Source organism: Hevea brasiliensis, chromosome 1 (assembly GCF_030052815.1).
Source record: "Hevea brasiliensis isolate MT/VB/25A 57/8 chromosome 1, ASM3005281v1, whole genome shotgun sequence".
NCBI classification, from domain to species: Eukaryota; Viridiplantae; Streptophyta; class Magnoliopsida; order Malpighiales; family Euphorbiaceae; genus Hevea; species Hevea brasiliensis.
Window position 1 is genome coordinate 119,157,482 of NC_079493.1, and position 72,089 is coordinate 119,229,570.

The following is a 72,089-nucleotide window of genomic DNA, read 5'->3' on the forward strand; positions in this document are numbered from 1 at the left end:
CAAACTAGAGGGACAACATTTGGGGTTCTAGATGCTTCCCAAAGGTACCAAACACATCTACAGTGCATCAAAAGATTAGTGCACATGTTCTTATATTAATCTAGCGTTCTAATGAATTAATCTGTTAATTCAAAAATCTTAAATGGCAAATGTAGATCCTAATACATATTAAAAGTGTTTTAATATGCATTTGAACATTAAAATCAATTAGGTATATAATGGATATTGCATGATGCATGAAACCCCAGAAGAAAATTTTTGAATTCAATGTTCTAACCTAATAATTTTCATGCTTCTGCTCCTTCACTAAGGTGTAGCTGGCGGGGTACATTAGCAACATAACCCTAAGGCCCCATCTGATGCTCACTAAACATAGGGCATTCTCTGACAAAGTGACCAAGCTGACCACATCTGAAACATTCACCTGAACTCATCAAACAAGGCCTTGAATGTACTGTCTCACACTGTGCACAAGGTGCAAAAGAATACCTTAAACCAAATCTAGAACTACTGTAGCTCGAGCTCTGTCCACTACTAGAACCATATCCTGATCTAAAACCCTTAGCTCTATGTCTGAAACCACCTTTCTTGTTACCTCTAATTTTGCCACCGTGGTGACTTTGGCTGCCACCACCCATGGTACTCTTATAAGGCATACCTGAAGAACACTTAGCTTTATTCTTCTTTACTCTACCTCTCTCATCGCCCGTGTAACTGATTTCTGTCTGTCAGGCCCTATCTACTACCACATCAAAAGGCTGATCTGATAGCATAGCAAGGTTTGCATATCTTTTGTCCAGTCCTTTCAAAAGTCTCTTCACCTTCATATTTTCAGTGGCCACGGTGATTGGGGCATATCTACTTATTTCTAAAAACTTAGAAGCATATTCATCCACTGAATTTTCATTCTATTTTAGATCTTTAAAGGCCCACTACTTCTGATCCCTGAAGCTTTCTAGTACAAACCAGTTTATAAACAACTCTATAAACTGTGCCCATGACAGTCCCTCAATCCGAGGGAGCACATAATCAGCCATCTATTGCCTTGGCATAGGTCCCAATACATGCTATACACACTCTATCAATCTCCTGTCTGTCAGCTGTAGTTCTACTCCTACTTGTTTGCAAGAGTTCAAAACCCGTAAGTATCCTCTGTAGTATCATAAATTCCAGGCACCAGCTTCTTAAAATTAATTATCTGCTTATATGGTTTAACTCTTTGAATTGGGGGCTGCTGTTGTGGAGAATGAACCAGATACTAGGCCATTCTGTCAATAGTCCTTTGCAAACCAGCCAGGGTGGCTGCCATTGGATTCATAAGACCCTGAGCCATAAATGACTATTCCTGAAGTTGTGGTTACTCTTCCTCCTAAGTAGCCCTGGGTCTCCTACTACGCCTTCTTGAGGTAGGTGCCTCATCCTGCGCCAATGTCTCATCCGGCACTTTCGGTTTTGGTGCCGTGATGGTTCTCCTACCTCTATGCATTTTTCCTGAAATTCAGCAGCATTAGCCCACAAAACCAAAACAAGATACTAATCATAACTATATATTCATGATTACACACAAGTATACAAGGCAGATACTAAATGGAAGGATAACAAAACAAGAACAAATATGGACTCTATACTCTGCATGTGACCTCCTAAGAAAACTCTTGTAAAATCCTAGATTTGCACTTTCCCATGAATTTGAAGCCTAAGCTCTGATATCAACTTTTTCATGACCCAAATTTTGGACTGGACAGACACTAGGACTTGGGTCAGCATAAGGCCCTCAAAGCCCATAGTAAGCGTTACTATTCCTAACTTAACCATAAGGCCCATAACTATAGTCTAATTTTCAAGAAAACAAATGGACTGTGTCCGGCCATAAATTGGAATATCCAACGGGGAGTTTTAACTCACCCGACTTGTAAACACAAAAATATCTCAATTTGTGGAGCTCAGCTCACCCTTACAATCCTTAAGGCAAGTATATAATCAAATGGGAGCTCAGCTCCCTCAATCAAAGTAAATACTCATCCCATACATTCCAATATATCCATATATAGGTTTACAACTTCAAAAGAAATAAATTATTACAGTCCCAATACAATTAAAATACTTCTAGCACATTAGAAAATAAGAAAATAAAATTATAATAAAACTTCTACTGGTAAACCTGCGAGAAAAAAAGCAGGTTAATTTCAAAGAGCCCTCCTGTCACCTGAGAAAAATAGTTAAACAAGAGTGAGTGTTTGACTCATAAAGTAAGATATTGATTTTAAATACAATTTCTATAGCTATCTAAGCCTAATGCATTTCTATATATGAAATGCACCTTACACACATATTATCCAACAAGTCAAACAATATTGGCATAAAAGATAATTTGGAGCACTCACATACCCGTGTGTCACATTAATCATATACATATATATGGAAGCCGATCCTATAAATAGTTCTTTTAATTCTAACCTCTACTAACGAGATCAACTCGAGCTGGACTTTCTCTTAATAATCCAAGTGCGGGGGTCAACGAGATTAACTCAAAGTCATACTTACCTTGACTTATCCACAAAAAGGATCGGGTCCCAAGGAGTCAATCTCTAACCGCGAATACCCATCCTACCCATATCCATAACCACAACACACGCACGCCGACACATGCACACAGCTCTAAATTACCTTCAAGCGACATCTACAATAATTCATTAATTAAATATGCAATACAAGGCATGCTTAGCGATTAACTATATGCATATATTTATAAGTGAATGCATGGGTATGCCTTGAATATATAATAATATTGAAATTATAAATAAAATTAATATCTACTCACAAATCAATCAAAAGTTATTGTGGCAACTGAGTGAAAGAAGAAGACTGACTCTGATCACCTAAATAATTATATTAATGAATTTATCAGCATTGATTCAAAATTAAGGATTTAAAGAGTTAAAGGGACACCCTAATTTATACCGGAAATCCCATAGATTTTCTCTTGTACTAAGACTTACCCAACCTGTAAAGTAGTCTCAAATAACATTTCTATAACCCAAGGCCTCAAGCCCAAATCAAACTCAAGTATTTAGATAATTTAGCTATAATGCTTAAAAATAACATTATGCAAAACCCATCCAAACTAACTCTAAAAATTCTAAAATCATGCCCCGCAGTCCACAACAATGCTATAATACTAATACAAAAGGAATTACAATTTTCTAACTACCCACGAATATTTTATGAATTTTTATTCTAAAATCGATATTATGCAAATAAGATAATTTAGTTCGGATTTACCTACACCTATTTTAATACTTGTAGCACATTCGGGGCATCTAAAAATAGTGAAATGAACTATAATATCGACCCACTTCTAAAGTAGGTTCGACAGCTCTTCTGTCCAGCCTGAAAATGCAATATTGACCGCCAATGGAATATCTATGAATCAAGAACACCTACGCAAATCCCACAACACCAAGAGTTAGAACATAATTTTTATTTAATTAAACAAGTTCAATAAAGGCTCAAAAAAATATTGCTAAATTTGTGAGACCTACCATAATTTTGATATCGAAAAAATTTGAAATTTATATCGTTGCGAAACTCTCGCCAAGTGAAGCATGCTGGTGGTCTTAGAATTCCCCAGGAGTTCATGGTTTGGAAGAAATCTAGCCCAAAATTCAAAATGGGCTAAAACTTTCTAAGCGTGATTTGGACAAACCGCTCGATGAAAATAGGTCTTCTAGATGTCTTTGGAAAGCTTTCGAGGAGTAGAGCAAAATGGACACAAGACCTGGTCCAATTAGTAGCTAAATCGACCGAAATTAGACCTGGAAGCTCAAGTTGTGCGCCTGCAAAGGGAGGACTTTAGTCGCATTTTTCTGGCCACTAGAGGGGCGACCAACGATGAGGAGGCTGGCTAGGGGTGCGTCGACGCGTGGGGGAGGGAGGGGGACGGCCGGTCAGTGGTGGGGAGGGGAGGGGAGAGGAGAGAGAAAAAAGGAAAAGAAGGGGAAGAGGAAACGCACGCGAGAAGGGGAAGAAGGAAAGAAAAAAGGGACCGGTCTGATTCAACAGATCCTATTCAATTCGGTTCGATTTAAAGTACCCAAAATTAAAATTTTACTTTGCACTGGGATCTAAAATGAGACTCAAAAATTTCAAAAAAATTATAAAAAATTCAAAAAAATTTGTGGAGTCCAAATACATTTTTAAGCTTGCCACGTGGTTTTTAAATTAATTTTTAAAAATCGATGAAATTAATTGTCTTGAAAAATCAAAACTCGATTTTGAAAATCCCAAAATTTCAATTAAATTTTTTCATAATATTAATACAATAAAATATTATAATTTATATATAAAATAATTATTTAAAAATTCATGGTGATACGTAATTATAACTAGCTTAAACCGGATGCATAATTGTTTAAAGAAATTTACACAATATTTATGCTCTACTTATTTTCCAAAAATATATAACTCATAAAATAAAAAGCTCTTGTATTTCTAAATGGTATAATATGCTAGTCCTATTTAATTTTAATTTAATTTCTTAAATTCAAAATTTACCCGTCAATTAATTTAATTTTCGAAGTAGAAATAATGGTATTTTTGTTTAACTATCCAATTACAATTGAAACTTCACTTTTTGATTAATTTTGATCTTCTAACTTTAAATAATGATAAGTTATTCATGTATTTTTTAAATAGTTATAATATAGATTAAGTAGTTTGTAACTCAATTAATATAAATTATTTATTTAATTATTTTCATACATAAATAATTATTTAATAAAATATTTATATTTATATTTTTATATTTATTATATATATTTTAATTAATTTTATATAAATATTAATATAAATATTTAATCTAACAATTATTAAATTCGTAATGATATAACGTCGGGTTTATATTGAATGTACCTAACATATCTTTGTAAGACAGTGGAATAATATTTTTTCAATTTATTCATGCTAAATTTATATTTAATACCATTTATTTTCCATAATGTAATGATTGAGGGAGGCTTATGGGTATTTCAGCACGAACAAATACTTCCTAGTGCCAAAATCAAAATTTTCAAAAAACAAGGGTTAAGTTTTAGATTTGAAAAGAAGCAGCACCATCATTGAAAAATCATTGAAAAAAAAAAAATGCGAATTCAACACTATAAATCCAGTGTCCTCTGTATATTCATCTCTGCGTTTAGCCCCTTTTACAGGTTCTGTATCTTTCTATTTTTCATTTTTATTTTTTTTCCCTTTTAATTTACTAATAATTATTTATTTTCCATAGACAAGATTTTCATAGCTTTAGCCAGGGTGAATCATAGTTTCAGCGAGTGAATTTCCTAGAAGAAATACATAAAGAAAGAAAATCAACTTTTTTTTATCAATTTCATTTTGAAAATAGACTTCGTGTGCATTTCATTTGTGAAATGGATTTTCCATCGGTGTTTTGTTGAAAAAGGCGAAAGAAAAAGGGATTTCTGTGAAGGTTTGATCTGTTAGGGTTTGGTTTTTTTGGGGCGTTGTTGATTTGATTGTTGATTATTGAGAGGAACATGGATAAGAAGAAGTTGGCAGTGCCTTTAGTTTGCCACGGGCATTCGCGTCCTGTTGTGGATTTGTTCTACAGTCCTGTTACTCCTGATGGCTTTTTTCTCATAAGTGCCAGCAAAGGTATTTTTTTGTTTTTTTCAGGTTATTTGTTGTTCAACTCTGAATCTGGTCTCAATTACATTTTTGGTGGAATGGGTTTTTTTTAGGCAGTCATTTTGTATTACATTTCAAGGTCAAGCTCTCCTGTCACCTGTTGTTACTGTGAAATTCTATTCAATAACATGAATTTTGAATTCGGTTTTATTTGCATAATCTTTTATTATTTTTTAAAGGTATAGTATCGTTTTGTTACCTTTGATTTTTGAATTTGGGTCTTCCTTTTATGTACAGGTCGCATGGTTCATATGGTCTTAGCTGTATTATCTATCGTAAATTTTGTTTTGATTTCAACTTTGAATTGGATTTAGATGGGCATTTAGTAATCATTCTGTCATCTGCAAGTTCAAATATTGTATATGGATTTGTTCAGTTTGTACAGGTAATTATACTGTTTGTTAACTGTGAATTTGTGTTCTCTTTGCTTTTTCCACCTACTACTTCAGTACAACTGCAAATTTAGGCTTAAATTTGGACATCAAGTATTTTTATAGAGTTATTTTGTTCTGAAATTGGGCTTTCCTTGCATCAGTTAGCAATAGCGTTTGAGTACTTAAAATGTAAAAATTTAGATCACATTATGTAAATATGTGAAACTGTTTAATTTAATCTTATCACTTGATGTTGGTAGTCTAAAATTTCACCTTGAAATTTATGTCTACTTTCAATGTCTCTAAACAATATTTGCATGTAATTAGATACTTGAACAATAAAAATTGTGACTCTTTATATCTTATAATCACCTAAATTTAGTGGTGTAAATAAACCAAGCTGAGCTTTGAAGAGCTCAAGCTTGGTTTGTCAAAATTTTTTCGAGCTTGATTCGAGCTCGAGCTCAGCTTGTGTCAAACTCGAACTAAATATCAATAAATTTAAGCTTGGCTTTTTTAGAAAATGAGCTCCAAACGAGTCAAGCTAAGTCGAACTTTTATTGAAATGAGTCTCGAGTAGCTTGCGAGTAGCTTAACTCATTTACAGAGCAAGTTTTAGTTTTAGGTTATGAAGTTTACACTACGTAGTTTTGATTAGTTCTCATATAAAAAGTAGCGGATTTTTTCATAAAAAATTAAATTTAAATTACAAATAACTATATTTAATAAAAGAGATTTTAAATATTGATTATATCATAGTTTTAAATAATATAATTATTTTTAGAATATTCATAAATAAAATAATAAATATTTATAATAAAATGAAATACAATAATTAATATAAATATTTTACAAACGAGTTTGTTCACAAGCCGGCTCGCAAGTCTATAAACAAGCTGGCTCACGAGTCTTAATGAATCGAATACTGCGAAGTTTGAGCTTGACTCGTTTATGAGCGAGCCTAAAAAATTGAACTCGACTCAAGCTCGGCTTATTTTTCAAAAGAGCCAAATCGAGCCGAGCCTTAAGCAGCTCATGAATAGCTTGGTTCATTTACGGCCCTACCTAAATTGCTCTTTTACTAAATTGGAGTTGAAATGGAACTATTTTCTTTTTATATATATGCTAAAGTATTTTTGAAAATGTTTTAATAGCATACCTTGGATCTCCCACTAAATTCTTAAAAAATTTATTTTACCATTAAAAACCTAAAAATTATAATTGAATCCCAAATGAGCATTATGGGTTTTATTAAAGTAAAAAACTAATAAACTACAACCATAATGAGCTTGCAAAATCTAAATCATGGGCAAACCACGTGTTAATAAGAATCATGTTAATGGTTTAATACTCCAAATTTGTCTGAGTGACTTTATGGTATAAATTATCATAACTTTTACCATTAGTACTGATTGTATAAATAATTGTTTTATGTATAAATTTCAAGGCAAAGAAGTAGACTCATGCCCTTAATGTTAATACTGATTTACTTTGGATTTTCTATCAATGGTTGATAAGTAATTTCATTAATCAAAAGTTGAGTTTCAATGCATTACTCTGTTTGAAGGTTCTTTATAGCTTCATTTGGTACTTACTGGCTGTTCTCATATTAGGATTGCTAATTCTTACTATTATTTGGTGGGAATTCTTAATTCTTTGCTTTGAAGCAATATTGTTCTTTCAAATTCAGATTCTAGCCCAATGTTGAGAAATGGAGAGACCGGAGATTGGATTGGGACCTTTGAAGGACATAAAGGTGCAGTGTGGAGTTGTTGCCTTGATACTAATGCATTGCGAGCAGCATCTGCATCTGCAGATTTTACAGCGTATGTAATTAAGCTTGTTCCTCTCAAAGTAATGTACATTTCGACAAAGAAAAATGAATATTTTATAGAACTTATATAATAAATTATGCTGCTTTATTATTTTTAGGAAATTGTGGGATGCTTTGACTGGGGATGAATTACACTCTTTTGAGCATAAGCACATTGTTAGGGCTTGTGCCTTTTCAGAGGTATTATAAAATTTTCCTGTTTCATGTGTCTAGTTGAATGCTATTCTCTTAACTTCAATACAGGAAACATTTTGTCATCAGCATAAAAGTAAAGGTTTTCTTTTATATGCATTCTTCATTTGCTTTCAGTGACGAAGTTATTTAACCTAGGCGTAAAGTTGAAGTAATAGGAGTCATCAAATGATGGTACCAATTTAAGAAATTTTTTCTACCAAAATTCAGAATGATTGGAAGAGTTATGACCACATTTTATGCTTCTAACTGTTTCGAAATGCCTTCAGCGAATCTGAAGTTCTGTCAATGATTTAGTAGAATCAAATGGCTTAAATTATTTTAGTTTCATGATTTTGATTTCTAAGTTTAATTGAAAATTATATGGAAAATTCTGATTCTTTAAAAATACGAAATAAATTGGGTCTTCTTGCATCACACACTCTAGAGTCCAGAGCTTGTCTGGATTTTTCTTTTGTTTAGATCTGTCTTGTTTGCTACTTCTAAAAGATCTAAATTTTATGTGACTATTCTTGTAAGTGGGTATAAGTTTGACTTTGGAGTCTTTCAATGTTCCTATGTACCTCCCTCAATTCAAGTTTTCAAAACCTGGGAAAATATTTTTCTTTTGTGCTTTGTTTATGCATTGGAATTTGGAATTTCTCTTTTCTTTCATAATGTTTTTGTTGAGTATGATTGATTTTGTTTTGTACAGCATTATTAGCTGGTCCCAGATTTATGAATTTGAGTCTTTTATATTATTTTTGCTATGCATGTAATCACATGGTGATTCACTGAATATTTATGTTGTGAATTGTGATTGTGGAATTCCTCTATTCTTTCATGGGTGAAAAATATGTATATGTCTCATTGCTTTATCCCTTAGCCTTAGTTTATGCACAGTGTCTAAGCTATTCTTTGTGCAGGATACACATCTTCTACTTACTGGCGGAGTGGAGAAAATTCTTCGTATATTTGACTTGAATCGTCAGGATGCACCCCCAAGAGAAGTTGACAGTTCACCTGGTTCTATTAGAACTGTTGCATGGCTTCACAGCGACCAGACCATATTAAGTTCTTGTACTGACATGGGTGGTGTGAGGTATGAATGATAATAAAGAGATTGAGCTGCTACATTGATTCCTTTTCATTTTTCCCTGTTGGTTCTGTAGTGCCATTTTTTTTTTAACTGAGCTAGTTATTTATAGGACAGTAGACAATAAAAAATTCTAATTGTTGTCATAAATTTTGGATGTTCATTGCTGCTCAGCTATAAAGTGTGAAAAATTATGCTAAAAGCATGTCATATGACATTCTCATATTTTGTAATATTACTTGATCTAAAAAAGTGATATTATTTTTTCTTTGTTCCTAGAAGACTAAATTTGCATTCAATCTTGTTTCTCAAATGGAACTTTCATACATATTCTTTCAAGTAGCTTTGGTCCAAGTGAAAAACTTTGGTATGAGCTGCCAGTTAGCCACAATGCCACATTTTCTTTTAAATAATTAATAAGCAAAGACAAATAGTGAAGAGATGGAGTTTAATTTTGGTGTTATATCAACTAAAATTAAGTTAGTAAGACAACTTTCCAGTAAAGTTGGTGTTGGAAGGCCACCAATAAACTTCCAATTATCATACAATCATGCAGTCATGCTTAATTCAGATACTGTATATTGGCTTCACTTAAATCACCACTTGAGTCTCCAGTATTTACAATCATGTTGATAGATTGTAGTAATTACGTTCATGCATTTGGAGCAGCATGTTGTTGATTGGTATTGATTGAGCTGTATGCAAGAGTGCAAAATTTATGGCCTGTCTGAGTTGTTTCTTGTGGTCTGACTGTTCTTATTATGACTTCATCTTTGGTATCTTCACACATGAAGCTAAGATTGCTACTATTATGTCTTCATCTCTGCTTAAACTAATCTGTTGCTGAATGATTTCCTTATCTTCTTTGGGAAATATTTATTATGCAAGTTTGACCTCATAATTTATTGGTGACTCTGTAGGTTATGGGACATACGAAGTGGAAAAATTGTTCAAACTCTTGACACGAAGTCACCTGTAACTAGCGCTGAAGTTAGTCAGGATGGTCGATATATAACTACTGCTGATGGGTCTACAGTTAAATTTTGGGATGCAAATCAGTAAGTTGGATTTTGAATTCTTCATATGTAATCTTGGTAATTTTGTGGCATTGACCAGTAACATCTTTTCTTGTTCATTTCCAGCTTTGGGCTGGTGAAGAGCTACAATATGCCATGCAATGTGGAATCAGCTTCATTGGAACCAAAACTTGGTAATAAATTTGTCGCAGGTGGAGAAGATATGTGGATCCATGTATTTGATTTCAATACAGGAGAACAGATTGGTATGTATTTCCGAATCGTTGGATCTTCAGATTGGTTATATAGTTAAGAACCAAGTAAAAAACTAGGTGATCAGCAATTCAGCATTTTTGCTTTGTGCTGAATGGGCTTTTTGCTTCTTTGTAACCACTGCACAGTTTTTGGCAAGATATCTTGCTGCTTTAAGTAAATACTCCATTAAGGTCCAAGATTTGATGTAGATTTACCATCAAAGCATCTATTCCTCACTAGCTGCTTGTTGTCATTCTAGTTTTTAACTTCTAGGCTATGGCAAGATGTCCTTGCCAAAAAAAAAAAGGAAAGGAAAAGTGAAAAAGAAAAGTCGATCATCTAAGCTGAATGGCAGATGAGCTGTGTTTATTGGTTTGATCAGTGATCCTTTTGCCAACCTATCTGTTAGTTCACCCCCTTTCCATCTCATTCATCTCACCTTTGAAAAAAAAGATTTTTTTTGCCACCATAAGCAGATGAGCTGCACTTAAATGCGTCATCCGGAGGAATTTCAGATCTGTTGTGTAGTTAAAATTTGCTGATCTTTGTGGGTTTATGGTTTTAATCAGCTTCTTGCACATGCTTTTCTTGTGCAGGGTGCAACAAGGGTCACCATGGTCCTGTTCATTGTGTGCGGTTCTCCCCTGGAGGTGAATCTTATGCTTCAGGGTCTGAAGATGGAACTATCAGAATCTGGCAAACAGGGCCCGCAAATCTCGAGGAGAATGATTCACTCTCCAGAAATGGGCCAACTGGAAAAGTGAAGGCATTAGCTGATGATGTAGCCCATAAGATCGAAAGCTTTCATATAAGCAAAGAAGGGAAAGCTTCTGAGAAGGACAAGGCAACAGATGCCTGACTAGGGCTTTAAAGTTTAGATTGTCTATGGGATTCAACCTGTTTGTTTTGGTATTTGCTCGAGTGTTAAGTTGTTGGCATGTTCATGTGACTTATTGAGGGTTGTTCTTCTGTGAAAATAAATTGACTTATAAAGCAAATCAAGATCAGACCTAAGAATCTATGTTTTTCATATTTTACAAGAACTTTTAGTTTTATTAAAATATAGATAGAAATAGACTTATTTTTTAATTAATATTTTTAAATTTTAATATAATCAAATAAGATGTTAACTTAATTATCTGTTAAGTATATAAAAAATTTCATTGTTGGATAAAAATTTTTTATTATGCTTTTTTTTTTATTTGGAAGACCTATTAGTTTTATTTTTATTGCTATGATTTTTTTTTGTTTTTTAATGGAAGATCTATTAGTTTAGCTTTTATTAAACTTTTAATTTTTTTAATTTTTAACTAATAATTTATTTTATTTTATAAAAATAAATAAATAAATCTTAACATTAGTAGACTTTCTATTAAATTATTATCATTAAATTTTATTCAATTAGGTTTTATATTAATTGATTAATTAATTAATTAATTAATATTTTTATAATAATTATATTAAGTAATTATATTAAACATATAAGGTATAAATGATGAAGGGTATTTTGGGCAATACAAATGTCTCCCTCCCCCTTCATATATTTTTATATATATCATAGATTATAAAATATTTTTTGTATATATTTTAATTAATTATATATAATTTTTATAGTAAATATTTAAGAAAAATTTATTTTTTATTTTTTATTTTTTAAATTATAATAGGGATAAAAATATATAAAGTATCAATAAAAATTATTATATCCGAATCTAATTAGTATTTTAAATATTTAAACTCACCCTTAAACCTGATTGTATTACCTTAAAGAATACTTGAAATTTACAGTCTATTAGGCTAAAAAAAGTCATAACAAGTGGTAATAAGTTCATAATGAAAAACGGCTTGTTCTCATTCTCTCTTTTGAAAAAAAATGCTATTTATTATTTTTTAGAATGCCTCTCGTTATTTTTTTTTCTAATAATTTAAGTGAATTTATATTTTTTAAGATTAATTATATTCAAATATAAGTTTAAAATAAATATTCAAATCATCAATGAGATATATTAACTACTCAATAAAGTTAAGAAATTATATAAAAATTTGGCAAATAAAAGTAGGAATACATAATTAAATAGCTAATATATAGCTTATTACATATAATTCATCATACTCATCTTGATATTAATATAAAATAGTATAACTTTATCAATGTAGATTGTAATGCAACTCTTAATTATGACCAATTTCAAACTTGGATTATTAATTGCAAATTTCCATATCTGTATTTTCTATTTTGAAATGTACATAATGAAATAAAATTAAATGTGCAATCTCACCATCCATCAATTTTTAGAAGAATATTAAAATAAATAACATGAATATTTGAAAATGTAGCTTTTCCACTAAAAGTGAAATTTTGTGGCTTAAACCCATTGCAATTAAAATACATGAGTAAAGTATAATTTTCATTATCATTTCCAATAACTTGACCATGCCCAATAATAAAAGACACTGATCTTTAATAATTACAAATTTTATACTAAATAATAGTTTGTAATTAGGTAAAAAAATATTAATTAAAATTTGACAATTAATTTTCAAACTCTAAGTATCATTGATATTTAAAAAGTTAATTGACACTGAAAAGTATGTTAAAAAAAAAAACTCATCTTTGATATGTAATTTTTTATTTAGTATTGCCTTGTACTCATTGTTTTGTGAGCAGAGTATATAAATACTTATTGGCGACTTATAACCTTACAATTAGTGTATTTCAACCAAAATATAAAAAATATTAATAATAATCTAAATAAAATCAAATAAAAAGTAAATAAAATATTTATATAAACAAAATCAACTACTTTTTTTTATAAGAACAAAATCAACAACTTGACCTTAACAATGTTAAGCAAACCACTATCAGGCCCATCAACATATTATAAATAATTGATGTTTTTAAGTTTAGTTTTAATTTTTAAAACTAATTTCATTATGACTAGTAACATTGTTTAAAAATTGTTTAATGATTTTTGTAGGTTCAAATTAAAATTTTTTTGACTTTTATAAGCAATTGATTTAAAAATAAAAATTTCGTTTAAACACAAAAACAAATAAAGTTTTTCATAAAATCAATTAAGTGTGAATAAAATCACACAAAACAAATGTAAGTTATTAATAAGTTTAATGTAAACAAAATCAACTACTTTTTTTTTATAATAACAAAATAAACTACTTGACCTTAACAATATTAAGCAAACTACTGTTAGGCCCATCAACATATCATAAATAATTGAGGTTTTTAAGTTTAATTTTAATTTTTAAAATTAATTTCATCATGGCTAATAATATTGTTTCAAAGATGTTTAATGATTTTTGTAGGCTCAAATTAAAAACTTTTTGACTTTTATAAGCAATTGATTTTTAAAATAAAAATTTCATTTAAACACAAAACAAATAAAGTTATTCGTAAAATCTATTAAGTGTGAGTAAAATCACACAAAACAAATGTAAGTTATTGATAACTCTATTGTAAACAAAAGTTAATTTATTGATAAGTCTATTATTTAAATCTCATTTTATGCCTCTAAACTTTAATATATTGCTAGAGAGTAGAGAAGGATGATATATGGTATGGTAAAAAGGAGAACTTATAAATTACTCCTACTATTTTATATAAAATAATTTACATTAAATGACAAACTAATAAAATATAAGTATATATACATAAATGGATTCCATAAAATAATAACTACCTATAGACTCTTATATCTAGTTTCAAAAAATTTGTAACAAAAGTTTAAAAGGTTATTTTTTTTAATTGGTCTAATTAAATAAAAAAAAATTAATGAGCTCATATTATAATAATTTAAAGAGTTTTTATTGGTTAATTAAATTAAAAAATTAGTGAACTATTTTTTTTAAATTTCCTTTTAAGTAATAACAAAAATTTCAAAGATTTAAATTATGAGTAAAATATATAAGACTTGATCAAAATGCTACATTCGTTCAATACTAAAAATACAAGACTCGGTCAAAATACTACATTCGTTCAACACTAGATTCATGGACTAAAAAAAGCTATTGTCTCTTAAAAAATTTTAATTTTTAATTTAGAGTAATTTAAATATGATTATATCCTTAATAAACTCTCACATCTTATAAAAATTTTAAAAGATTTTTATTTATTGACTAAATAAATAAAAATTATTTAATGAGCTCATATGTTAATAATTTAAAATATTTTTTATTAGCCCAACTAAATTAAAAAAATTAATAACCCGTATTTTTCAAATTTACTTAAAAAGGAAATTTAAAAAGAATTAAATTGTGAATAAATTATAGAAAACACCTATGTCTAAACGTTATATTAATTATTGGCACTTTATATATAAATGAAGTATCAGTCATTAATTAATATTTTTTATTGGTCTAATTAAATAAAAAAATTAATAGACTAATATTCTAATAATTTAAAACATTATTTTTTTACTGACCCAACTAAATTAAATAATAAATGTCCTATGTTAAAAAGTTCATTTATATGGAGTACGAGAGTTTAAAGGCCGCGACTAAAATTAAATGGATAATAGGACTCCAGGTTAAAACCTATTCATGCATTTATTATATATTTTTAATTAATTTTATAAAAATATCAATGTAAATATTTAATTTAAAAATTATTAAATTAATTTCTATATAAGACTGAGTTTATAGTAAATATAGCTAATATTTTTTTCATATTTTAAAGTTGTTCCCAAAATTAGCCCAACTAAATTAAAAAAATTAGTAACCCGTATTTTTTAAAATTACTTAAAAATGAAATTTAAAAAGAATTAATTGTGAATAAGTTATAGAAGACACCTAAGTCTAAACGTTATATTAATTATTGGCACTTTATATATAAATGAAGTATCAGTCATTAATTAATATTTTTTATTGGTCTAATTAAATAAAAAAATTAATAGACTAATATTCTAATAATTTAAAACATTATTTTTTTACTGACCCAACTAAATTAAATAATAAATGTCCTATGTTAAAAAGTTCATTTATATGGAGTACGAGAGTTTAAAGGCCGCGACTAAAATTAAATGGATAATGGGACTCTAGGTTAAAACCTATTCATGCATTTATTATATATTTTTAATTAATTTTATAAAAATATCAATGTAAATATTTAATTTAAAAATTATTAAATTAATTCCTATGTAAGACTGAGTTTATAGTAAATATAGCTAATATTTTTCTCATATTTTAAAGTTGTTCCCAAAATTAGCCCAACTAAATTAAAAAAATTAGTAACCCGTATTTTTTAAAATTACTTAAAAAGGAAATTTAAAAAGAATTAAATTGTGAATAAGTTATAGAAGACACCTAAGTCTAAACGTTATATTAATTATTGGCACTTTATATATAAATGAAATATCAGTCATTAATTAATATTTTTTATTGATCTAATTAAATAAAAAAATTAATAGACTAATATTCTAATAATTTAAAACATTATTTTTTTACTGACCCAACTAAATTAAATAATAAATGTCCTATGTTAAAAAGTTCATTTATATGGAGTACGAGAGTTTAAAGGCCGCGACTAAAATTAAATGGATAATAGGACTCCAGGTTAAAACCTATTCATGCATTTATTATATATTTTTAATTAATTTTATAAAAATATCAATATAAATATTTAATTTAAAAATTATTAAATTAATTCCTATATAAGACTGAGTTTATAGTAAATATAGCTAATATTTTTTTCATATTTTAAAGTTGTTCCCAAAATTAGCCCAACTAAATTAAAAAAATTAGTAACCCGTATTTTTTAAAATTACTTAAAAATGAAATTTAAAAAGAATTAAATTGTGAATAAGTTATAGAAGACACCTAAGTCTAAACGTTATATTAATTATTGGCACTTTATATATAAATGAAGTATCAGTCATTAATTAATATTTTTTATTGGTCTAATTAAATAAAAAAATTAATAGACTAATATTCTAATAATTTAAAACATTATTTTTTTACTGACCCAACTAAATTAAATAATAAATGTCCTATGTTAAAAAGTTCATTTATATGGAGTACGAGAGTTTAAAGGCCGCGACTAAAATTAAATGGATAATGGGACTCCAGGTTAAAACCTATTCATGCATTTATTATATATTTTTAATTAATTTTATAAAAATATCAATGTAAATATTTAATTTAAAAATTATTAAATTAATTCCTATGTAAGACTGAGTTTATAGTAAATATAGCTAATATTTTTCTCATATTTTAAAGTTATTCCCAAAATTAGCCCAACTAAATTAAAAAAATTAGTAACCCGTATTTTTTAAAATTACTTAAAAAGGAAATTTAAAAAGAATTAAATTGTGAATAAGTTATAGAAGACACCTAAGTCTAAACGTTATATTAATTATTGGCACTTTATATATAAATGAAGTATCAGTCATTAATTAATATTTTTTATTGGTCTAATTAAATAAAAAAATTAATAGACTAATATTCTAATAATTTAAAACATTATTTTTTTACTGACCCAACTAAATTAAATAATAAATGTCCTATGTTAAAAAGTTCATTTATATGGATTACGAGAGTTTAAAGGCCGCGACTAAAATTAAATGGATAATAGGACTCCAGGTTAAAACCTATTCATGCATTTATTATATATTTTTAATTAATTTTATAAAAATATCAATGTAAATATTTAATTTAAAAATTATTAAATTAATTCCTATATAAGACTGAGTTTATAGTAAATATAGCTAATATTTTTCTCATATTTTAAAGTTGTTCCCAAAATTAGCCCAACTAAATTAAAAAAAATTAGTAACCCGTATTTTTTAAAATTACTTAAAAAGTAAATTTAAAAAGAATTAAATTGTGAATAAGTTATAGAAGACACCTAAGTCTAAACGTTATATTAATTATTGGCATTTTATATATAAATGAAGTATCAGTCATTAATTAATATTTTTTATTGGTCTAATTAAATAAAAAAAATTAATAAACTAATATTCTAATAATTTAAAACATTATTTTTTTACTGACCCAACTAAATTAAATAATAAATGTCCTATGTTAAAAAGTTCATTTATATGGAGTACGAGAGTTTAAAGGCCGCGACTAAAATTAAATGGATAATAGGACTCCAGGTTAAAACCTATTCATGCATTTATTATATATTTTTAATTAATTTTATAAAAATATCAATATAAATATTTAATTTAAAAATTATTAAATTAATTCCTATATAAGACTGAGTTTATAGTAAATATAGCTAATATTTTTCTCATATTTTAAAGTTGTTCCCAAAATTTCGTATAATATTTAATAATGATATGGAAGCCATATGTGAAATTAACATTTACCGACTTGACTGTTTGTATGAATAATTGAGTTCATTTATTACAAAATTAATTTTCTATAAAAAAGTAAAGTTTTTTTAAATGAAATATTAATATTAAGATATATATATATATTAATTACACATAAATTTTAATATATATATATATTTAATTTAAAAATTATTAAACTCGTAATACCTTTAATTTTATTTTAAATAATTTAGCAAAAATATTTTATTGAGGATTTATATTTAGATAAAGTCCAAAAAAAATTTACATGTAATTCAATTAATTAACATTTATTTTTATTTTTTTAAATTCCAATCGTCTAAACGTTGACTTTCTGATTGACTGGTCTAATTCTAGAGTTGACTGGTTTAAAATATTTCCTTTTCCTTAATTTAAAAATAAAAATATTATAGATACCATTATTTAGCAGCAAAGGCAGACTCTTTTTTTCTTTAAAAAAAAAAAAAGTAGACCCCCTTCTTCATCGTACAAGTACCGCTATATTATCCACGTGCATTCTTACGACCCGTAATTTTCAACAAATAACAAGGGTAATTTCGTCAAACCAATAATATAAAGCTCCTATCATCTCCATTCCTGATCGCGTTTGCTTCTCAGAGTCGCTTGTCTTGCTTGCGGGTCTTGGCAGCTCTTTCCTTTTTCCTTCTCACTCTCTTTCTTTCTGTGCTCCGTTTCTCGCATTTTCTTCTGGATTTCGCATAAGAAACCCTAGATTTTGAGCCGGAAAATGTCGGGCAAAGGAGCCAAAGGCTTGATTACTGGCAAATCCACTCTCAATAACAAAGACAAGGACAAGAAGAAGCCTGTCTCTCGCTCCTCTCGCGCTGGTCTCCAGGTCCTCTCTCCCTCTCTCTATATGCACCTTGAAATTAGCGATATTGAATTTCTTTTGGATGTTCTTTTTTTGATTTGTTTATGTCTAGTCAATGTATTGAATTCATGAAATTTTAATTGGAAAGCAATGCATTTTTTTTTTTGTTAAAGTTTCTATGCTCTTATATCTTTAGTGAGTTGCAGAGAAGGAAGTGGAGAGTGGATAGAAATATTGGAAAAATATATATCAGGAATAGGATGTGCTTTAGTAAAATTTATTTTTGTTTTGTAGTCGGTATTATGCTGTGTATGTTGGGTGAGATCTTATGTTGGTGAACGTAGTGGAAAATTGTAACATTAGCTTGAAGGGTGGGAAAATAGGATTTTTTTTTTCTCTGCAGGGGTGGAGGGTAGATGTAGTTTTTGAATCACTGTATTTCTTCCGTACCAAAAGCTCCACCGTTGTGTTACTCTCTTTTGAATCATAGGACGGGGAAGCTTTACAAATTTTCTTGACATGAGAATGTTATTTGGGAGAAAATCGTCTTACGCATGCAGATGCAGATCACGTTACTGGGTCTTGGAAATTTAAGTTGAGATCAGAGTCTTTCTCCATCCCCATTTTGGATCATGGTCAATCCTGTGCATGCATTTCTCCTCAGTGGTTGTCAGAATCTCTTCAACAATTGGAAGAACATGCTTTCATTCATTTTTAGAAATTCTGAAGGATTACTATTTTCAACGATACCCTTGTTGCTCATACTTGATATAAATACCTTCCAAACTTAATTTCCATTTCTCCTCAAAGTCAATGTTGCCTTCCAGAAAAAGTGAGTTGACTTTTTTTTTTTTTTCAAGTTTTATGTTAGCCTTACATGTTGATGTCATCCTTTCCTGTTTTATGATCCGTGCCGCAAGTTGTCTTTGGCAAGTAGTTTTCTGCCAAAAGGTTATTTTACCAGTATTATGGGGATTATGTTAAGGTGCATAACCTAGAGATATGCATTTCTCATTTTTATTTGGTCATTACAAAATAAAAGAATTAGGATTACTTAAAATGAATTAGGCATTGTGGATCTTCTCTGGTAATCCAGTAATCCTTGACTAGGCATTCTTCAACCTGGGCTTTATAGGAACTCTTGGCCTTCAGTTGTTGTTAAGGACTGAGGAGAATTGTTGATTTTTTGAGATCCTGTATAGAAAATAACTTAATAGTGTCCGCTTCAGAAATCTGGAAGGTAACATCTGCTATCCGGAAAGATTTTGGTAACAATTTAATGGCTTGAGGACTTAGAAAATGAAAGGTGTGAAAAAGGCCTTAACTTGTTACCTTTTTCTTTCTCCATTTCTTACCATGGAACGTGTGCAAGGAAGGGGCACTTCTTTCTTAAGTATCTATCTGCAGAAGGATACTGAATAGCAAAGTGAAAAATGTCAGTTGGATATAATTTGCAGCATGTAGATTTGGATAAAAAGGGTTACTTTTGAGTGTGTAATTTTTGCTCTCTGCCAAGCCTCATTCCCATGATCTTTTGGATGATTAATAAAAAGCTTCCAGGCTCTGATAATAAGACCATAGCTACACAGGTGGATTATCATCTTTAAATTTGGTTTAGGGCTTTAAGCCTTTAAGCATTCATAACAAAACTTTGAATTGGGAATTTGTGTAGTTAATGAACGAGCTACACAAATGGGAGGAACTTTTAGGGCATTAGCATTGAAGGAAAAGATTGAGTGACAAGAAAAGAACATGCTTGCTCTAGCTGTTAAAGGCAAGATTGCTTTGTTCAACATCAAGATGGAATATCATGCATGGAGTTGTGTGTTTCTGTCACAAAGTGTCGTATAGTTACTGCACCGAAGTTGGTTATTGTAGAACTATATGTTTATGCGTGTATGACAAATGAAATATTCCCAGGATATGCTTTACAAGAATGAGCCAATGGTTTGCATCTCTCTTCCTCCATTGTCATGCTTAACCTCCAAATTTGATTTCTGCTCTGTTGCTTAGACAACTTAATGGAAGTGAGAAACTTTTGAGTAATCTGTGAGAAATGATCATTTCAAAGGGTATGAACTGAACAGGTCCTTGGTTAAAGAATTGAGGGAGCAGAAATGCAGGTATGGAGCTTTTAAGCTTACAATCAATGAAGTAGGATGGGCAAAGCGAGGACTTCCAATTCACACACTGTGTACTCCCCTATTCGTTACTGCACATCAACTAAAATAGCCCTGTAACACTTGTGCAAAAGTAAAAGGGAAGTTTACAATTTGGTCCTTGGACTTTGTCATATATTACACTTTAGTCTTTAAATTTTGAGAAATTAATTACTGAGTCTCTAGATTTTGCATTATATTATACTTTAGTCTTTGAATTTTGAGAAATGAACTATTTAGTCCTTTAATTTTAATACGTAGAACAATTTAATTCTTGTAATTTTAATGTTTACAGTAATCTCATCCACTGACAGAAGGATTAAATTGTTCTATATATTAAAATTACAAGGACTAAATTATGATATAGTCTAAAATTCAAGGACTTGATAATTCATTTATCAAAATTCAGGGATTAAAGTGTAATATAGTGTGAAATTTAAGTGCTAAATAATTAATTTTTTAAAATTCAAGGACTAAAGTGTAATATAGGGCAAAATTTAAAGACTAAATTGTAAATTTTTCAAAATAAAATAAGAGATTTGGTATTGTCTGCGGCACTTTTGCACTAATTAAGAATACTGCTGGAGGGTGTCTTGGTAATTAAACAATGCCAATGCTGAAGTACAAGTGGGATGAGTTGATATTTTTTTTATTGAAGTCAGAAGTTTCTTTGTGAAATGTATTGCATATGAACTTGCTGAACCTGAATGCATGGGATATGACTTTCTGTTTGATGATATCTGAAGTAATATGTTTGCTTAAACAAATAGGAACTCGATTTACATTTTTAAAAAAAAAGTTATATATGATCTTTTTATATAAGCGTTTTCCCATACCTTTCCTGCAGTTCCCTGTGGGGCGGGTTCATCGTCTTTTGAAAACTAGGGTTTCTGCAAATGGAAGGGTTGGGGCAACAGCTGCTGTTTACACAGCAGCTATACTGGAGTATCTTACCGCTGAAGTGTTGGAGTTGGCGGGGAATGCAAGCAAGGATCTCAAGGTGAAACGTATAACACCAAGGCATTTGCAGCTTGCTATACGGGGGGACGAAGAACTTGACACGCTCATCAAAGGAACCATTGCTGGTGGTGGGGTTATCCCGCACATTCACAAATCCCTCATCAACAAATCCTCCAAGGAGTAGTCTCCCCTTTGTGTTTGTACCCTAAAAGCTGATTTAAAAAATGTATGAGAAACAGTGATAAGCGAGGAACCCAATTGTGCCCTGACAATTCTAGTACTTAAATGTTGTTTGACAAGCAGTGTTAAGTTTTATTTGTGTTGATCTCTCTGTTTTTGAATTTGTTGGCCCTTCTTTTCTTTTCCAATTCCTCCCAATTACAATCTCTCTGTTTATAAAATCTCTGTTCTGGATTTTTCTCTCGTATGCGAGTGTAGGTGAAAATGCGGTCGGCATCTGTTGGCTGTAAACCCAGCAGCTCCCCAGCCATCTTCGTTGACTTGCTCACTCGATGTACACTACTTGTAGGATAATGATATTAATTTCATTCCTTTAGGATCACATATTAATTTTATAATAAAAACTTGCTACAAGATAGAATAGAAGACTTTAGTATGACAATCAGTTTCATCTACTTAAATTCTAGCTTCTTTGAAATTGTGCTCTGGGAGATTAAAAAGTCTCCAATTATTTTTTTGGAAAAAATCGAAGTTAATTACATAAAATAAATAAATAAATAAAAAGTAACTGAAACTTAAGGATCCTACGAATGATCAAGTTACATCCATTATCATATTTCATACACACGTGATCTTTGATGCAAAGCAACATAAACACTCTTCCCATATATACCAGGCATACGAGAAAAAATGGATTGGCTAGTAAGAAAATGACCAGAAAAGGCTGCAATTTATATAATTTGAGTAAGAACGTTCACCATAAAGCAAGATGTGAAATTCTATTCTAACTGTGGAGCAAGAATGTACCCAACACGCAGGAACGATACCGTCGAAACGATTTACATTAAAATTAATTTGTCCTTCTGAGGTTCCTACTATTTACACTTTCTCCTTGTAAGTGACATCATTTTAAAGTTTTCAAAAACATGAAACTCCCCTTGCATGCCCCTCCACATTTCACAAACAAAAGTGCACACTTCAGGGCAAAAAAGGATGGAATGTTTTTGTTCTGCAGAAATGATTTCATTGATAGTGAAGCAAAAAGGAGCAAGTGAAATGAGAATTGTCAAGAGATCATATTTTCTTTTATTAATGATCCTGAAATTTGCTTACCAAAACATGAGATGTTTCAGTAACTTCACTAGTTATGATACTGCATTTTTTAGCTGCTTCTGGACATCTCTTATTTCCTCTTCTTGCCACTGCAGAGAACCAAATGATGAAAAAGGAAGTAATATTCAAAATTATTCGAAAACTGAAATGCATAGAAAAAAGGGTTAGGGAGGGAACAATTAGATATATTCAAATATCCATCATGTATTTGTTTTCTATAGGTTTAACTTATATTTTGGCCCTTGAACTTCACACCCTTCTGCATCTCAAGTCCTTCAAGTGAAATCATTTGGTAGTGAGGCCCTGTGCTATTTGAGTTGGTCATATTTTAGTCCTGTACAAATCTACTGTCTGGTGAACGAGCCTCTACGTTACTAAATTTAATTGTACAGCGAGCCAATAGTGAAAAGCTTCACCTTGAGAGCTCAATATTACACGTGCATAAAGTTTAAGGCCAAAACATGGGTTGATCCTTTTCTATACAAAACTAAGCCCATGATCATCTGACCCCATCCAATTACTAACTTTTACAACTTGAACCAGTCCCCACAGCAGCACATCAAAAATCAAATGAATTAAAAATCTGACAATCATTCAATGCATAACATAATATTTGGCATATGCGATCAAAGGTATCACTGTTGAGTAAACATTAAATTGTATTAGAACACGAAAGCTTAAAACACAAAACAAAATTGGTTGATGACCATACCTAATTTTGGATCCACGCATAGGGGTAACCTTTACGGACCCTCAATATCAATTTATCATCAAAAAAATCCCTAAACCTTCACTTAATCTTACCGAATATCCCTCTTGCCAGATTCCAGTATGCACTCCAGCCAAGATCTTATATAGCACTTTTATGTTGTTTTTATTAGTACTCATTGAAACGTAGATTTGGCACTCTCTCTAAGCATTTCTCTCTCTAAACAATTCACTCTCACTCCCTCCCTCACCCCTCCCTCTGCAAAAAAACAACGCAGCCCATTTTCTCTCTTTTATTTGTTGCTTCATCCCCTTCCTCTTCCTTTTGATTCTAAGGCACGACAGCTGCTCACTTCCTCTCTTTTTTGATTTCTTATTTACCAATTTCTTTGTTCTTCGATTTGGATTTACTCATCCCAATTTTCTTCTCTAAATGCTAACACACAGAAAGTAGCCATTTTTTTTCTTGTCCTTTACTCTTCATTGCCCCTCCCACCCTCAATTTCTCAAGATTGATTCCTTTGAAGGTTGCATGCTGCTTGGGGGGTAGGCGTTGTCCATGCCAAGGCAAGGAGAAATAAACAGTAGTAGAGCTTTACACTATGGAATGAATGAATTCCACAAAAAAAATTTTGTAAAACTCATTTACAAATCCAAATTTTTGGGTTTGGAATGAAAAAAAAAAAAGGATTTCAACTCTATGATTTGAATTCTACAGAATCAAACATAACTATCACAAATTCCATCAAAATAGGTGGAATTTCCAAATGAATTCCACAAAATTTACAACAAAAATTTTTAACTACCCATATCACAAAACCTGTTTTTTTTTTTTTTCCTTTATCTTCAAGTCACCATAAACTCTCTCTCTCTCTCTCTCTCTCAAGATGCATGATATGATTTAAGTAATGATTTAAGTAATAGCTATTGTATTTCTCTCTCTCTCTCTCTCTCAAGATGCATGATGTGATTTAAGCAATGGCTATTGTATCTCTCCCCCTCCCTCCTCCCCCTCCCTCTCTCAAGATGCATGACATGATTTAATTAATGGCTATTGCATCTCTCTCCCTCCCCCCCTTCCCCTCACCCCCCCCCCCCCCCCCCCTTCTCTCTCTCTCTCTCTCTCTCTCTCTCTCAAAACCTGTTTTTTTTCCGTTATCTTCAAATCACCATAAACTCTCTCTCTCTCTCTCTCAAGATGCACGATATGATTTAATTAATGGCTATTGTATCTCTCCCTCTCTCTCTCTCTCTCTCTCTCTCTCTCTCAAGATGCATGATACGATTTAAGTAATGATTTAAGTAATGGCTATTGTATCTCTCTCTCTCTCTCTCTTAAGATGCATGATATGATTTAAGTAATGGCTATTGTATCTCTCCCTCTCTCTCTCTCTCTCTCTCTCTCTCTCTCTCTCTCTCTCTCTCAAGATGCATGATATGATTTAAGTAATAGCTATTGTATCTCTCCCTCTCCCCCTTCCCCTCACCCCCCCCCCCCCCCCGCCTCTCTCTCTCTCTCTCTCTCTCTCTCTCTCTCTCTCAAAACCTGTTTTTTTTCCCTTATCTTCAAATCACCATAAACTCTCTCTCTCTCTCTCTCTCTCTCTCTCTCTCTCAAGATGCATGATATGATTTAAGTAATGGCTATTGTATCTGTCCCTCCCCTCTCCCTCTCCCTCTCCCCCTCTCTCTCTCACAAAACCTATATCTCTCTCTCTCTCTCTCTCTCTCTCTCTCTCTCTCTCTCTCTCTCAAGATGCATGATATGATTTAAGTAATGGCTATTGTATCTCTCTCTCTCTCCCTCCCTCCCCCTCCCCCTCCCCCGCTCTCTCTCACAAAACCTTTTTTTTTTCCCTTGACTTCAAATCACCATAAACTCTCTCTCACACTCTCTCTCTCTCTCTCTCTCTCTCTCTCTCTCTCTCTCAAGATGCATGATATGATTGGCTATTGTACCCCTCTCTCTCTCTCTCTCACAAAACCTGCTTTTTTTTCCCTTACCTTCAAATCACCATAAACTCTCTCTCTCTCTCTCTCTCTCTCTCTCTCTCTCTCTCTCTATGATATGATTTAATTAATGGCTATTGTATCTCTCCCTCCCCCTCCCCTCTCCCACTCTCACAAAACCTTTTTTTTTTCCCCTTGTCTTCAAATCACCATAAACTCTCTCTCTCTCTCTCTCTCTCTCAAGATGCATGATATGATTTAAGTAATGGAAACCTGTTTTTTTTCCCTTATCTTCAAATCACCATAAACTCTCTCTCTCTCTCTCTCTCTCTCTCTCTCTCTCTCTCTCAAGATGCATGATATGATTTAAGTAATGGCTGTTGTATTTCTCCCTCAACCTCCCCCCTGCTCTCTCCCTCTCTCTCTCTCTCTCCCCCTTCCTCCCCTCCCCATCCCCCTCTCTCAGAAAAGGGCATATTGGTTTTGTTACAAGGATACCATTTGTCTTGTGTATCTTCTGACCTTTTTTTTTATATGACTGTAGCGTTGATGCATTTTTTAACCTCAGAAAATAAGTCATAAGAAAAAGATGTCATTGATAAATATTATTTTGTTATTTTAAACTATTTAATTTATATAGTGATAGATATTATTTTAAGGGTAAATAACATATAAAATATGAGTATATTATGTATCTTAATAAAAAAAAAAGACAAATACAAGATTAATGAGTAAAACAAATATAATTATGAATTTATTATTTATTTCATGATAATATATGTCAATAATATTTTAGAAAATAAATGCAAATGAATTTCAATTCTGCATTTATTCCAAACATGATTTTTTGGAATTCAATTCAAATACACGTTTTAAGTTTTAGCATACCAAACATGAAAATTCATTTGCAAATGAAGTTAGAATTCATTTGCAAATGAATTCTAATTTGCAAATGAAGTTAGAATTCATTTACAAATGAATTATGTGTTTTGAATTCCCACAAGCTAAATGGAGTGTTAGGTTCTCTCTCTAGTTTGCAATTTCAAGTGGAGCAAAGCTTGCTCGATCTCATTCTCAAATCAATGAAGAAAGTGAAGGACATCAATGATGGGGAGGTATTAGGTCAACAAAAAAAAAGGCTTAGTGGCGATGGTTTTATCTTCCACTCAGTAATTGTCTCTCTACACAATAGCTAAGAGAAATTTCTGTCTAAAAAACTTCCTCAAATCTATAATTTTTGTTCTCTCCATTGTAGAAATTTCTTCACTTATGGAAGGTCATTTCCTCTGCCAAATTTGCTAAGATTTGACGTTGCCAATTTTCTCCTAATGGCAATGGATCTTGAGGTTTTCCTCAATCTAACTTCCAAGTGTTGTGAGCCTTAATTTGGATCTTCATGCGAAAAATTGTGAAATTTAACTATAACTTTTTTCTTTCTTTATTTATTTTTTTTGCTTCTAATTTGTTGAGATTGTTGTTGATGGAATTTGGGTTTGTTAATTTATGGAAAGAAAGAGATTTATAGAGAGGGAAAGAGAAAGTGTGGGTGATAAAAGATGGAACTGTTGTTTACAGAGGGGGAAAGAGAAAGAGAGGGCGTTATTTGCGGAGGAGGGAGAGGAGGGAATGTGGTTTGTAGAGAGTGCGTATGTCATTTGCAGAGTGACTTAGTGAGGGAATTTGGTGAGGAATTTTTGATAAGATTAAATGGAAGTTTAGGGTTCTTTGATGACAAATTGTTGTGAGATGAAGATGAAACAACCCTAATATTGAGGGACAGTGGGTAAAAATTACCCTGCATAAAGAGTGATTATTCAAGTTTGCACTAGAAACTTCCTCTTCCTCTTACGGAAAATATAAAAAAGAAAAAAATTCAAAAAGGACAACCAGAGAGCAAGCTTGATGAAATGCACACTCCCAATAAAATGCTCTCAAGGATTTCAAGAGTAGGTAGTCTCTCTCGCATATGCACCCGCATGCACACACTTGTGCATGCGCACACAGACATGTATATATGTAAGAATAAACATAATAAACAAAGAAAACTGGATAATGTAAAGTACCATGTGCAATTTCTTCCAACACATATCACACTTCTCCTGTAGCATGCGCCACTCCATTGCCATATCATATTCAACAGTATTGGGCTGGGAGAAGTGTGCAGTTGACACTGCTTTTCGCTTGGTAAAGAGAAAAAAAAAAGGTTAAGAAAGACATCAACAATAGTTTTTTTTAATAGCACTTATGGAACATCCAGATGTTAACAGCAGCTTAATGAAAGTAAGAACAAACTGCTAGCGATATCTGTTACCATTTCTTCAGATTGCCTTAGCTTGAATTTGAGAACAGACACATGGCCAATGAAATTGGCATGATTACCATGATCCCTTAGAGAACCCTCCTACAAACAATAGGTCTACAAATGAAGCAAAAACAGCAATATATTAGACATTAAACTTGGTATGCTAATCATCAGAAAATTGTATCAACAAAAACTAAGCCTTAATCCCAAACTAGTCAATGTCAACTATATAAATCCTTCTTCGCCATTCAGCTCTGTTTGAGACCAATTTCGCATCAATATTAAAAAATTGTAGCTTTTAATACTAGTACCATTGAAGAAATTTGTATCATTAAAGAAAAACAAAATAGTATACATGTATTACCATTGTGTTAATGAAGAGGGTTGAGTTAATTTTGTTCCAACAGTTTTCAAGAAATAAGGGCTTGGTGCATGAATAAAATACAAGGAAACCAGGGAAGCAAACTTCATCAACAAAGATATAGACTCCCAAAATAGCAGTGGTATTGTACACATGGTATTTTGAAATATGGACAGAAAATTATTATTACTTCAAAATTAACGAAATAGGAAGCAATCAACCAAAAAACTGCTTTGGTCAGTGGTGATCTGATTTTAATCCATCAAATACCATTCTACTTCTAAAAGATCAAAGCCCACTTGCTTAAAAGAGTGGCATATATGAATTATCCAGAGGATATTGAATTTGCTTAAAAGAAGAATTTGAAGAAACAACCATATGCAAATAAAGGTGAAATTTGAGACATAATATGAAGAAACCTATAGAATAAGTACCTCCCATCTCCCAACTTTAGGCATCTCTTTTGCAATTTGGATATTGCAGATTCAGCTGCAACTTTTGACTTGAATATAACCAAAACTTTACCTGTTATCATATGAAAAGGTCAGTCCTGCTGCTCATTCATTTTTAAATTACAGCACATAATCAAAGATCAACAAACTGATAATGCATGTTATAAGAAATCCAAGCCCACCACCAAAACCTAGATTTTGAAGTTAGAAGGCCTAACACGTTGATTTTTATCGCTAATGCCACCTCTTGATATGTGCTAGGCCAGACACGTAGCACAATTAATTTGCACACACAAGTGTAAAGAATGTCATTAATTGATTGAAAGCACACGTGACAGAACAATAGAAAGTCAAGATTCACATGGCGGAAACACAAGAAATCAAAACTTGGCGAGAGAACAGCCAAACACGTGGTGGACACTATGACAATGTGAGAATGTGCAGAATGGGGAGCATAGAGTTGGCTTTGAACCATATTAGAAACTCAAGTCCAACCTCAAAATTCAGGTTTTGAAGTTAAAAGACCTAACATGTTGATAATCTCTCTAACATGCGATTATCAGATGAATATGATTACCATAGTATGGGCTCGAAAAAGTACTGTTTCGTATCACCTTTGCATCGACCCTTTGGTTAAGTGCATGCCAAACCAGATCCTGAAGCAGACAAGAAACACAACGAAGATCACATAACAGGAGGAACCAGATTAGCCACCAAAGTCCGGAATCCCAGTCATTTTTCGAAGCATTGTTTGCCATGTAGGTAAATATGATTTGAAGAGGATAACACATACAGCATAATCACTTTTAGCTACATAAGAAAATAATTCTAAATCAAAATAGTAAACATGTTTTTAGCACTCAGGTTGCTTAAGTTGAAACCCAAGGTACTAACAATGATGGCAACATGTAGAGGATGAAGACTACAGATTCTACAGAAATGAAGAAAGAGTTAACAACATGGAGAACTATAATTTATACCTCTATTTCTGACGAAGTAAAGGATGGGTCTAAATTTTCAGGCAAAACCAAGGTGCCAGCCTCTTTAGCTGTCTGCAATTTTTCTACCCAAGACTAAATATAGTAGAGAAAAGAAAGTTATAGCAAAACTGTTGAGTTTGAAGTTTGAACATGAGCCATAACTTATCATTTTCAAGATATATGCATGATAATACTAAGCAGGCAGAATTTAGAAATTCTAGCAGTAGAGACTACTGAGACAAGTTCTTACATGGTCAAATGTAAAATTACATTACAGATCACATTATGGAAAAAGAAGAAAAATGATCTAGAAACACACAAGCAGAATCAATATAGATCAGACTCGCATTTTTTTTACAGTAAATCAATAATAATAATAATAATAATAATAATAATAATAATAATAACAATATAAGAGAATGAAAATATAACTGTCCAAAAGTAGAAGGGGAGAAAACAAATCTGCCGACACCATAACTTGTACAGAAGTGGATATGGATCAAATCAAGTTTTTATATAGCAGACTATATAGTACTCAAATCGCAAAGAATATGAAAATCCAGTTGTCGCAAAACATTAGCCCTAAGGTTTTGCATAAAGGGAACTTATCCATCACAAGTCCTAATGACCTAAGCACATGAATCCAATATTCACACTAAAATGCCAAATCAAGATCCATATGACCAGTTTATCAACCTTTCCAAGCTTATTACTGTTAACTGGGTTTTGGAAAACTAATGCTAGCTGGATATATCTTAAAAGCATTATCACAACAGAGTTGTACGGATAAACATTAAACAAGATATGGGTCACCTAAGAAAGAGATCAATGGCATCTCTTCAGGCATCTTCAATTTATATATATATATATATATATATATATATATATAAAGGATAATGCTCTGGTTGCGACATGCTAACTGGTAATACTTCCCAGTGTCTTCTATAGCCAAGTCTAGTAAATTTTAGAAAAAAAGTAGACTATAATCGACAATGTTTCACACTCAACCAACTGAGCTGATTCATTTTTGTCTTCTCCACCATTGGACTATCTCCTAACTCCAGCAAAAAGTACAGATCCTTCTCCCACTCTACTTTGTATCAACACCTCAGAAAGGGCTGCTTTTGTAAAATAAATTAGTTTGCAGTATTTGATTTCATGAAAGGCTAGTCATTCTAAAATATTACATTTTCAAAAATTTCTTCAAAACAGGTTTGTGAATGTGAATCATAAAATGGATGAGAATCACATAATCCTTATTAATTTGGCTAACCACTTCAACTGGAAGATAATACACTCTTCAACAGTTCTCTTGTGAATGACAAAGCCAAGCAAAAATTTTGGCATTGATAATCATATTCCCTTATAATTTGTCGTATTGATTTAACTAGGGGTGTGCAAAAGGTCGGTTCGGTTCCGAACCGAACCGAACCGATAAAACCGAAAATCGAAAATAAAAAATTTTAAAAACCGAACCGAACCGATTGATAAGAGAAAACTGAACCGAATCGAACCGATAAATATCGGTTCGGTTCGGTTTTAAACTGATCAAACCAAAATTTATAAAATTTCATATTTTTAACATTAAATCTAAATAATAAAAACATAAAAACAAAAAAATTAGAAATAAAAAATCTTAAGGCTCGGTTCGGTTTTCTTTGATTTCGGTTCGGTTCGATTCGGTTCGATTCAATTTGGTTCAATTTTTTTATTTCTTATATATATTAATAATTTCGGTTCGGTTCGGTTTTTTTGATTTTTTTATGAAAATAACCGAACCGAACCGATTAATCCGAAATTATCAAAATTATAAACCAAGCCGAACCGATTAAATTTTAAAACCGAACCGATTGAACCGAATTAATCGGTTCGGTTCGGTTTTTCGGTTTAAACCAAAAACTGCACACCCCTAGATTTAACATCCTTACTCCTCCATTATATACTAATCAATGTATATTGTATAATGTCCTAGTCTCACTGAAATCAAAGCTCTGCATGTCTAGATTCTCTAGAACAACAATCACTGCACCAGAGCTGCACGTCCCTGGATGGCTTTACTCTCGTCAACAAAGCTTGCTTATATTGCTCAACAAGCAACTCGAGAAAGGCAACGCTATCATTCTTTGGAAATTCTCATACCTCTTAAAGAGGTAGAGATTAAAGATGTTCCCACATAATTTGGATGAAAAAGTGAAGTACAGAGATTTCTCAACAGGTATTTAACTTCCCCAAGAAAGTAACCAAATGTCTTCTAAGTAATAAACTGATAATGAATCCTTCAAAATATATATAACAATACAGACCACCAAAGCCCATAAGGCCCATTTCTGGGAAGATTTCAAATTTAGTCTCAAACTCTCACCCTACATGATGTGAATGAATAAATAAATAGGAACAGTTCTCCACTATGAAATAAAAACTTAGAATAAATCCATTCCTGTGAGATATACAACTATCTGAAAAATTTTCATGCATCATCAACACTATTCTGTAAGGCATTGTTATAACTTACATATTTAAAGTTTTTATGTTTATTTTAGTCTATGGTGATTGGAAGGTTTAAAGAATGATTACAAAGAGGCTCAAAAAATTTGCGAGAGCAATGAAAACATCAAGAGGAAGTCAATGGGGACAGAATAGAAACAACTTACTTGTTTCTTGAACCAATTTCTTTTATCCTTCAAATGTAAAATTAAAAAAAAAAAAAAAAAAAAAAAAAAACACTTTTGATCAATTAACAAATTCATATAGATGAAATTTAAATATCAAATTGCGAGTTTATGTGGGTGCAAAATTGTGAAAATATTATAATGCACCTGAAGGAGGCCCAAGAATGCAACATTGAAATTAAGGATCCTTGATGAACCATTAAAATTAAGCAAGGGCAACAAAATTCTCAAAAGTTAATCAGCATATGTTTCGGAACACATGGAAGAGGTTAAGAACATTTTTCTCGTTTTCCATCCAAATATGATTATCAACAATGACCCTGTTGGTAACTTGGTCCACACTCAGATTTACGTTTTCATCTACCCATAATAAAAAATGGTTCACAAAAGCTTAAATTAGACAAACAAGCACCCTTATGAAAAATATAATGCCATAATAAACCCAAGTGCTCTTCATAAAATATGACTGCCATAATGGGGGAGATGGGATCCAGTTAAAACTTACAGCATCTGGTCTTGAAGAAATCTTGCTTGCAGTTTTGACACCACGATCTAGTGCAACTTGAGGACCTACTTTCCTAGAGACAGCACCTTCCTTCTCCTGAAGTAACTTTCTCTTCTTATGAAGTTGGGCATTTGATGCATCAGCAGTAGAAGAGTCTGCAGAAGCCCTCACTTTCTTAGCTTTGTCATTAACTTGGCTGCACGGAATTTTACTAGTACCAGTATCATTTGAAATGTGTTCTTGCTCACCCACACCAGCTGCAACCTTCTTAGTTTCTGCAGATATTGGATGAAGCTAATTTTGCCTAAATTGAAATTAAAAGTATAACACATGTAGGCATTTTCACAAATCACCTTTAACCACAGGACAACTGCTGCTGGACTTGCCATCTCTTACTGTAAGACCATCCGCTTTCACATTTTGCTTGAGAATGGGAGGAGCAATGATTTTTTGATCTTTCAATCCATTGAAAAAATGTTCCACTGCAGAATGAAAAAAATTCCATTTTGCTCACAACCAACATCCAATGCTAACTCATCAAATCATTAAAAAATGCTTCTTCTGTTTATTGCAATACAGAGTCATAACTCCTGACAAAGTGGATTTACATTATTTTGTTCAGGAATATGAAACTTGATGTCTCACCAACTTCATAATTTGGTATAGATTTTATACCTGCAATTAAATCACTATCATTTCAGCAAATTGACTGGTCTATGTGTAAAAAGCAATTGCACGTTTCAGGGAGGAGAAGAGAACATCCCGATTTCCAGTTCCAGTAGCATAACCCAGCACAGAAACCTTCCCCAGTACCCATCCCACCCACTCCAACAAATAAGAAAAAAGCATAGTATGACACTCTCCATGACTACCTAATTACAATATTGCCACTTCTGTGCTACTTTCTTTTCTCTGCTTTGCTTTTTTTCCCTTTTCTTTTTCCGTTCCTTGCTCCAAAATCAAAATCCTTCCCTGACAGTGAACTCATTCAAATCAGGAACTTAACACAATTATTAAACAAAATACCATTAAAAATGTGGGGAAACACAATACTCAACTCAACTAAACTAAGTCTTTATCCCAAAAATTTGTGATCGGCTATATGGATTCTCTTTCTTCACTCTAAACGATTTTGAGTTAAATCCTCAGAAATGTGTAATGCTTCTAGGTCATGTTGTACTACTCTCCTCCAAGTCAGTTTAAGTCTACCCCTTCTTTTTTTTTATCCTCTACCCTAATGTGCTCTACTTGTCTAACTTTGTCTAACTGGAGTCTCCGTATGTCTACGTTTCACATGACCAAACCACCTCAATCTCCCTTCTCTCAATTTATCCTCAATTGATATCACTCCTACCTTTTCTCTAATACTCTAATTACGGACTTTATCTAGTCTACTATGGCCACTCATCCACCTTAACATTCTCATATCCGCAACTCTTATCTTAAATACATACGACTCCTTCAGTGCCCAACACTCACTGCCATATAACATAGCCGGTCATATGGCTGTACGGTAAAATTTTCCTTTGAACTAATTGGGAATCTTGCGATTACAATGATGGGAATTTTGAATTTTCACCATTTGTATGGATCAAACCTAATTGTCAAGTTTGGTTCAAGTGATAATTTCAATTATCCATATAGGTGTCACAACCTAACAAGTTTCTTGGATAAACAAATAAAAGAAAGTTTACAAAAAGCGAAAAGCACAACATATTCATAAAGGAAACTGAATATCTTTCACCCTCCCACTTATGCAATCCTTAACATAGTTAAATTACAAAATTTTACTGCTGAAATTATTCTCTTCAGTTTATAGGGGGGAAAGGCACAAACTTGACAGTAAGTTTATTTTCAAAATTAGAGATAAATAAAAGTATTAGCACTAGACATTAACTCAACTCAACTAAGCCTTTATCTCAAAAATTTGAGGTAGGCTATATGGATTTTCTTTCTCCATATGCAATGCTTCTACGTCATGTTGTACTACTTTCCTCTAAGTCAGTTGAGGTCTGCCCCTTCTTTTCTTTCTATCCTCTAACTTAATGTGCTCTACTTGTCTAATTGGAGCCTCCGTATGTCTACGTTTCACATGACCAAACCATCTCAATTTCACTTCTCTCAACTTATTCTCAATTGACACCACTCCTACTTTTTCTCTAATACTCTCATTACGAATTTTATCTAGCTAGTATAGCCACTCATCCACCTTAACATTCACATTTCTGTAACTCTTTTCTTAGACATATAAGACACCTTCAGTACCTAACACTCACTACCATATAACATGGCCGATCATATGGCTGTACGGTAAAATTTTCCTTTCAACTTATTGGAAATCTTGCAATTACATAAAACTCTCGTGGCACTTCTCCACTTCAACAATCCGGCTTTAATCCTATGTCTGGCATCCTCCTCACATCCCCCATCTACTTGAAGAATTGAGCCGAAATATTTAAAGTGATTACTTTGAAGCAGTGCCGCTCCATCCAAACTAACTTCTTCCCTATCACCAGTTCGGCCTTCACTGAACTTGCAATGCATGTATTCTGTCTTCGTTCTACTTAACATAAAGCCCTTTGTCTTTAGAGTACTTCTTCAAAGCTCTAGCTTTCTATTGACTCATTCTCGCATCTCATCTATCAGAACTATATCATCCGCAAACATCATGCACCAAGGGATACTCTCTTGTATATGTTTCGTCAATTCATCTAAAACTAACGTAAAAAGGTAAGGGTTTACAGCTGAACCTTGGTGTAATCCAACTAGCACCAGACATTAGATTATAACAAACCCAAACACATATGTATCCACAAGATAACTATCATATAAAGGGTAAATTACTTTTTCATACATGTGTTATGCCATAATTAACAATGGGTCTTTGTATTTTGGAAAGGAGAAAAATATATCCATCAATTTTGGTTCTATCATACATTTTTGTCCCTCCATCCATTTTAAAGGTCGTCAATGAGGGATTGAAGTGTGAATAATGATAAAAATTCAAGGATGAAAATGCACATAATGGTAAAATTTAGGGACAAATGATAACTTATCTTGAGGGATATTAAGCTACTTTCACTCTTCGATAGCACAAAAGTTGAGAAAAATGAAAGGATAGACGAAAGTGTATGATGAAATCAAAACCTAGAAATGTTTCCATCTATTTTCCAAAATCTCCAGGAACCCAATTGTTAATTATGACATAACATAGGAATGAAATAGTAATTTACTCATATCCGCACAGGAATACGCTGAAAACACATCTCATAAACTCGAGTCTATTATCAGCTTATTAGTATAAAATAAATAATCAAATTCTATTAAAAAAGAGCATCCACAATTGACAAGGCTCCTCACTTTGCAAGAGTTATGATAGTATCATACAAAATTTGCAGCCCTCGCCAATTTCTCTTATAGAAAAGTTGTTTCCACAACTTGAACTCATGACCATCCATTCACATAGAAGCAACATTCTTACTGCACAAGGCTCACCACCATAACATATATCACTTATCTAATAAAATTTAGTAGTAAATTTAAAAAAAAAAACACTAATATTAGGAAAAATCAACACTTGTATTCTTGCCTTCATAAAATAGTTATTGATTTCTCACCTTATAGATGAAACAACATTTTAGTCCCTCACCCTTTAACTTTATAGGATTAATAATTTTTTTTTTCAACTTTCAAGCTAAAATGTTAATCAAAGTAAAAGAACTAAAGTATATAATATTATAACAAAAGGATTGATATATACTACGATTAAAAAGTTGAGAACCATTCATTCCATTAAGAAAAAAAAAAAGTCTAGCTTTTGCTAACTATTGCTATTCTTCAAGAAAAAAATTGCTTTTTTTTTTCCCGTAACCCCTTTTGCTTCTATTCTATTCTTTCTTCCTTTCCCTGATTTCTCAGTTGTTCTATGTATTTATAAATTACCTTCTTTTTTTTTTTTTCTTTTTTTTTTTTTTTTTTTGGGGGGGGGGGGGGGTGCCTTCCGGTCTGTTATAGTTTTGTTAATCATTTTATGCGTGTATGTATAATGTTACATGGTTAATGACACTATGTTACCTTCAATAAATGGCTTAACACATGACACTTAAATTGCAACATGTAATTTTGTCTCTAAGTTTTTTAAAGCTCCAGCTTCAAAGTGAATCAAATTTTAGATTTGTCTCCTTTTTTTTAAGATTTAATTTATACAAATAAAATATTACATGTGATTTTAGAATGATGAATAAGATTTTTCCACAAATATCCATAAGGTATGTTTTTAAACTTTAACATTTTTTATTTTTAATATTTTTCTAATTTTTAGATACTATATCTCATTATTTGTTCTACTAATTATTTGTTCTACTAATAATTTAAAAAATAAAAATATATGCGCAACGCTCGAGCAACTGTCTAGTTATATATATTATTGATAATAGTGAATCATAAAGTCTAATCTTAGAATTCTTCCACTGATTTTACTTATAACAACAAAAATAGGCATAATTATGTAATCATAGAACTATTTTTAGCAAAACTTTATCAGTGTTTGTGTTGCACCAATGATTAGTCATGTCTAGAATCATCTTACTTGTATGCTAATTTGAGATCATAAAAAAAGAAAAGTAAGCATCTAGCTATTGATACTTGCAAAAAGCCTCATCTTCCTTAACACATTACATTACAAAAACAACCCAAATCATAACTTCATTCAAGAAATAATAAAAAATTTATAAAAGATGTTAACAACCAATGAACAAAATTTGACACAAATTATGATTATGAGGACAATAAAAATCCTTTGATTTCATTTCCTAAAGCACCTAATGTAAATTATTTGTCAACAATTTAATAACCAACCTTTAATTCCATCTATGTGATTTGCAAAGTTCTTTAGTATTCTATGTTCTCCAACATCAAAGCTGTGATAGAAAATATAGTCGGCCATTCTCAACTCTTGTTCAGTTGCTTGAGGATTTCTCTTGTCATCTGATGCACAAACAACATTGCATTTTTCAACAATTGCTTCCTGAAATGGGAAAAACCAAAAGAACATATTTCAGTACCTTTTGACATAAATTATGAATATTAACCATTCACAATTTAAAATAAAAAATAATAGTGAAAAGAATCATCACATGAAATTTAATATGTAGAATTGGAAATGAAATAATCAATTGAGTAACTGATAGGGAAACTCATTTCTATTGATTTAAAACATTGAATCACATCATCTCTTCTCAATAAGGCCTTAGTTGGTTCACATATACCCACCACTTTACAAAAAGTTTAATATCAATCAACAATTAAATGTTATTAACTAAAAACTAAAAGTTGAATAGCTAAAATCCCAACTTTCAACATTCAAATTCAATTATAAACCACTAAATTTTAAAGCTATGGTCTAAACTATCGTAATTACCAAACAACCCAAGCTAGCAATTAGAAACCACAAACAATTAGCCACTGTTCCCCAAAATAGACACTTAAACCACAAATAAAGAAAAGCCAAGATTTCAAATTACACTAAGTAACATAAATAGAGTTTGACTTAAGTGGTCAAAACTCTAGTTAGAATTGTAAATTTTCCATGTATCATAACAGACAGCACACAATATAAGAACTAAGCATTACCCAAGGAAAAGTGTGGTAAGGTGGCCAATAAAAATGAAAGTAAAAATGCAAATATGATTTACCAAAGCGTTAACATTGGAAAGGCCTTTACCCTCACCAGAGCAAAAAATATCTCATTCCACCTTGGCTCATAATCTCCCAAAAAATTACATATTTCACTAGGACGAAAGAACCATACCACCTTTACTTTCTTTTCATGTTTGGGAGTCTCAAAGATCTTCCCAAGCTTACCAATGTAAGTCTCAACATCATCGTTGCGAAAATAAACACAATCACAAAGAAAGTATTCCATGCCATAGTATGTAAATGAATCATGGGAATGGACATCTTTGTTTGTCCGACCAACTCCTTTTTTAATACCCCACTGAAATATGCAAGTTCATTCTCCATCAGATTCTCCATCAGAGTCTTTGTGAGGCAACATCACGTATCTATCTCCCAATAGGAACAATTAGTCAGCTATTCTTTGTGAACCTATCAAACCAAAGATAGAAAATAACAAATGAAACCATCCATTGTCAATTATAGTCATACTTCTGAAAATTTCTCCATATGAAATATAGTAACATATCAAATTCAATATCACATATATACTAGTGAGGACAATTAGTGAGGACTACAAGCTAAGGGTGCATTTGGTCATTGAAATCACTCAAGAAAAATTAAATTCAAATGTTTTAAAGTTAAATTCCTAAATCTATAGTCCAAGATTTACTTTCCCATATATATGAAAATGTTTCTTTCTCATGGGGTGGGAAATTAAATTTTCTAAAAAAAAGAAATATAAATTTAATGTTATTGTGACTATGTGGGTCTAGATTAAGTAAATAAAATTTATTTTGATTAAGGATGTTATGGTAATTTAATACAATATATTTGTACTTTCTTATAAACTAACCAAACACAATAATTATATCTTCTAAATAAAATTTAAACTATAAATAAAAATGATAATTTTAAATTCCTAGAATTACTTGTCTAGAAATCTACATTCTTAGGGAAGTGATTCAATACGGGATTGTTGAATTCCAATGACCAAACGCCCCCTAGAGAACATTAATATAACAAGAAATTCAGAAGTCAAAACATTTTACTATTATTATGCATAGATGACACTAACTTCAAATTTGTTATATAATCATTAAAAGCCTCCCTTAATCTACCAATAATCATTATAACCAATAATAGTTTTTTACATTACAAATGATTTGAGTAAATGTCTATAAGAAATTACATAAAAATTGAAAAATTTTGTTGCTATAAATTTAAATTTAATTGCCAGACTAAATTTTATTGAAGTTAAGCAATCATTAAAGAAATTAATGCAGAAAAACATGCATCAAAATCAATTACACCTTGTTTAAAAAAAAGGTTGAAGGGAAAAAAAAAAAAAAAAAAAAAAAAAAAAGAGAGAACATATAAATAAAGGGCAAAATATAAGAGAAGAGAATTTCCCTTTTTTTTTATTTGGTAAGTGGTGAAAATAAGGAGAGTAAAAGGAAGAAAAAGGGAAAAAGGAAATTCCTAATATACTCTTTATACCGAGTTTGAATGAAAAGAATAAAGATACAAGGCAAAAATGTCAATTCCACATAAATTATCATTAAAAGACTTGTTTTCTTCTTCCTTCCTCCCCAAATAGTTGACAAAGGTTTTCATGAGGACCAAAACCGCTTTCCATTTATTACAATCCCATTATAAGGAACCTTATATCCCACATTGAAAGTATTGGATTTCAATATGAGGTATATATGAACTTAGTCTCTCTAACCTCAACAACTAGCTTTTGGGTGTGGTTCTCCTAAGTTCGTATCACCTGCCCCTCCCTTTCCACCATTCTTAAACAAGCTATCAGTTACATGCAAATAAAAAATTTTCACTTAATCAAGCTACTTGAACAAGATGGTAGCATGCAATGAAGAATTTAATTGGATAAAGGGTATGTGCAAACCAAATGCAAAGAAATATGTTAATAGTTATCATGGTAAATAAAAAAACAATTAGAGGATTAGCAGCTCAGAATTATTACTGATTCCACAAGTAATACAAACAATAATATTTTTGTGAAGAACATAATGCAAAACATGCTATGCAATTAGAACATGAACAAAGAATGACCAGGGATAAAGTTTAATCCTAAATTTTTATAATCACACACAGACAGTGAAAAAGGAGAAGAAAAGACATGCTATGCCATTAGAACATAAACAAAGAAACACCTAGGATAAACCTTAATCCTATATTTTATAATTACACGCACACATAGTGAAAAAAGAGAGAAGAAGAAGAAAGGAGTCACAGCCATTGGGTCAAAAACATTAGGTAGCAAATTATTCTAGCGTGCTTTAAAAACTCCTATAAAAGGGAGAAAGTTGAACAACTCAATCACATATTTAAAATCTTTTATAAAATAAATAAAAAAAAAAATCATTTTTTTAATAATGGACATCAAAGCATCACGTTTTGAAAATGAAACTACAGATTGATCACAGTCAAAAGGGGGAAATTGAGGTATTTTGCTCATTTTCAACGAAAAGGCTTTCCATTAATTTGACATGATTAATAGAATATATGATAAGCAAATTGGAAAGGCTACTCATGTATCATGATGAAATTAAACCTAAAATAAAATATGCAAGATTTTACAGCAGCAGAGGTCGCAATTCTACAATCAATATGGTTCATGTTTCCTAATGCTTTTTTCTTTTTCTTTTTTGTCATAGTTTTGATTAATACTTGGAGTAAAACAAAGTGCAAAGGCCGTCTATTTATCCCTGCAATGCCTATACAAGTCCATCATGAACCAATACACACACATAGACCCATAACTGAGTTCCACCATACATCGTCACCGTACATTTCTGTCTTGGGTCACAGTAGACCGGGTTTAGGCAGATATTTCTGTCTTGAGCCCATTGTAGACCGGGTCTAGACAGGAAAATCCTGCTTTTCAAAGAAGCCCGTATGGAGATATGAAGCATTTGGCGATTTCCTTTTTTCTCTTTTTTCTTTTATATTTTGTTGAGTAAGAAAATAAAGTATATGTCATTAAGTTGTTGTCCCATTTTCACAAGGATATGAAACTTGAAACTTGAGCATGTAAAGTTAAACTCCTCCATGAATAAATAATGACTCCCGAGTGAAACATCCTAAAAATAAAAGCTATCGAAAGGTGACCATCACCATTAAAATGAAAAAGCCCAGGAAACCCATTAAACCTGGAGAGAATTGAAAGGACACTAGTAAAAACCAGTAAAGCAGCATAGAGAGAGATTTTTACCTAGAGGAAGACCACCAGACGCCGTGTAGAGTGCAACCAAGATAACCTAAGCATGTTTCCAGAAAAAAAAAAGACTATTAGTGATCCAACCGTAAGTAGACATTTATTAGAAACTATATCGAAGGAAAAACTTACTCTGGACGCAAGATATAAAAAAATACAAATGCGGATCACAAGCTCTGGCGATAGAAAATAAAATCTCTGCTCAGAAAAGCAAAGATACAGAGAAGAAGAAAGCCAGACGTAAATGGGTATACAACTACTAGCAAGAGAAAGGACTTTGAAACTAGCGGAACAAAATGAAGGTTCAAAGAAGCTTAACCACAAAGCAGCAAACCCAAAGAAGAAATACCCAAAACCTCTCTGCCCTGTGGAATCGCAAAGCACATTTATGGTTATCGAAAATGCAAGAGCTAGTACTAAAATGCGCAGAGTGTGTAAATTCCTCAACCCTATGGCCTCTATTTAAAAAATGGCTCAGTAGGCCTTTTGCCGCACCGTACTATTTTGTGGCTGGTTATTCTGTGCGCAGCGGCGTGAGAGCGCGCCTTTCTTAATGCAAGATTTTTTTTTTGGCGTGTAATGGACCCTCTTCCCTCTTTTATGGTATTTTTGCAAGGTGCTTAACCTAATGGAATTCTAATAAAATAAATTTAAGTAGTATAATTAAATTTAAAATAGATTTAAATTTTAAAATAATATTTATATTAAATTTAAATTTAATATAGTGAATATTATTGTTTAAATTTTTTTATAAATATTTAATTAAATATAAAATATATATATATTTTTAATAATATTTATAAATTTTATATATTTTATTTTAAATAAAATTTAAATATTTTATGAAATTATTAAATTATTAAAATATTATTAATTAAAATATATAAAATTAAATATGTTTAAAAATTTTTCGAATAATAATAATCGAATTTGGAATGAGTTTAAATAATTGAGAATAATTTTTAATCGAATTTAAGATGAACTTAAATTTTAATAATATTAATCGAATTCAAACATGATAAATTTTTTTTAGATATCCTATCTTTTTTTTATTAAATTTTGAAATAAAAATTATTTTCAAAATATTATTTAAAAAATGTTTTGTTATTTAATCATTTACAACTAAAAGTGTACTTTATGGTTGCTTTATTTCACTGCAAAGTAAATTTATTTTGTTATAAAAAAAATAAGATAATTTGATAAAATTTTATAATTTATCTTATGAATTGATACATTATTTATAAAATAATTAATTATGAAAGTTTTATTAACTTAACAAAAAAAAGAATCATTATGAAGAGCATATGTTAAGTAACTAATTATTTTAATTTAGCTCAAATTATTATAATAAATGGATAATTTGTTTTTATAAATTTTTATAAAATTTGCTACTTATAAGTTACCTATTAGATTTTTAAAAAAATATAATGTTTATGTTTTCTAATTAAGTCAATAATTTTTTTAATTAAAAATTTTACGGAAAAAAAATCAATTTATGAAAGTTAATTATAAAATTTTATTAAATAATTTTATATTCTGTACAAAATATTTTACTTTATAATAAAAGCAAGTAACTATAGAATAAACCAAGCTAAAATATATAAAATTTGTTTTTTAATTATATTTAATATGTGTAAAAATATGAATAAAGGGATAAATTTACAAAGTGACAAGAATACCCTTATATATTTATATTATTAATTAAAATATAAATAATATAAATTAAAAACCTAATCCTACTACAAATTCTACTCTAAAAGAATTTTATTGTAAAAATAATTCTATCTATACTGGAAATTGTATTATAACTCTTAATTTAAAAGTAATAGCCTACTAATTATTACTAATTATATAGTTTCAATCTAGTATTTAATATTATAAATATATATATGTGTGTGTGATCCAATGGAATTTATTAGATTATAACTTGTAATATTAACTGTAATTTTTATTTTATATGCTCATAAAAAAATTTAATGTAACACCCCTGATTTTTTATATATTATTGTTGGGCTTCGTGTAGGTATCCTTAATTCGCGGAAATTCGACAGTTGTCCGGATCTGTGAATTTCGGGCCAGACAGACCCGTGACCGGAAAAGTCTCCGAATTGGGCCGAGGTTTTGGCTAGCCCCCCATTGTCAGACGTCCCGAGCGCGTCCCCGAAGTCGGAATCGGCAAAGGTAAACCCGAACCTAGTTTTTACGTAATTTTCTAGTGCTTAAATAGGATTAAAAATCCATAAAATATTCGTGGTAGCTTAGAAAATTACGATTCTTTTTGCAATAGCTTAGTAATATTGCTAAGGACCGCGGGGCAAAGTTTTATAATTTTTAGAGCTTGTTTGGGCAGTTTTTGCAAAAATGATCAATAATAAGGACTAAATTGAAATTTTGCGTATTGTGATGGATGATTGATTTGATGGGCCCAGGAGGGGCTGTGTGATATGATTGAACTGTTGATGTATGGATTGTGGATATAGAAGTGTGTTTTGAGCCCTTTTGCAGGTTGGGTAGGTCCTAGGTATAGGGGAGACTCTGCCGGATTTTCGGCACGACTTAGGACGTATTGGTCTTTTTCTTTATTGTATTGAGTCAAATTTGTATTAAATAATTGTAATATAATTGTCAGGTGAGCCGGGACAGCCTTCTTCCTCCGCCCAGCCGCCACAGTAATTTGTCGTCAAGTCTGTGAGTAAAATATTAATTTTAACTGTAATTTCGATATTATTATATGTTCAGCATGCCCATGCATCACTTATATGCATATATTTATGTAGTTAAACTCTAGGCACGAATTATGTTGCATTGATAACTGTTAATGTGCCATGAGTGTTGTTGTGGTAATTTGGAGCAGTGTGCGTGCGTTGGCGTGCGTGTGATGTGGTGTGGACTATGGATAGGACGGGTAGACACGGCTTGAGTTCTTATTGGGACCGGTCCTTCGGGGTAGACACGGCTTGAGTTCTTATTTGGGACCCGATTTGGTATTTAAGTGGAAGTCCGAAATGAGTTCTTCATTTGGCACAGTTGGATTTAAGAGAGTCTGTATAGGATCGGCTCCCATATACTATGAATGATGTTACGAGTGTGTGAGTGCTCCAAATTACCTTTTGATGCTATGATGTGAATATGATGTAAATGTTGCATTTCACTCTCTGAGATTGCATTAGTTTGAGATAGTTATAGAGATTATAGTTAAGATTGATATTTTACTCTCTGAGTCGACGCTCACTCTGTTCAAAAATTTTTACAGAGCCACGGAGGATATTTTGTTCAGGTTAACCTGCTTTTCTACCTCGCAGGTTGTTTATCAATATTTGTGTAATTTTAATTACTCCTAGAATTTCCGCATGTGTTAGCAGAAATTATTTGATTATGGTCTGTAATATTGTTATCATGTTGGACCTGTAAACTAAATATGCTATGCATGTTTGTTGGTTTGGATTATGTATCTTAGCTCCCATTTATTTTATGTTAATAAGTTTGTGGAGGGTGTGCTGAGCTCCCCAAATGACTATATATTGTGTTTACAGGTCGGGTGAGTCAAAACTCCCGTTGGAAAGTCCATTTTATGGCCGGACTCTGTCCGTTTGTTTTCTTGATATTGGGCCCAAATGGGCCTTAGAGTTGGGTTAATGAACAGTTAGGCTTACTACGGGCCTCGGGGGCTTTAAGCTGGCCCAGGTCCTAGTGCCGGTCCGGCCCATAGGTTGGGTCGTGACAAATGTGGTATCAGAGCTTAGGCTCCAGATCCATATGGAAAAATTATCTAAGTGTAGGGAAGAGTCTAATAGGAGTCACATGCGGAGTATAGGATTACATTTCGTCTTTTCTGTAATTCTTTGTTTCTAGATTCTACGTTATACCTCGGGAAATATAAGATTACCTCGATTAGTGTCTTGATTTTCGTGGAGTACACGAAATGTGAAATAGAGTTAGTAGACATGTGAGGTCCATCATGAGGATACGTACTCCAAGAAATGCTATGTTTACATGCGTATGGGTTTAAATGGTGTGCCCATTTCGTGCAAGGCACGCAGTACATAAACGTGAGTCTTGAAAGTACAGTTGCCTAGATAAGGATGAGGATACCATCGCAGCGATCATCAGTGGATTACCCCGTCAGAATAAGTTTATGATAATAGAAGATTCAAGAGAGATAAGAGATTAAGAGACCTAGTCTTCCAGGACGTATCGTAGTAACTATACAATGTTCTCGATGTCTGCTCTGTAAGCTGCAGATTACAGTACCGACATGAGATTATTGTGTAGAGCTGCGTACTTCCCTGTAGTGCTTATGATGAGGAGTTTGCAGCGATCTACTGTTTTGGTACGATAATGCAGGCGAGTTTTATATCTGCAGAGGAGTTGTGAACTCCTGGTTAAGAGCCTAGAGCTAGAATATCGAAAGGTCACAGTTGGGTGGTAACTAGAGTCAGTGACTCAGTTACCCTAGCATGAGCTAGAGTTCTGATGAAGTTGCCATCAGACCAGAGGTTTCGGACTAGTTGCAAAGTAAAGGTGACACCTATAGAGTGAGACCATCTAGTCTTTGGTATGGAATTTTGGATGATTTTTGTAGTATGACAAACATTTTGCTTAGAGCTTAGTGAGAATAGTATATCTTGTGTGTATTAGTATGGAATAAAGTACAACCCTACTACCTAGGGAAGGTCGAAACTATGAATTGATGATTTACGGAGCTATGATATAATAAATGAGACATTAATTTGACATGGTTTTGGGCAAGGTGGTAAATGTAGTACCTTTGTTGCAGCAAGTTAGGGTATAGTCCTATCTTTTCAGAAGGGATCGAAAGTTATTACTAATAATGGTGACCAACAAAATAGTGCCCCAGATGGGACTGTAGAGTGTGGTAGAGAGTAGTTGGCTCGGGTATCCTGTAGAAGATACAAGTTTCATTATAGGAATCATATATAATCAGATCACGATGGATGTAAATCCTTTGAATTGGATGACGGGTTTGGGTGCCCGAAATCTTAAGTTTTGGAACTGAGTAAACATGGAAAATAATAATAATAATAATAATAATAAAAATAATAATAAATAAAATTACCGCAGAATCAGTTCTCGAGGTAGTAAGGGTATTATGTAAGCTAAAGGATAAGAATAGAGATCATACAATAAAAGTATGACTGTAATTTGCTGAGTTCCTTTCTAATTTCAAATTATTCAAAACAATAGTATAATCTAATTATAATAGTGTTAAGAGTAATAAATTAGCGAAGATAAATCACAGAAGGCCAATGGATAAAGAAAGTGCAGAATGAAGGTTTGGACAATTGATTGCAGATGCAATATAATCTAAATGCTAGTGGAAGTACTAGCTAGAGTAGTCAAAGGACCAAATCTGAGTAGCACAGACATATGATAATGCGATAGAGACTCTGAAAGATATAGTTAGCAAGTACAGCTATTATGTTAGGAAGAAGAATGGAACCAGGGATAGAATAGTCAAGTTCTATTTTGGGTAAGACAAAGGAAATAAATGAAAGGACAACCTAAAGAGCGCATAATAAAAGGAATAAAGTTAAGATATAGGATAGGCTAAGTGTTATTCTTGGCAAGGAGAATGACAAGGATGGAAAACCCAAAATGGGACCACATTAGTGAGAAAAGTGATGGAGGTATGGAATACAATAATAATGAGTAAATGTTAGAAGGTGTGCGATGGTATTGCGGACTACCTAAATAGGTAGAGAAAGAGAAGTTAGTAAGCAGTAAGTTGAATAAAAGTCAGTCTAAGGGATCAAATAGGTATGATGAGAGGAAAAGAATGATAGATAATGACACATAGGTTTTAGGTTAGACTTTTGAGATAGTGAGAAGGTAGTTAGAGGTTCGTTATGAATGTCAGGCAAACATTTTTAGTGTGATCAACAGAATCACTTTGTAGTGAAGTAATAACGACAGGACAATAGTAGGGGTAGAACGAAAAGTGACAAGTCTGGATGGTTATAAATCACTAGAAAGTTCAAGGATCAAATTAATGACCCTAGATAAGGGTGGAATTAGTGTTGGATGAAATTTGGAGAGAAAGACCAAGAAACTTAGGTGAAACGTTATAATATGACAATCGGGTGTAGTTGAATATAAGAGGATATTTTCTTTCTTTTCAAGTTTAGCTTGTGCTTTTGGTTCTAGAAGGTTATATAAGGAGCAGACCGAGTCAAGGAGACCTAGTTATTGAGAGTTTAGTAGGCACAAATTCATACATAATTTCTGATATGAGAATGATGATAGTATAGCATACCTAGTATTAAGTATGAAAGGACAAACAGTATGTAATGACAGAGTTAAATTGAGTTAGCTACTAAGGCTTGCAACCGTTGTTTTAAACTATGAATTTGGAGGAAGTACTATTTATGGTTGAGATTCAATAAATAAAATTGTTCTTGATGGGTAATTTGAGGTTGAAGTTTAGAAAGTTATGGGCGATATATGATTATATTAAGGAGAATGAACACGTGAAGTATCTTGTTTGGAATTAAGGCATGACACATATTTCCTACAGTAGTGTTAGTTCGGATGGAACTTATAGTTTATGGGGCTCATATTCATCGGGATAAGCAATTTCCTACTAAAGGTGATAGGGAATGATAATGTTACGATAGTTAAGTTGGAAAAAGGAAAAAAAAAAAAAAAATTTCTATGGGTAATTATAAGTGTTACATAAGGTGAAGAATGTGCTGGTAGGAGTAAATCATAGGGTTAGAATTCTTGAAGTAATGAAACTAGTATTCAAGATAAGACTAAGAAATAAAAAGAAAGTTAAAGTTGATGATGGGATAGACATCTTTGAAGGAAAAGGTGTAAGGATGAGATAGGACTAAAATTAAGGAATAAGTACAGCAGGTTGCAATGATACCAACAATACCAAAAATAGGAAAAGGGAAGTGGATAAGATGCAAAGGACAGGAAGAGAGCTCGATAGAGTTGGAGCAGTTGCCTACCGGTTGGAGCTACCACCCAACCTCTCTCACGTTCATCTCGTGTTTCACATCTCCATGCTCAGGAAATACATTCCCGATCATTCTCATGTACTGCAGCCGGATGTGATAGAGCTAAAAGAGAACTTGACATTTGAGAAGCAGCCTGTAGCCATAGTGGACTACCAAGTGAGATAGCTGAGATCAAAACAGATCCCTATGGTTAAGGTTTTGTGGAGGAGTCAGTCAGTGGAAGAGTGCACCTGGGAGTTAGAACGGGACATGCGTGCAAGTACCATATCACATTCAATGTATAATCATGTGCTTTATTTTGCCTTGTGTAAAATTCGAGGACGAATTTTCGTAAGGGGAAGAATGTAACACCCGATTTTTATATATTATTGTTGGGCTGTGTGTAGGTATCCTTATCGCGGAAATTCGGCGGTTGGATCGGATCTGTGATGGGCGAAGACCGTGGCGGAAAAGTCTCGGGTGGGCGAGGTTTTGGCTAGCCCCATTGTCGACGCGAGAAGCGTCGGAATCGGCAAAGGTAAACCGAACCTAGTTTTACGTAATTTTCTAGTGCTTAAATAGGATTAAAAATCCATAAAATATTCGTGGTAGCTTAGAAAATTACGATTCTTTTGCAATAGCTTAGTAATATTGCTAAGGACATGGGCAAAGTTTTATAATTTTTAGAGCTTGTTTGGCTTTTTTGCAAAAATGATCAATAATAAGGACTAAATTGAAATTTTGCGTATTGTGATGGATGATTGATTTGATGGGCGGGGGGCGAGAGAGTGTGTGTTATGATTGAGCTGTGGATATATGGATTGTGAGTATAGAAGTGTGTTTTGAGCACTTTTGCAGGTTGGGTAGGTCCTAGGTATAGGGGAGACTTTGCCGGATTTTCGGTACGACTTAGGACGTACTGGTCTTTTTCTTTGTTGTATTGAGTCAAATTTGTATTAAATAATTGTAATATAATTGTCAGGTGAGCCGGGACAGCCTTCTTCCTCCGCCCAGCCGCCACAGTAATTTGTCGTCAAGTTTGTGAGTAAAATATTAATTTTAACTGTAATTTCGATATTATTATATGTTCAGCATGCCCATGCATCACTTATATGCATATATTTATGTAGTTAAACTCTAGGCACGAATTATGTTGCATTGATAAGCATTAATGTGCCATGAGTGTTGTTGTGGTAATTTGGAGCGGTGTGCGTGCGTTGGCGTGCGTGTGATGTGGTGTGGACTATGGATAGGGCGGGTGACACGGCTTGAGTTCTTCTTGGGACCGGTCCTTCGGGGGTAGACACGGCTTGAGTTCTTATTGGGACCCAGATTTGGTATTTAAGTGGAAGTCCGAGCTGAGTTCTTCGCTGGCACCAGATTGGATTTAAGAGAGCTGTATAGGGGATCAGCTCCCATATACTATGAATGATGTTACAGGGTGTGTGAGTGCTCCAAATTACCTTTTTGATGCTATGATGTGAATATGATGTAAATGTTGCATTTCACTCTACAGGATTGCATTAGTTTCAGATAGTTATAGAGATTATAGTTAAGATTGATATTTTACTCTCTGAGTCGAACGCTCACTCCTGTTCAAAAATTTTTACAGGCCACAGGAGGATATTTTATTCTGGGTTAACCTGCTTTTCTACCTCGCAGGTTGTTTATCAATATTTGTGTAATTTTAATTACTCCTAGAATTTCCGCATGTGTTAGCAGAAATTATTTGATTATGGTCTGTAATATTGTTATCATGTTGGACCTGTAAACTAAATATGCTATGCATGTTTGATGGATTGGATGAGGGAGCTGAGCTCCCATTTATTTTATGTTAATGAGTATGTGGAGGGTGAGCTGAGCTCCCCAAATGACTATATATTGTGTTTACAGGTCGGGTGAGTCAAAAACTCCCCGTTGGAAAGTCCATTTTATGGCCGGACTCTGTCCGTTTGTTTTCTTGATATTGGGCCCAAATGGGCCTTAGAGTTGGGTTAATGAACAGTTAGGCTTACTACGGGCCTCGGGGGCTTTAAGCTGGCCCAGGTCCTAGTGCCGGTCCGGCCCATAGGTTGGGTCGTGACATTTAAATTATTTTTTTTTATCGATTATGGGTTAAAAGTAAATAATAGAATACAATTTAATTTTTATATAATTACTTTTTATTGACTTTTTCATATTTAAAAAAAATCAAAATATTAGTTACATTGTTTAATATTATAATAAAAAAAATTAATTCAATAATAGTAGAATAAATTTTAAAATTGTGAGATTTTAACTTGGAGTCTCAATAACGAAAGAGAAAAAGCACAGAATATTATTATGCAAAACATGTAATACATCAAAATCACGTTCCCAGGGCATGCTCCATGCTGTTTGAAATTTGTCAAATCTTCTAGATTTTTAAAGATTTCTAGTTATATTTGGAATAAATTTATTATTGTTCCTACTTATTTTACAACTTAAATATTTTATTCTTAATTAATTTAAGCCTATTAAATTATTTTCTTACTTCAGTTTATGATTTACAACTCTATAAATGTTTATGCATTTTCATATTTTATGGATTTAAATAAATTTTTATAATTTTCTCTTTAACTCTCTATGCTTAAGAGTTGTGTTATTTTATTTTTTTAAGAGATTAATTCGTGTGATGATACACACTATATTTTTATATTGATTATAATAAAATTTATATGAAATTCACTATAATTAATAATAATTACGGCCAATAGAAGCCACCTAGTCTTAATTTTGATGTTATCTCAAATGACAATTGGAGCTGTTATTGTGTGGGTATGCCTGCCAAGTCTTCTTCTTCATATTTACAATAAGAAAATCTTTCGATGTAACGCCCTCACCTTAGTTCATATATTCTACTATTTTGATGACTAATATATATTCAGACAGTTAGGATATCTGGAACTATACTCAAACTAGAGTGAGAATGCATAAATTGACTGAATAAAGACTAAGAAAAATTAAGAAAAAATAAAAGAAATGAATTGTAAATAAAAGCCGAGGTCACAACGATGTTGACCGTACGAGGAAGCGACTGTGAAGACAGTTGCTAACCCCTAACCCATAAGGAACCTTAGGAAAATAATTTTTGGGACTCCAATGAATAGTTATTGAGGTCTAAATAACATTAAAAATATTTAAAAAAATTCAAAAAAATTTATTTATCGGTACAGACAAAAAATAACTCAGTGAGCCTAATGAAGGACATTTTTGTCATTTCAACATAATGAATGACATTTTGGTCATTTCAATCCCAGAGTTGAATTTTAACATAAGTGTCAATTAAAATGAGAGAGATTAAAATACATTAAAATAAATTAAAGTTATGAATTATGATATGAAAAATGAGAAAGGAAAAGAAAAAAAATAAAAATGTGAATTTAATTATGATGTAATAAATACATAATTACAAATTGTGACCAATAAGAATTTGACAACCAAGTATAAGAGATAAGAAAGAAGATTAAAGGAGACAAATTTGACTAAAAAGAAGTCATCTTCTTCCCTTTCCCACTCCATAGCCGAACCACCATTCTTCCTCACCTTCCACCATTTTTCTTGTTTTCAAGTTTAATTTTCTTAAGCTTTCTCATCCCAAAACCCTAAACCATCTTCACAAAAATTAATCCTCACGTCAAGAGGATTATTTTGATGATCAAAAAGTGAAGAAATTTCAAGGTTTATACAAGTCAATAATTAAACTACAAATAGGTTAGTGCACTAAACAACCTTCTTTCTTCTTAACTAGTTGAAGCATGCTAAATGAAAAATAATTCTTAAGAAAATAAAAGAAAATTTTGAGTATATAGAGATTTAAATTTTAGGCAACCTTGAAAGATTTAGGAGTTTGATAATTTTGGTTTACCTAAACTTGAATAGTGAGGTTAATTGATATGTTTAAATACAAGGGAAGTGAAATTTGCATGAATATGATTGAAAATTGGATTTTGAGTTAGGGTTTAACCTAACTATTAGGGTTTTTGTGGAATTGTTTGGAATTGATCAAATTAAGACTGATTGTTACTTAATTAAAGTGCTATGAATGACAAATTATAGTTTGGGAGTAAGGAGGAATGAACATAGGGAGTGCATGTTCTTTGTAGGAAATTCGGACCCATGAGTCCAGTGTCTTGTTTTAGCTATAACTAAAAGTGTGTGACTCCAATTGGTATGAAGCCAATTGGAGGTAAAACTATACTCAAAATACCCTATTTTTCATGAAGAAACTATACTCAAATTCTATCCAAATCTTGATCAATTTATAGTCTCAATCTGGATATCCATACACTGAACCCAGAAAAATGACCAAATGAACAGTGTGTTCATTTGGCCACCATACACTGAACCCAAAAAAATCATTTGGCCATAACTCCCTCTAGACAGGTCCAAATGACCTGAATTTTATATCGTTGGAAAGTTTAGACATAGGACTACAACTTTCATTGAGAACACCAAGCCCAGAAATGCCTCTAACTAAATGAAATTACTGACCCAATTTAGGTCACCAAATTGACCAGAATCAATTCTGCCCAGAATTTCCTGGACAGAGACTACCCGACCAGTTTTGGCAAAATGGCCATAACTTAGTCTATAAAAATCCAAATGTAATAAAACCAATGGCAAAATTTTTATAAGACATAGGTCTACAATATTGGTCTTTTGACCAAAACTCATAACCTAAAAGAACTAGGTCAAATGGTTAGAAAAATTTAGCACATCAAAACCAGGAGTTTGACCAAATTACACTTGACCCAAGAATAGTCTTTAAGTTATAACTCCCACTAGGAAACTCTAATTGGGAAGAGCCCAACTGTTCTGGAAACTCAAGAAATAGGGCTCCAACTTTGATTCAGAGACTAGCCTCAAATTTTGAATGTAAGAACCCTTAAATGAAAGTCAATGCTACTGACCTGAACATGGACCCTGAAGACACAGGGCACATAAGTCCAGGCCAGTAATTTGGCTATAATTAATTCTACAAACCTTGAAAAATTATAATTAAAATTTATGAGTGACTATAAGACATAGGGTAACAACTTATATGAAAAACCTTAAACCTAAAAATGACTGTAATAGGTCCAATTAATTAGACTAAGACAGACTCCAGAATCTGCCTAATTCTGGACTCAGAAAGAGATAGTGAACCAATTATGGTTATTTGATCATAACTTAAGTTCTAAAACTTCAAATGACATGATTCAAAAAGGAAAACAAAAACATGACATAGAGAAACAACTTCCATGAAGGAAGTGTAGCCAAATAAGGGCCACATCTTGGCCAATTTGCTAGGTGAATCTAAGATACTAAACTTGGACCTTGAGAAAGGTTCCTAATAGGATTTGGCATATGAGATGAAATAAATTACAATAACTTGTTAAGCATGAAAATGACATGAATCACTGAAACTATGAGTAGTAAATAACATTATTTTGCCCAGAGTACACCTAGACTCATTTATATAGTTTAGATCAATTGGTATACCAATTAGGGACTACATATTGCAGTACTGCCCACATGGATAATTATTGACAGACAACATATATCTAAGATGATTGTTCTACTAGCTTTATGCCTGCCCGATGGCCATAGTGCTAATTTTCATTATTCCTAGCTTATGCCTGCCCCCTGACCTTGTGCCTGATATGACCGTTGTATACTGGGTAGACATACAGATATTTAACTAGTATACTCCCGTGTATCCAGTCTTTATAATCTGTTATAGGTTAATTTGGCACAGTTATGAGAAATAAAATTTTAAATTCAAACAAGTACATGCAAGAACCATTAATATAAATTGTATAAGACCGAATATAAACTATATGAATAAAAAGATCCCGATTAATTTAATTGCTTCCAAAGTTTGATAAGCATGAAAAAAAAAGGGGGGACTGTAAATTCATATAATTGTATGTTACCTTATAAGGTTATACTTAAAATAATTATTTTAAATTGTTTAGTTATTTTTCTTTATATATGCACCACTAAGTGTTATGCTTAGCGCGTTGGTTTTTCCATCGCGTAGGTACAGGAGACCCACAGCAGTAGCAGTAGAGCCTAAACAAGACTTGAGCAGATCTGCTACAGTCTAGATTGTCACATCATCAGTCTTTTTGGTAGGGCTCATGTATATCTAGATTTTGCACTTTGATATTGTATGCAATTAAATGATGTAAGTCATTTTTGGATTGTATATAAATTGTAAATAGTGTACTTGACTCTATATGAATGAAATGAGTTATTATATTTTCTTGAAAAATTTATATGAGCAAATGAGACATGATGTGATTAATGAATAGATGAAATGGATATAAATTGTTTTAACAGGTAACAGTAAAACTCGCCATGCACTAATTAAAAATATAAGAGACTCTGTTTGTGTCTCCATAAAAATGAAATGAGAAAAAAAAATTCTACATGTAAAATAATATAATTAAATTAATATGGTATAAGACAGGATAAAATAGGGTACTCCGACACCGAATGTAACATATCTCACTCGACTATACTGTAGACCGGGTAAGGATTGTTATATTTATTGATATTAGAACAAAGGTTTAGGCGGTCCTAGACCTAGATAGATAAAAAGATATAGTGTGCATAACATGCATGAGCCTTTATTTAGGAGTCGAGGTGACAATAATGTAGTTCTGTTCTTTGTTTGTTTTATAGGATTGATAGAGTCTGATCCTTCAGAGCAAAGGTCTTACAGACCGGAGGAGGAGGAGGTTGGTAGTCATATACCTACTTCTAGTCAGGAGCAAGATAGGAGAGAGGAGTCGTCACATGGTGCTGCGGGTAGAGCACAGTAGGCATTATTGGAGCAGATGACCCAGATGCTCCACTAGTTTACCGAGGCTATTCCACAGCCACAGCCCCAACCAGTACAATGGTCCCCACTAGAGAAGTTAATAAAATATGGGGCCATTGACTTTATGGGTAAGAAGGAAGACAACCCAGCCGCTACTGAGCTTTGGCTAGAGCAGACTGAGAGAGTATTGAAGCAGCTACATTGCACACCAGAGCAGCAGCTGGAGTGCTCTCTATCACTCCTACAGGAGGAAGCCTACCAATGGTGGGATACAGTGTCTAAAGCAGTGTAGCCAATAGTACTTACTTGGGATTTCTTCTGGACTGAGTTCAAGAAGAAGTATATTAGTCATATATACTTAGAGGCCAGCAGGAGAGAGTTCTTAACTTTAAGGCAGAGGCAGCTCACGGTCTTTGAGTATGAGAGAGAATTTGTGAGACTAGGTAGATATGCTCAGGAGATAATACCTTCAGAGGCAAATAGGTGCCGTAAGTTTAAGGATGGACTGAACGACAATATTAGACTTATAGTGACGGCACATGAGTATACAGACTTCTCCAAGTTAGTGGCTGCAGCTCTAAGTAGAAAGAGTACGAAATGATGAGCAAACTCGGAGAGATAAACAGCGAAAGAGGAGTTCTAGGTAAGGCCAGTCCAGTACACCAGTTTTTGAATGCAAGAGGCCTAAGGGTTCACCAGGCCAAGGCCAGAGATAGAGGTCTCAGTTTACATAGAGAACAGGACAGTCCAGAGCATCAGTGGGGAGTTCTCCAGGCACCGTAGTAGAGGGACTAACCTCTATACCATTATGCACCTATTGTGAGAGGAGACACCGAGGAGAGTGTCAATTGTTGACTGGGGAATGCTTTCGATGTGGAGCTACTGATCATTTCCTATGAGATTATCCCCATAGGAGTGTTCCCACTGTCCCACCACCGACTGAGAGATCTGCCCCCGCAGCTCAGAGGGATAGATGACCTACGAGGCCAGAGGTGACGGGTACCTCACAGAGACCAGCTTCAAAAACGATTGAGCGACCTGAGGCCTGAGTAGCCCCTAGTGTATATGCTATGAGGGCACAGGAGGAGCCAGAGTCGGCAGATGTTGTTAGAGGTATATTTCTCATTATAATACTTTAGTATATGTAATGATAGACTCTGTATACGAGATGAAAGAGGATAGGTGCAGTTCCTCAACTATTTACACCGAGTAAATTTCGAGGATGAAATTTTTATTAGAGGGGGAGAATTATAACACCTTCACTTTAGGTAGTCCGTACATTCTACTATTCCGATGACTAATGTCTATTCAGACAGCTAGGATATCAGGAACTACACCCAAACTAGAGTGAGGAGGCATAAATTGACTGAATAAAGACCAAGAAAAATCAAGGAAAAATAAAAGAAATGAATTTCAAATGAGTTAAACGAGCGGAGGTCATAGCGATAGTGACCGTACGGGAAAACGACTGTGAAGACAGTTGCTGACCCCAGACCCATGAGGAACCCTAGGGAAATAATTTTTGGGAATCCAATGAATAGTTATTGAGGTCTAAATGACATTAGAAATGCTAAAGAAAATTCAGGAAAAGTTATTTATCGGTACAGATAAAAAATAACCCGGTGAGCCTAATGAAGGGCATTTTGATCATTTTGATCATTTTAATCCCATAGTTGAATTTTAAACTAAGTGTTAATTAAAATAAGAGAGATTAAAATACATTAAAATAAATTAAAGTTATGAATTATGATATGAAAAATGAGAAAAGAAAAGGAAAAAAAAAAGAAATAAAAATGTGAATTTAATTATGATGTCATACATACATAATTACAAATTGTGACCAATAAGAATTTGACAACCAAGTATAAGAGATAAGAAAGAAGATTAAAGGAGACAAATTTGACTAAAAAGAAGTCATCTTCTTCCCTTTCCCACTCCATAGCCGAACCGCCATTCTTCCTCACCTTCCACAATTTTTCTTGTTTTCAAGTTTAATTTTCTTAAGCTTTCTCACCCTAAAACCCTAAACCATCTTCACAAAAATTAATCCTCACATTAAGAGGAATATTTTGATGATCAAAAAGTGAAGAAATTCCAAGATTTATACAAGTCAAGAATTGAACTACAAAGATATTAGTGCACTAAACTACCTTCTTTCTTATTAACTAGTTGAAGTATGCTAAATGAAGAATAATTCTTAAGAAAATAAAAGAAAATTTTGAGTATATGGGGGTTTAAATTTTCTGTAGCCTTGAAAGATTTAGGAGTTTGATAATTTTGGTTTACCTAAACTTAAGTAGTGAGGTTAATTGATATGTTTACATACAAGGGAAGTGAAATTTGCATGAATATGATTGAAAATTGGACTTTGAGTTAGGGTTTGACCTAACTATTATGATTTTTGTGGAATTGTTTGGAATTGATCTGGAATTGATCAAATTGAGACTAATTGTTGCTTAATTGAAGTGCTGTGAATGACAAATTATAGTTTGGGAGTAAGGAGGAATGAATATAGGGAGTGCATGTTCTTTGTAGGAAATTCAGACCTATAAGTCCAGTGTCTTGTTTGAGCTATAACTAAAAGTGTGTGACTCCAATTGGTATGAGGCCAATTGGAGGTGAAACTAGACTCAAAATATCCCATTTTTCATGAAGAAAACTATGCCCAAATTCTATCCAAATCTTAACCAATTTACTGTTTCAATCCAGATATTCATACACTGAATCCAGAAAAATGATCAAATGAATATGTTCATTTGGCCATAACTCCCTCTAGATAGGTCCAAATGACCTGAATTTTATATCATTAGAAAGCTTATACATAGGACTACAACTTTCATCAAGAACACCAAGCCCAAAAATGCCTCTAACCAAATGAAATTACTGACCCAAGTTAGGTCACCAAATTGACTATAATCAATTCTGCCTATAATTTCCTGGACATAGACCACCCAATCAGTTTTGGCAAAATAGTCATAACTTGGTTTATAAAAATCCAAATGTAATAAAACCAATGGCAAAATTTTTACGAGACATAGGTCTACAATATTGGACTTTTGATTAAACTCTAGAACCTAAAGGAACTAGGTCAAATGGTTAGAAAAAGTTAGCATATCAAAACCTGGAGTTTGACCAAATTACACTTGACCCCATAACAGTCTTTAAGTCATAACTTCCACTAGGAAACTCTAATTGGAAAGAGCCCAACTGTTCTGGAAACCTAAAAAACAGGGATCCAGCTTTGATTTAGAGACTTGCCTCAAATTTTGAATTTATGAACCCTGAAATGAAAGTCAAAGCTACTGACCTGAACATGGACCCTGAAGACACAGGTCACATGAGTCCAGGCCAGTGATTTGCTATAATTAATTCTACAAATCTTGAAAAATTGTAATTAAAATTTCTGAGTGACTATAAGACATAGGGTAACAACTTCTATGAATAACCTTAAGCTCAAAAATGACTGTAATAGGTCCAATTAATTAGACCAAGACAGACTCCAAAATTTGCCTAATTATGGACTCAGAAAAAGACAGTGAACCAGTTATGATTATTTGATTATAACTTGAGTTCTAAAACTTTAAATGACATGATTCAAAAATGAAAACAAAGACAAGACATAGAGAAACAACTTCCATGAAGGAAGTGTAGCCAAATAAGGGCCACATCTTGGCCAATTTGCTATGTGAATCTAAGATACTAAACCTGGACCTTGAGAAAGGTTCCTAATAGGATTTGGCATACGAGATGAAATAAATTACAATAACTTGCTAAGCATGAAAATGACATGAAGCACTGAAACTATGAGTAGTAAATAACATTATTTTGCGCAGAGTACACCTAGAATCATTTATATAGTTTGGATCAATTGGTATACCAATTAGGGGTTACATATTATAGTACTGCCCATAGGGATAATTATTAACAGACAACATATGTCTAAGATGATTGTTCTACTGGCTTTATGCCTGCCCGATGGCCATAGTGCCAATTTTTATTATTTCTGGCTTATGCCTACCTGCTGGCCTTGTGTCTGATATGACTGTTGTATACTGGGTAGACATACGAATATCTAACTAGTATACTCCCGTGTATCCAGTCTTTATAGTCTGTCATAGGTTACTTGGACACAGTTATGAGAAATAAAATTTTAAATTCAAACAAGTACATGCAAGAACCTTTAATATAAATTATATAAGACCGAATATAAACTACATTAATAAAAATATCTCGATTAATTTAATTACTTCCAAAGTTTGATAAGCATGAAAAAAAAGGGGGACTATAAATTCATATAATTGTATGTTACCTTATAAGGTTATACTTAAAATAATTATTTTAAATTGTTTAGTTATTTTTCTTTATATATGCACCACTAAGCGTTATGCTTAGCGCGTTGGTATTTCCATTGCGTAGGTACAGGAGACCCACAGCAGTAGCAGTATAGTCTAGACAAGACTTGAGCAGATCTACTACAGTCATTTTGGTATGACTCATGTATAGCTAGATTTTGCATTTTGATATTGTATGTAATTAAATGATATAAATCATTTTTGGATTGTATATAAATTATAAATAGTGTACTTGACTCTATATGAATGAAATGAATTATTATATTTTCTTGAAAATTTTATATGAGCAAATGAGATATGATGTAATGAATGAATAGATGAAATTGATATAAATTGTTTTAACAGATAACAGTAAAACCTGCCATGTACTAATTAAAAATAGATGAGACTCTGTCTGGGTCTCCATAAAAATGAAATGAGAAAAAAAAAATTCTACATGTAAAATAATATAATTAAATTAATAAGGTATAAGACAGGATAAATAGAGTGTTTCGGCACCGAATGTAGCACGCTTCACTCGACTATACTGTAAACTGAGTAAGGGTGTTACATTCGAGCTATAAGTGATGTTGTTGGTCAAGTGGTTAAGATTGATTGTAATACTAGCCACGTGCTTTAAAAGCTTGTTTAGTTGAATTTGTTTCTTAAAATTTTGTGGGATTTAATTGAATTTAATATTTTATGTGTTTGATTTGAATAAAAATTAAAATTTAACTCTAAAAATTTAATTATATAAAATTAAATATAACTAAAATTAATTTTTACTAAATTTGATAGAATTTAAATGAATTTCATAAAGTTACATAACAATATTTTTTCAACTAAAATACCATTATAAAAAAAAATCACTTAATCATCCTTCTTGTTATTTTTATTAATTAAAAAATTATAAGTACTATTAATTAATTAGCATTTTTTTAGACGCTAACTAACAAAATCAAAGAGAGGGATTTATTTTAACTTGTTACTACCTTATTAATTTTTTTGTACCTAAAAAAAAGGGTAAATGCTCACTTATATAATGTGAAAAGTCTTTAACAATCTTCTATATTATAAGACATGTACATTAATTTTATATTTGTTAATATATTGTTAATTGTTATAAATTTATCAGATATAATATTTTGAGAAAAGCATTAAAATAAAAAAGGTATCTGTAATTTCACACTTTGACACACAAAAGATCGTAGTTTTATTTTCATCAAATTGGTACCGTGTGATATCCTCTGTTGTCCCTAATAGTTCAAAACATCAATGCCTATTAAATTGGTGTTGACGTGGCTTTGATAAGCCCCACTAAACTATATGTAACCAATCAAAATTAAGTTAATTTTAAACTTAAATATAATTACATTAATTAAAATAAATTTAGAAGAAAAATAAATAAATGTTGATAAACAAAAAAGGAAAATTAATTCAAATAAATTGACTTCTTCTTCGTCTAGCTTTTAACCTATTTTACCTCTATCACTTTGGATACTTAATTCGAATTGAAAACTTTGTAAATACAATAAAAGATGAGCTAAAGAATGATATCGCACTCAAAATCTGAGATAAATTTCAACAACTGTCACTGAACTTATATAGTTATAATACTATAGTCCTTTAACTTTAAAATGTAACATAAAACTCTCTAAATTTTTAAATTTTGCAAAGTAAAATCTCTCTAAATTTCAATTACTGATTTTTCAGTTAGAAATTGATGTTAATAGCTCCCGCATGGCACTTAATCAACATTTCTCTCTCTTCTCTTATGCAAAGTGTAAAATTTTTATTTTTTTTTTTACGAATGAAAATTATTCTGTCTATAGAGAAAAAAAAATTCAATTTACACATGGTCTGAGAGAGAAAAGAGAAATACTGACTAAGCTTTATGCTGGAACTGTCCAGGTCAGCGTCTAACTGAAAAATGGATAATTGAAGGTTAGTGATATTTTACTATGTAAAATTTGAAAGTTGAAAATATTTTATGTTATATTTTTAAGTTGAATGATTGTAATGTTACAACTAGATAAGTTTAGGGACAATTATCAAAATTTATCTCAAAATCTAAGCAAAGTTGAGGGGAAAATTTCAAGCTTCAAAATTCAACTATGTTGTTGTGGGGTGGTTTTACCCATTCGAACCTCAGCCATAGATGGAAATGAAGAGAGAAAATTTCATGGCAAAAGAAATGTTATTTCTTTTGATGGGTAAATGAGATGCCTTGTAGAAGGTGTGAAGGAATTGTTGCTCGACTGAATGAAAAGATTGTAGATTGTGATGATGAAATTGGTGATTGTCGAGCTCAAGAGATTGAATTGTTAGTAGAGATTAACAACAATAAAAAAAATAGTTGTTCGGAAAATGGTTACAAAATTGCACAAAATTAATCAATAATGATTATAAAATTGCACAAAATTAATCGATATTTTGCTCGCCCAAAAGAAGCAGTTTAATTCTTACAAATTTCCATGGATGGTAAGGACCCTTTTTATTGATTTAAATTTAGTGTTTGTCTTGTTTTGGGTGAAGAGTTATTGCAATATGAAGTGCATCATAATTCTTATAAACTTACAATTTGAGAGTGTTATATATTTTTTTTTCCATTCCAACATATGGTAGGAATATATTATTTTTTATTCTCACTATTTTACTTTTTATTTTAATTGTTATAATTATATTTAAGTTTAAAATTAATTTAATATTGATTGGTTATAAATAATTTAGTGGGACTCATTAAAGCCACATCCGCATCAATTTAAAAAGTACTGACGTTTTGAACTGTTAGTGCTAATAGAGGTACTATATAGTGTCAATTTGATAAAAATAAAATTATAATTCCTTATATATCGAAATTACAAATATATTTTTTTTATACTTTTTTCTATTATTTTCATAGAGTAAAAAATTATAGATATTTTTTAATTTTACTATTAAAAATAATTTAAAAAATAAGAATAAATAAATTTTAATTATGAAATATACAAAACATGAATTATATCAAATTAAACTGTTCACTGCAAATCTTACAAAATTTTAAAACATTTTAAACGGTTTGGTTGGGCTTATTAAAATTATAAAACTGCAAATCCTTATGCATCACATTTTATAATTTTTTGTGGATATGCATCGGTTTTTCATTTAAAAATTTACATCACTTATACATTAAGATATATATTAAAATATATATATATATATATTAAAAAAATTATATTAAATTGTATATTTAAATTTGATTTTTATTTCATTTCAACTTATAAGATATAAAGCTTAATTAAAAAAAAAAAACCTGGATCATTGGTTGATGGTTTGAACAGTTGAATCAAATTCGTAGTTACGTGGTTGGCTTGGTTTTATTCAGGGTGGCCGCGGGGATAGCTAGGTGTCGAAAACTGGCCCTACAAGCGGAGGAGAGAACAGAGAGATTGGATGTTTTTGTTTAGCTTGTCTAATCAAGTCACGTCACTTTCTTTTTTCTTTTCCCGCGTGCTTACGAAAATCTTCAGCAATCAGCTAGCTGCTTTATATGAACAGAACAAAAGTTACCAAAATCCAAAAGCATTTTTCAAGCTGCACAGCATAAGTCCCCTCCATTAACTCAACTATGGGATCTATGATTTTATGGTAAGAAAAGAAAATAAAAAGCATTTCCCTATTCCCATATTTTGCCAACGGAAGCAAACCAATCCCTGTCTCCTGATGAATAAATTAAGCGAAACTCCGTATCAAAATGATTGAGGTTAGCTACATGTAATATGTATTTCTGAGTCCTCTCCTCAAATTGTAAAGAGACTTAAACCTGCAAAGGAATTCTCGTCTCTCCAACACAGTAACACATCGATTTTTCCTAGTATCATTGTTAATCATAGCTCAGAGATCATCCTTCACAGGCTTTTCTATTATTCTTATTTATATATATGTAACACAGATCCAAAATAATAATAATAATAATAATAATAATAATAGAGCATCTATTTACATAGGAGAGGCAAGAAAAGTTTGAAAGAATTCTGGAACACACCATTCTCGAATGCATGCATTTCAATCAGATGAATGTACAAAATATGAACCATTTCCCACTGCTTTTAAGCGGGAAACAGCAAGCTTTCAATTACTTGGATCTTCAAGAGGAAAATTTAAAGAACATTTTTAAAAATACATATGAGAAGCTTATATAAAACTCTAGGGAATCAGGGCTTGGACAAAGGCTTGAGAATAGAACACCAAAAATACCCCAGAGGAGAGACAGTATTTGTCTCCCACTAAGGGTAAATTGCTTGGGAAAAAACAAAAACAAGAACAAGAAAAAAGAGAAGGGAAGGGAGCAGGGGAGGAAAGGTAAGGCGTAGAAAAAAGAGAAGCAAGAAAAACGCCTACAACAGATAAAAGCCTATTGATAAGTTAAAAAGAGGTATCCTATTGGTTTTCCAAATCTGATCTCAACAATAGTCTGCTTATGAAGGGCGACATAGCTGCAAGTAATGCCTTGGGGCACTCCTCATGTGGAAGATGGCCACATCCTGATATGGCAACCAGTCTCTGAGTAGGAAAAAATAAAAGGAAAAGCAATAATCAATTAAGTGATATTCTTCCATTTAGAACTTTTCCTAGAATTAATTAAATTTTAGCAGTGCCACTTGAAAACCAGTTAGTATCCCAGTAAGACATTTTCAATGGAAATTGTTGATCTTGATTTCATGCGATTAGCACTAAGAAGCCACGAGATTTTAACTTCTGTGGTCTTGGTAAATGTATGATTCTTTGATCCAACATAAAGACTCCAACAATGTTGGAAGCTGTGAAATGGAGAAGAAAGACACTTACAGAATTTACAAGTTTTGAAGCCATGACTTGGGAGGACTTGAGAGGGACAAAGGCATCTTCAGCACCAGCAATGACTAATATCGGCATGTCTTCTACTGCCTTCAGCAATGATGCATAAATCTGCGGTGAGAGGACAGTCTCACATGAAAGTTTGCCTATTTCGTGGAGTGCTTCATCCCAACCTTCCACATATAGAGGGGCCTGATTGCACAGGAGAACAGCCAAGTCAATACAAAGATTAACATCTTGGAATTTCATAAGCACTAGACAATAAAATCATACAAATCTTGTTCATCATGCACAACTACATTTTACAATGAAAAATTCCGCCAGTCATTAAATAATAGGTTTATTGATGGTTGAGAATGCAAAGAACTATATTTCCATTAAAGGAGCCATAATACCTTATAGAGGCTTAAAGTCTCTGCTGTTAGCTTGGCAGAATCATACCATGCACGCCTGTTCACCACTTGAACAATTTCTGTTCGAAGTAGGGGGCGAACCAGGTGCTTCTTCCCAAGTGAAGTACGCAAGAGTATCCTAGCAAAGGCAGGAACCACTTCTCTTGACAAACTGACATTTAGCAATACCAGTGCCTTTATTGTAACCTGTGCAATGCGCAAACATATGAGAAATGAGAAAAAGTTTTGACACTTTGTTAAGATGCCCGAACCTGCAAAGTGCTTTCTGTCTTATTTAATAATCAATTTGCAATCTTCTTGTGTTAAAAGTCTATATTTGTGAAATCAATTGAAGTTCATATATATATATATATATATATATATATATATATATATATATATATATTACTAACTCAACAACAGACTAGCCATCCAAGCATACATGTATGAAATGTATATTATGCACTATAAGAATGTTTTAATTATCACAGGACAAAGGGCGAGTAATTAATCTTCACATTCGTTCTCAGAAGGTGATAACCAGCATAAAAGAGATAGCACAAACATGTGCATATATGCAACAAAAAATATAACAGAATAAGTTAACAGCAGCCAAGGTCTCATTGGCTCCATTCTTCAAGCAATAACAGCAGCCCTACCATCATCATCTAATTCACCATTTCTAGTATAATCCAGAGCATACCAAAGTGACAATATCATCCTATTCTTTTGTTATTTAACTCGCTTTTTCCCATCTTATAATTTTGTTATTAAATCTAAGCCACATAGCATAATTTCAATTGTTGTAAATATCTCGATTAGGAAAGGAAAACAAGAAATCTTACTGACATTGAAAGAATTCATGGATGTTTGAAGTCTTTGTGCAGCCATCAGAGCAAGCAAGCCTCCATCATCATGACCAACAAGCACCACTGAAGAAAACCCCATCTCAGAACAGAAAGCAAGAAGCAGGTCAACCTGAGAAACATTAATAAGTGTACAAACTTTAAATTAAAAGAACAATAATAATAAGTGTCCTAATAGAAAGGATAAAAATAACAATATAGTCCAGCAGACATGCAAGCAGCCATTCAAGTCCTGCAATATCAATAGGAGGAAGCTTGGCAAACTATGTTCTAATTTACATCTACTTTCCAAAATATCAAATTGAAAGCTGTGGAAGGTGTGAATTAATTGAGTTCAAAGGACATTTCTAACACAATGAACTCCGATTCAGTAGCCTGTAGGTGCCTCTGTCTTCTTCCTTCATCTAAATATATTTATTTATTTATTGTACAATACTGCATGACAACAGTTCAATTTGCACCCTTAATCCAAAATGCTTATAGAACTAGACATAGGCACAATCCGTGTTTGGACCAGAACTGGCCTGGACAAAACCAGCACAGAACCGGTCAAACTCAGATTTGACCAGAACAATCTTGAACCATACAAAAACTGAACCGGCCCAATTTTGAACTGTCCAATTTGATTCCAGGCCAAAAATCAGATTTTAAAATTCTCAAAAATTAGGGAAAAAAATTGACATCAGATTTGATTGAACCGGATTTAACTGAAGCAAAATCGAATTGGAATCGAAACCAACAAAAACCCTGCATTCCAGTCATAAGTCCCTAGCCCTTAGGACCAGAAATGGACAGTGTCCATGCCTATAGAAAACTTTAACATCATCTTCTGTCCTTACCTAGTACCTGCTTATAGACTCTGTATAGAACTACAAAATAATATAATCAATTACCTGAGTTTCAAGCTTATATGGATTTGGCAATTCTTTATCTTCCCAATCCTTCCGACGAGGCCGAGAAGTTAATCCCCAACCAGGCCGATCAAAAGCGGCAACTGTGCAACCAACCTGCCGACCGAGAACCCCCATCACATGCCTCCATGAGAAGACACCTCCCCCAAAGCCATGAATTAGAACGATACCAAACTGGCCATTTTCCTCCATATCTTGCTCAGGAGATCCATAGTTTCCTTTGCTTATTTCATTCTCCTCAATCGCATCATCTAGGTTCAAAACAGGAATTTCTTCGGAGAGCACAGCAGAAGTTGGAGAAACGTCCAATAATGGAGCATATAAGGAAGAGCTGTGAAATTGATTGCTGTAACTCCTATGGAGATTATGCTGGGTTTTCAATAATGCATTGAATGGCTGCCTCTCAAGTTTAAGCCGTCCTCCTGTCATCTTTGGTGAGCTACAGCTAGGAGAAGGTTCAAGAAAAGCAGTGGAAGATAAAGAACGAGGGGGGGAACCAGGCAGACAGAGCTTGTAGTGTACAGTAAGCCCTTGGCACGTAATGAATAAGCTATCTATGTCAGCGAGCAATCTGATTGGGAGTTCCCCTTCATCATGAACAGATCCAAATGGTTTTCGCCTCATTTCACTGTCACTTTTTGGGGTTCTTCCTGCAGTTGGAGTGGGAGACCGAGGCACCTTCTGATAACCAGAGAAAACACTTTTGCAAGATAGCACCTGTAATTTCAATTCAACAGCTTTTAGGGACTCAAAAACTTTTACATGTTGAATTTAGGATCAAGCTATCACCAACCAAAAGAAATTCAGATAATGTAGTTAGAAAGCTTGACTGAAAAAAAAATTCTAGTCAACAACCAGAAGACCCAATAGGAAGGAAATGCATATTTCCTTTTGAAAAGTACAATTTGAAAAATACGTAAATTGAAACTGCTGCATAACTTACAGCTTCTGGATCAACTCGGTGAAACAAAAGCTTTCTCCGCGCTCTGCAGCTTGTTCTGTAAGCAACCACAGTGTGGCCAAGTGCGAAAACCACTGATGACAGAAATAAGACAGGCATTCCCCATGACTTCTTCAAATGGAGCTTTTGCCTTGAAAGGGAAGTCGAAGCTTCAGCCTCAATTTGAGAATTCACAGTGAAAACACAAGCCTTAACTGAAAGAAGAAGAACTGAAACAACAGAACAGAGTGTCACAGTTCCAAGGTAGGGACCATGTGAGAGAGCAGGGGCATCACACATCAAATAAACACCTGTGATCATGGACAACAAGAGAGCACAAAAATAATGATAAATAATCAATAATGCGACTACAAACATATCAATATAAAACTTAAAAGATTGCCATGCACAGAAGGTATATCCGTTCAACCATGTTTCCTATTTGAGTAAAAAACACGATCACTAAAAAATCTACAGGAAAGTTTCTGGACAAAGAATTAGATGAGAATCATTTAAAGTGCTTGTTTTCATACTTCCTGCCATACTATGAATCTCCCAATCTAAACCCAGTTCGTTTGCTTAGATTTTCTTAACTCCAGAAAAGCATAAACCCATCAGCTTTTGAAACTTGAAAGTATAGAAACCAAATAAGGTAAAAAAAAATCCATAAATTCGAAAGAAAACATGCAAAACCAAGCGGCAAAATCAAATCCATAAAAAAAGATTAAAATTTGAAAAATAAACGTACAGATGATGATAAGAGATCTGACAACGGAAACAAGAGGAATATCTGTCAAGGAGCTCTTGAAGGCGTATCTATGCAAATGCTCCTTAAATCCATAGCAACTCAAACAAGTAAAACTGGAAACCAACACGCACGGCACCAAAACATCCCCGATCGCCACCAGCACCGGCATAGACGACACCAGCAGCGACGCCACCATCGCCACCATGAAAATCACCGTGCGAACACATCTTCTGACTTTGTCCAACACCAACACACATCCTTTAGCCGGCGCCATGGGCGTAGAGTTCTATTCACACAGCCCGCGCGATTCAAACAAAATAACAATTAAAGAACAAAAACCTGCAACAAATAGATTCGTTCTTCGTTCTTAACGTTATGTCGCACTTGAAACCCTAGCGAGGGATTGCAGGTATGGAAGATTCTGATCAGGCAAAGGTTTACTGGCCATTTGAGTTGGATCAATTCAATCTCTCCGGTTAGTGCGGGGCAGAAGAGTGATTCGATAATCAATAGAAAGATATTGATTGATCCATGGCCAAATGAAAAAAGCCTTGTCGCTAGGGATTCCTTTCTTCCCTTCGGATTCTTTCTTATTTTTGAAACATCTACCGTTTTGTTAATGTGTTCTTGTGTCTCTGTTCTGTGCGTTGTTTTTTTTTTTGGAACGTTTTCCACTTTCTCTCTCTCTCTGGTCCTTCTCCCTCTTCTCCTTCTCCTTTCTAGCGTAGTTTTTTTTTTTTTTTAGTTTTAGTCGTTTAATTATTATTTTTTTAAATAAAAGTGCTGCGAAATCATGATTAATTAGATAAATAAATAGTATTAATTTTATTTTATTTTTTTAATTCCGGTCTTATCTGGCAGCTTTTTGTTCGTGGACTGAAATGTCCAATTAAAATTCATACGTGCATTGTACGTGTTATTTAATTTTTTAAATGCATTATTTTAAATATTTTTTTAATATCAATTCAGAATTAAATAAGAAGAAAAATTGAAGTAATAATTGGGAGGAAATTGGAAACGGGAGGGAGGGGAAGAGAGAATGTGACCGTTATGGAGAGAGAGAAAAGGGAAGCGGAGAATTTGAAGATGGTGGTCGGGAACAGAAATCTAAAAACCATCCCCCACTGAACCCGGGTCACGTCAACATCAACCGCTCTGCACCCGGCGGTCCCACCCTCTGTCCAGCCTGTTTACTGTTTACCGGGTCTCTGCCTAAGCGTTTCAATGGTGACAGCGGCCCACTACTAGAACTAACGAATCCGATTTTTTTGATAAGTCGTTTTCTGCCATTATTTTTATTTAATAAACTCTAATGATAAAAATAAATTCACATTAATAAGTGATTAAATTTCATAATTACGTCTACATAATTGTAATTACCAAGTTAACCCAATAGACTAAAAATCAAAAAAGGTGTGATTCTAATTTCCACAAGTTAGGCATATAAACTTAATTATCATTAATTAATAAATGCTAGTTTAGTGATTGATATTATACTTAAGATTATGAAATTTTAAATTTTAATTTTAATTAAAAAATTAAAATGTGAATGAACCCAGCCATTTTATTTTTAGAATACTGGGTCCCTCGTGAGAAATAGCAAAATTATCATTATGGAATTCATACAAAGATCTCACATTAGTATGTGATAGGAGTAATGTATTTTTTTATATAACTTTAGATAGTCTTCTTCTTTTGAGTTAGTTTTTGAGAGTGAATTAGTCTTAAACTAATTTTTAGAGGTGAGTTAATCTTGAATTAGCTTTTAAGGTCAATTTTTTTAAGAATTTAAATTGATAAATTTGTTAGCATGATAAAATTATGATTTTTTTTATACAACGATAAAAAGATGATTAGTCATACAAACATTATAAGATTAATGAATTGTATAAAAAATTTAAATATAAATATGATTCATTTATTATATGAGTTATAGAACACAATAAAATTAATATTAATATAATTCAACATGCAAACCAATTTATTAATGTGATTTAATATGACTTAATTCATTTAACATATTTTTTATATGGTTCACCACTTGTAATTTTTATAAATCAATATATTATATGAAATGTATATATTAATTTTTATTGTATATAAATTTAATAATTTTTAAAAATATGAAATTTACATTAAACAAATGATATTTCAAATTTAGCTAATCAATAATTTAATTAAAAAATTTAAAAATAATTTTTAACATGTTAAATAAAAACATAAATTAAATAAATTTTAATAAAAGAAATACAAATTAATTATAATAAAGTAATAAAATTCTAAAATATAATAAATAATAAATTTATATTTATTAATTTATTATTTTTAATAATACAATTTACAAATTAGCCAATTAAAATCAATTAATAGTCTATGAATTAGTACATATTAAATCAATGTTATATAGTATTTAAGAATTAATGATTTTGGTTAATGGTATTGTATTTGGGGGTGGGGAAAGAGTGAAGAGGAACAATAAGCTTTAGTAAGGCACAGAAGTAAGGGACAAAAGGAAGACCAGGAACATGAAATGTGACATAAAGGAAAAAACTGTAAAAGGCAGATGTATTCTCTCAACTGGCAAGGTGCTGATGTTGCAATTTGGGCCCTCCTTTGTCATTTTCTAAGTATATAATTAATTTGTGTACATATATTCCCCTAGCTTTGAATAGATCTTTTCTCATTTTTCTCTTCCTATCAATTTTCATGCCAGAGGGAAAACAGGGCAAAGCTTTGCCTCTAAACTTTGCAACCTCTGCTTCTACACTAGGTGAAGAAAATACCTTAGATGCAAAACTTCATTAAAAATAAAAAAGGAAAATTTAGAATTTGATACCCTGAAATTTATCTTGTGTTACATTTTAGTCATTAAATTTTGAAAATTTAATTATTTAGTTCTCAAATTTTACATTATATTATATTTTAGTCTTTAAATTTTGAGAAATAAATTATTTAATTATTTTAATTTTAATACATAAAATAATTTAGTCCCTGTAATTTTAATATTTATAATAATTTCTTTTGGTGATAAAAATATTAAATTGTTTTATATATTAAAATTATATGTACTAGAGGGTGATATACTATAAAATTTAATTACTAAATAATAATTTTAAATAATTTAATGACTAAATTGTAATATAATATACTATAAACTAAATAATTATTTTTTCAAAATTTAAAGATTAAAGTGTAATATAAGGCAAAACCCATAGACCAAATTCTACATATCTCAAAAAAAAAAAATTATCCTGATTGAGTAGTTGCAAAGTATTGACAAAATAGCATTATTATTGAAATTGCTCTTGAAAAAATTACCCTTTTAAATATATTATTTATAGATTATTAAAAAAATATTTAAAATTAAAATTAATAAATTTTAGTCATAATAATATTAAAAATTTAAATTAATATTTCTTTAAAGAAAACAGTC

General features: G+C 32.1%; 4 protein-coding genes and 1 long non-coding RNA gene across 7 annotated transcripts; 3 read left to right on the plus strand and 2 right to left on the minus strand.

Annotated features, from left to right (window-relative positions):
* Positions 1 to 5,171: 5,171 nt before the first annotated feature.
* LOC110649634 (uncharacterized) lies at positions 5,172 to 11,481 on the plus strand. Its single transcript, XM_021804297.2, has 7 exons — positions 5,172 to 5,670; positions 7,768 to 7,903; positions 8,010 to 8,091; positions 9,009 to 9,184; positions 10,099 to 10,236; positions 10,321 to 10,460; positions 11,046 to 11,481. Exons 1-7 carry the CDS (start codon positions 5,553 to 5,555, stop codon positions 11,306 to 11,308), a joined length of 1,053 nt encoding a protein of 350 aa, XP_021659989.1. The 5' UTR covers positions 5,172 to 5,552; the 3' UTR covers positions 11,309 to 11,481.
* A 6,868-nt stretch (positions 11,482 to 18,349) lies between these two features.
* Positions 18,350 to 22,048, plus strand: LOC110634142 (probable histone H2A variant 3). Its single transcript, XM_021783051.2, has 2 exons — positions 18,350 to 18,612; positions 21,595 to 22,048. Exons 1-2 carry the CDS (start codon positions 18,505 to 18,507, stop codon positions 21,889 to 21,891), a joined length of 405 nt encoding a protein of 134 aa, XP_021638743.1. The 5' UTR covers positions 18,350 to 18,504; the 3' UTR covers positions 21,892 to 22,048.
* A 331-nt stretch (positions 22,049 to 22,379) lies between these two features.
* Positions 22,380 to 42,453, minus strand: LOC110634141 (protein ANTI-SILENCING 1). 3 transcript variants are annotated; one of them, XM_058149254.1, is made up of 13 exons: positions 41,974 to 42,453; positions 41,839 to 41,884; positions 38,650 to 39,032; positions 37,785 to 37,953; positions 33,281 to 33,409; positions 32,928 to 33,202; positions 32,405 to 32,431; positions 29,754 to 29,846; positions 29,351 to 29,429; positions 28,756 to 28,846; positions 27,722 to 28,074; positions 23,001 to 23,089; positions 22,380 to 22,896 (listed from the first exon to the last, which is right to left on the minus strand). In XM_058149254.1, exons 3-11 carry the CDS (start codon positions 38,848 to 38,850, stop codon positions 28,047 to 28,049), a joined length of 1,092 nt encoding a protein of 363 aa, XP_058005237.1. In that variant the 5' UTR covers positions 38,851 to 39,032; positions 41,839 to 41,884; positions 41,974 to 42,453; the 3' UTR covers positions 22,380 to 22,896; positions 23,001 to 23,089; positions 27,722 to 28,046. The 3 variants fall into 3 exon arrangements, with proteins under 3 accessions (XP_058005237.1, XP_058005242.1, XP_058005240.1); XM_058149259.1 differs by lacking the exons at positions 29,754 to 29,846; positions 32,405 to 32,431 and having other exon boundaries at positions 22,380 to 23,089; positions 29,388 to 29,429; XM_058149257.1 differs by lacking the exons at positions 29,754 to 29,846; positions 32,405 to 32,431 and having other exon boundaries at positions 22,380 to 23,089.
* A 1,416-nt stretch (positions 42,454 to 43,869) lies between these two features.
* LOC131180925 (uncharacterized) lies at positions 43,870 to 50,635 on the plus strand. The gene is made up of 3 exons (XR_009149605.1): positions 43,870 to 44,022; positions 44,471 to 44,529; positions 50,416 to 50,635. It is a non-coding gene; the product is annotated as an uncharacterized LOC131180925 (long non-coding RNA).
* A 13,385-nt stretch (positions 50,636 to 64,020) lies between these two features.
* On the minus strand, positions 64,021 to 69,406 carry LOC110634140 (uncharacterized). The gene is made up of 7 exons (XM_021783049.2): positions 68,657 to 69,406; positions 67,912 to 68,219; positions 66,951 to 67,685; positions 66,041 to 66,169; positions 65,195 to 65,398; positions 64,791 to 64,991; positions 64,021 to 64,505 (listed from the first exon to the last, which is right to left on the minus strand). Exons 1-7 carry the CDS (start codon positions 68,928 to 68,930, stop codon positions 64,383 to 64,385), a joined length of 1,974 nt encoding a protein of 657 aa, XP_021638741.2. The 5' UTR covers positions 68,931 to 69,406; the 3' UTR covers positions 64,021 to 64,382.
* Positions 69,407 to 72,089: the final 2,683 nt, after the last annotated feature.

Excerpts from the sequence above, each read along its gene's own strand:
- LOC110649634 (XM_021804297.2), top strand. The coding sequence starts at position 5,553 with ATGGATAAGAAGAAGTTGGCAGTGCCTTTAGTTTGCCACGGGCATTCG. Across the intron at positions 5,671-7,767 it reads TCTCATAAGTGCCAGCAAAG|ATTCTAGCCCAATGTTGAGA; the intron begins GTATTTTTTTGT and ends TTTCAAATTCAG. Across the intron at positions 9,185-10,098 it reads ACTGACATGGGTGGTGTGAG|GTTATGGGACATACGAAGTG; the intron begins GTATGAATGATA and ends GTGACTCTGTAG.
- LOC110634142 (XM_021783051.2), top strand. The coding sequence starts at position 18,505 with ATGTCGGGCAAAGGAGCCAAAGGCTTGATTACTGGCAAATCCACTCTC. Across the intron at positions 18,613-21,594 it reads CCTCTCGCGCTGGTCTCCAG|TTCCCTGTGGGGCGGGTTCA; the intron begins GTCCTCTCTCCC and ends CCTTTCCTGCAG.
- LOC110634141 (XM_058149254.1), bottom strand. The coding sequence starts at position 38,850 with ATGGAATACTTTCTTTGTGATTGTGTTTATTTTCGCAACGATGATGTT. Across the intron at positions 29,847-32,404 it reads GAAATTGGTTCAAGAAACAA|TCTTGGGTAGAAAAATTGCA; the intron begins GTAAGTTGTTTC and ends TACTATATTTAG. Across the intron at positions 28,847-29,350 it reads TTTTTCGAGCCCATACTATG|GTAAAGTTTTGGTTATATTC; the intron begins GTAATCATATTC and ends ATATGATAACAG.
- LOC110634140 (XM_021783049.2), bottom strand. The coding sequence starts at position 68,930 with ATGGCGCCGGCTAAAGGATGTGTGTTGGTGTTGGACAAAGTCAGAAGA. Across the intron at positions 66,170-66,950 it reads CATATAAGCTTGAAACTCAG|GTTGACCTGCTTCTTGCTTT; the intron begins GTAATTGATTAT and ends AATGTTTCTCAG. Across the intron at positions 64,992-65,194 it reads AGACTTTAAGCCTCTATAAG|GCCCCTCTATATGTGGAAGG; the intron begins GTATTATGGCTC and ends CTGTGCAATCAG.